Source organism: Bactrocera neohumeralis, chromosome 2 (genome assembly GCF_024586455.1).
Source record: "Bactrocera neohumeralis isolate Rockhampton chromosome 2, APGP_CSIRO_Bneo_wtdbg2-racon-allhic-juicebox.fasta_v2, whole genome shotgun sequence".
In the NCBI taxonomy this organism is placed as follows: Eukaryota; Metazoa; Arthropoda; class Insecta; order Diptera; family Tephritidae; genus Bactrocera; species Bactrocera neohumeralis.
Window position 1 is genome coordinate 40,880,970 of NC_065919.1, and position 62,865 is coordinate 40,943,834.

The 62,865-nt window shown below is 37.1% G+C and overlaps 2 protein-coding genes and 1 pseudogene across 2 annotated transcripts; 2 read left to right on the forward strand and 1 right to left on the reverse strand.

The window, feature by feature from the left end:
* Nucleotides 1–10,320: 10,320 nt before the first annotated feature.
* Nucleotides 10,321–58,140, reverse strand: LOC126758881 (kelch-like protein 17; annotated as a pseudogene).
* LOC126751167 (kelch-like protein 5) lies at nucleotides 13,408–15,906 on the forward strand. Its single transcript, XM_050461216.1, has 7 exons — nucleotides 13,408–13,491; nucleotides 13,563–13,920; nucleotides 14,000–14,371; nucleotides 14,445–14,746; nucleotides 15,051–15,259; nucleotides 15,542–15,633; nucleotides 15,700–15,906. Exons 1-7 carry the CDS (start codon nucleotides 13,415–13,417, stop codon nucleotides 15,904–15,906), a joined length of 1,617 nt encoding a protein of 538 aa, XP_050317173.1. The 5' UTR covers nucleotides 13,408–13,414.
* Nucleotides 31,165–32,103, forward strand: LOC126751153 (uncharacterized). Its single transcript, XM_050461171.1, has 3 exons — nucleotides 31,165–31,505; nucleotides 31,576–31,723; nucleotides 31,805–32,103. The coding sequence occupies exons 1-3, from the start codon at nucleotides 31,353–31,355 to the stop codon at nucleotides 31,930–31,932; spliced, it is 429 nt and encodes a 142-aa protein (XP_050317128.1). The 5' UTR covers nucleotides 31,165–31,352; the 3' UTR covers nucleotides 31,933–32,103.
* Nucleotides 58,141–62,865: the final 4,725 nt, after the last annotated feature.

The following is a 62,865-nucleotide window of genomic DNA, read 5'->3' on the forward strand; positions in this document are numbered from 1 at the left end:
GCTTTTCGTGTTACTCAACGTCAGTTTACACAGCCGTATTAGTTTTGCGGGGATACCAAATTCAGACATCGCGGCATAAAGGCAGCTCCTTTTCGTGCTGTCGAAAGCAGCTTTGAAATCGGCGAAGAGGTGGTGTGCGTCGATTCTTCTTTCACGGGTATTTTCCAAGATTTGGCGCATGGTGAATATCTGGTCGGTTGTTGATTTTCCAGGTCTGAAGCCACACTGATAAGGTCCAATCAGCTTGTTGACGGTGGGCTTTAATCTTTCACACAATACGCTCGATAGAACCTTATATGCGATGTTGAGGAGGCTAATCCCACGGTAGTTGGCGCAGATTGTGGGGTCTCCTTTTTATGGATTGGGCATAGCACACTTAAATTCCAATCGTTGGGCATGCTTTCGTCCGACCATATTTTACAAAGAAGCTGATGCATGCTCCTTATCAGTTTTTCGCCGCCGTGTTTGAATAGCTCGGCCGGCAATCCGTCGGCCCCTGCATGGTCGGATAATGGAACGTCTGCTCCATCGTCATCGATTGGGGAATCGGGTTCTCCTTCTCCTGGTGTTGTGCGTTCACTGCCATTCAGCAGGCTGGAGAAGTGTTCCCTCCATAATTTAACTATGCCGTGGGCATCGGTGACTAGATCACCTTTGGGGGTTCTACAAGAGTATGCTCCGGTATTGAAACCTTCTGTAAGTCGCCGCATTTTTTCGTAGAATTTTCGAGCATTACCCCTATCGGCCAGCTTATCAAGCTCTTTGTACTCACGCATTTCGGCCTCTTTCTTTTTCTGTCTACAGATGCGTTTCGCTTCCCTTTTCAACACTCGGTATCTATCCCATCCCGCACGTGTTGTGGTCGATCGTAACGTTGCGAGGTAGGCAGCCTGTTTCCTCTCCGCTGCGAGACGACACTCCTCGTCATACCAGCTGTTCTTTTGCACTTTCCGAAAATCAATGGTTTCGGTTGCAGCTGTACATAAGGAGTTCGAAATGGCATCCCACAGTTCCCTTATACCGAGTTGTTGACGAGTGCTCTCAGAGAGCAGGAGTGCAAGCCGAGTAGAGAAACGTTCGGCTGTCTGTTGTGATTGCAGCTTCTCGACGTCGAACCTTCCTTGTGTTTGTTGGCGTGCGTTTTTTGCTGCACAGAGGCGGGTGCGAATCTTAGCTGCAACAAGATAGTGATCCGAGTCGATGTTAGGACCTCGGAGCGCACGCACATCTAAAACACTGGAAACGTGTCTTCCGTCTATTACAACATGATCGATCTGGTTGGCAGTTTTTCGATCCGGAGACAGCCAGCCATATTTCGGGCCCCGCGAAGTCGATCAGCCTCAACCTATTTGGGGATGTTTCCTGGTGGAGGCTGAATTTACCGACCGTAGTGCCAAAGATACTTTCTTTGCCCACCCTTGCGTTAAAATCGCCAAGCACGATTTTGACATCGTGGCGGGGGCAGCCCTCATAAGCGCGCTCCAAGCACTCGTAGAAGGCATCTTTAGTCACATCGTCCTTCTCTTCCGTCGGGACGTGGGCGCAAATCAGCGATATGTTGAAGAACCTCGCTTTGATGCGGATTGTGGCTAGACGTTCATTCACCGGAGTGAATGATAGTACTCGGCGACGGAGTCTCTCTCCCACCACGAATCCTACACCAAACTTGCGCTCCTTTATATGGCCACTGTAGTAAATGTCACAAAGACCTACTCGTCTCTGTCCTTGTCCCGTCCATCGCATTTCTTGGACGGCGGTGATGTCAGCCTTTATTTTTGCGAGGACATCAACCAGCTGGGCAGCGGCACCTTCCCAATTAAGGGTCCGGACATTCCAGGGCATGCCCTCAAAACGTAGTCCTTATTTCCCAAATCAAAAGGGGGGTCGCTCATTTTTGCTTCTTTGCGGAGTGGATGTTTCGCCTTCTCACTTTAGCTCGCGTTCACAACAGATGTTCTTAGGCTTCCCTTGATACTTGGTCAAAGACCGGAAGTAGTGAGCTGCTTGAGTCATATGTAAAAGAATCGTTTCTGGCCACTCCCAAGTGAATGGCGGTCAGAGAACTTTCCTAACTTGCGTGAACTTCTACATATGACTCCATCTTCCTGCAAAATACACGTAAATAAATAACGGTACGCAGCACTGCTCCAGAATGTGGGTTAATGGTGACTATTTATTTGACCAATAATCGGTCGGTGACTTTGGCATAACGTAAATTTCGTCGCAGATTTCCTGGCCGTCCGACGCCTACTAGTGAAAAGTAATCATGAGTGATGAGACCCATTTTCTTCTTAGCGGGTATGTACATATATAAGCAAAATTTACGCTTCTGGGGCACTGAAAATGCGCGTGTAACCCACGAAGAGCCATTACACCTGATCAAAATCAATGTATGGTGTTCAAAACATGACTCCTCGCTGGAGGAGTCATCGGACCTTTTTCCTTCGAAAACGTCGCGGGTCAAACGGTTGCTGTGAGTGGTGAGCGCTACAGAGCAATGATCAACGAGTTCTTTTTGCCGCAACTTGATGAATTGGGATTGGAAAACATGTGATTCCAACAGGACGGTGCAACGGCACACACTGCGTGTCACAACCGATATGCTGAAGGATGTATTTCCCGGGCTCCCAGTCTCCCGTTTTGGCGATTTGAAGTGGCCAGCAAGATCGCCTGATTTGACTGCTCCAGATTTCCTTTTGTGGGGCTTTTTGAATAGCGGGGTTATGTCAACAAGCCTCAGACTCTTACAGCTCTTAAAAACAGTGTCCGTCAAGAATGTGAGAACCTATCGCTGGAAGTTCTGGTCAAAGTGATGGGCCAAAATGCCATAAAAAGGACTCAAATGACAATCAACTGTGGCGGCAGCCATTTACATGATATCATATTCTCGACTTGATGTAAAAAAATTTAAAAGACCAAATGAAAATAATCCACAAGCGGAATCACAGTTCTTCATTTTTTAAAAAAATTACAGCCAAAAAACATCGGAAAGTTATTTTTACGCCACCTGTTATAAATTATAAGGATGAAAAGAAGAGTTGAAAAGAAAGTATTGAACGGCTCGGAGAGGTCATTCCCGATTCTGACGGAGCTTTAGGTGTTGCTCAACGTCAGCTTACCGTATTAGTTTTTTCACACAATACGCTCGATAGAACCTTATACGCGATGTTGAGGAGGCTAATCCCACGGTAGTTGGCGCAGATTTTGGGGTCACCTTTCTTATGAATTGAGCATAGCACACTTAAATTCCATCGTTGGGCATGCTTTCGTCCGACCATATTTTACAAAGAAGCTGATGCATGCTCCTTATCAGTTCTTCGCCGCCGTGTTTGAAGGGCTCGGCCGGCAATCCGTCGGCCCCTGCCGCTTTGTTGTTCTTCAGGCGGGCAATTGCTATTCGAAGTTCTTCATGGTCGGGTAATGGAACGTCTGCTCCATCGTCATCGATTGGGGAATCGGGTTCTCATTCTCCTGGTGTTGTGCGTTCGCTGCCATTCAGCAGGTTGGAGAAGTGTTCCCTCCATAATTTAAGTATGCTCTGGGCATCGGTGACTAGATCACCTTTGGGGGTTCTACAAGAGTATGCTCCGGTCTTGAAACCTTCTGTAAGCAGCCGCATTTTTTCGTAGAATTTTCGAGCATTACCCCTGTCGGCCAGCTTATCAAGCTCTTCGTACTCACGCATTTCGGCCTCTTTTTTTCTTCTGTCTACAAATCGACGTCGAATCTTCGTTGTGTTTGTGGCGCGCGTTTTTTGCTGCACAGAGGCGGGTGCGAATCTTAGCTGCAACAAGATAGTGGTCCGAGTCGATGTTAGGACCTCGGAGCGCACGCACATCTAAAACACTGGCGACGTGTCTTCCGTCTATCACAACATGATCGATCTGGTTGGTAGTTTTTCGATCCGGAGACAGCCAGGTAGCTTGATGAATCTTCTTGTGCTGGAATCTAGTACTACAGATAACCATATTTCGAGCCCCGGCGAAGTCAATCAGCCTCATCCCATTTGGGGATGTTTCGTCGTGGAGGCTGAATTTACCGACCGTAGTGCCAAAGATACCTTCTTTGCCCACCTTGGCGTTAAAGTCGCCAAGCACGATTTTGACATCGTGGCGGGGGCAGCTCTCATAAGCGCGCTCCAAGCGCTCTTAGAAGGCATCTTTGGTCACCTCGTCCTTCTCTTCCGTCGGGGCGTGGGCGCAAATCAACGATATGTTGAAGAACCTCGCTTTGATGCGGATTGTGGAGTGAATGGTAGTTCTCGGCGACGGAGTCTTTCTCCCACCACGAATCCCACACGAAATTTGCGCTCCTTTAAATGGCTACTGTAGTAAATGCCCCAAGGACCTACTCGTCCCAGTCATTGTCCCGTCCATCGCATTCCTTGAACGGTGGTGATGTCAGCCTTCACTCTAGCGAGGACATCAACCAGCTGGGCAGCCCTTCCCAATTAAGGGTCCGGACATTCCAGGTGCCCTTTTTTCGTTTGCCATGCTCGTCATCAAAAGGGGGGTCTCTCATCCGAGGCTTGTTGCTTCCTTTCATTGGGGGTGTTTTTTTACGTGGCGGGTCCCAAACCCAGCGCACAACCCTATGTAGGGGATATTTCGCCTTCTCACATTAGCTCGCCTTCGAACGGATGTTTTTTGGTTACCCAGAGGATACTTGGTCAAAGACCGGAAGTAGTTAGCTGCTTGAGCTATGTGTAAAAGAATAGTTTCTGGCCACTCCCAAGTGAATGGCGATCAGAGAACTTTCCTCACTTGCGTGAACTCAAAAATAAAAGACAATGCTGAGTTGTTTTTATGATTCCGAGGCTATTGTACACCGAGAGTTCGTCCCACCTGGCCAAACGATTAATGCTGTGTTTTACCTTGGTGTTATGAAGCGTCTTTTGTCACGCATTCGTCGTGCTCGACCACAATACCGTGAGGCAGGGTCCTGGCGCCTGTTGCACGATAATGCGCCGTGTCATCGGTCGACGCTTGTCACTGATTTTTTGACAAAAAACTCCATATTAACCATTAATCACTCACCCTACTCATCTGATCTGGCACCCTGTGATTTTTACCTATTTGAAAAACTTCATTTGCCCATGAAGGGACACTGGTTTCAGGACATTGCAGCTATCCAAAAGGCGACGACCGATATTCTCAAGAGCATTCCGAAAAATGACCTTAAACACTCATTTGAAATGCTAATTGACCGGGCTAAATGCTGTATCGAAGCACAAGGAAACTACTTTCAATAAAAAAGCATAACTTTTGAAAAATATAATTTTTTTTTGTTTTTTTTAACAGTCCTGTTTCTTTGCGACAGAACTTGTAAATTAACACATTTTTACATCCGCGAACGCGCAGATAAATGAGAACACGCGTGGTCTTTTATTGGTTTGCCAGATTCAAATCAAATATATATCTTCAACTAACTAGTATTTATACATTTAATTCTTATTTACATAAAGCTAGTTCATGATGAAGCTGAAGTGCATCAGCATATTTCGGCAGAATGTTAATCGTTCTTTTCTGTTTACAATTATTTTTACTATGTCTTCTTGTGAAAGCCACCAATTTTGTAATGGATTTTTTCATTCAGAAAGGCATATAAAATTCTTAAATAAGCAAAAACTTACATACACATTTTTATTTATAAGACTGGATAATTATAAAGTGCAAAGATTCATTTTTATTTACAATTCCGATAAAGGTGATGTGTGAATCGTCCCCAATTTACTATTATTTTGATTTAATTTATATATTTTTTTGGTTCGGGAATTTTGCGAGATTTTTTGTGTTTTAATATTGCAGAAGTTACGAAAATTATTCCTAAAATTAAAATTATATACCAACAAGTAAGAAAGCGCTAAGTTCGGGTGCAACATTTTATACTCTTCCAACTTGCACGAATCAAAACCAGAGAAATACCTTAAGGTCTAAAGCGTCAACCAGAGGATCGGAATCCAAAAAATTTTACATATACGTATACTATATTTAACTCATACACTGACTGACATATTCGGCATAAGATTGGCTAGAAAAAGGAAAATTATTATATGTAGTGTTTTGGTGTCGGGGTAGTATCGACTCGATTTTATCTATTAACTATTATCATGTCACATACTAAAAAAATAATTCCTGGCTTTTATTAAGGTACCTGAAATACAATCACTAATGACATAGCTGACTTTGCTGGATGTTCCAAAATTCTGATATTGGTTATATGGGGGCTTGGTCAAGTTTTCACCCAATTGTATTTGTTTTGGGCACAAAAACCACTGTTAGTAAACCACGCCTTGCAATTTTCGTGGAAATACGCCAAATAGTGGCCGATACATCCAGCCACCCAAAAGTTTGAAAATGTTTATATTGGGTATATGGTGGCTCAACGAAGTATTGACCCCAGTATCTATAGTTGACCGAAAATATTGGTCAACGTATGGGATATATAATTGAAATTCAGAGAGAATGTTTTCCTGATGATAGTATATCAGTGTGTTCAAAATGGGTTGAATCGGGTGAGTACTTCTCAAATCCAAAAATTTTGGACTTTCGGTAGACATTTAGGAAAAAGTTGCGAATTTTGTTTTTTTTGTTTTATTATATGTTCGGAAGACTTAATATATCGTAGTATCGGTAAGAATCCCTTCGCAAAAATTACATAACTTGTCTCTTCTGACCTTCAACATATGTAAGTCTCTACAACGATACATAATAAAAATTATGACAACCGAAACTATCACATCAATGTGACATGTTCGACAGTTGAAAACTCAGTTAATAACAACAAATTGATGATTGATATAGTATATTTGTCGGTTTAAAATGATATACCAATGATAACATACATAGTTCACAACTCTTTTCTTAGCCCTCTAAGTGTTTGATATAACCATGTACGATATGATTGGTGCAAAATCAACAAAAAATTAAGACAGACATGTTTTGGTCGCTCCAAGTATGTTTGCTTGTGAGTAATCACCACTTATGAATAAGAGAGTATGTAAGTAAGGAAGGGGTAAGTTCGGATGCAACCGAATATTTTATACTCTTGTAGCTTACAAGAATCAATTACTTTGAAATATATTACTTTATGGTGTAAAATGTCAACCTGAAGATGGAAATCCAAGAAATTTTATATATACATGTAGGAAAACGTGAATAATTTTATTTAGTTTACTTGTGTTGTTTTATTACAATTTGATTCACTTCTTTCAATTCATTTTATACAAAGAATTTCCTTCTTCCTACTTAATTGGAAATACTTCTTATTTCTTCTTTCGTTCTTATTTATTTGAAAATGCTCTTAATTCCATTTTTTTTACTCTTTAAAAGTTTTTCGGTCCAGAGTTGTACTTTCTCTTTATCGTGTTCAGTAACATAGTATTTTGTCTTCGTCCTACACTCGGCACCACATACTTTATGTGCAAATACAATATATAGTATATGTAACTCCTATACTGACAGATACATAAGGTTTATTAGTTAGTACATATATGGCAGTTGGGGTGGTATCGACAAGATTTCATCTATTTTCACTAGACATTTATTTCATGAAACCGCAACGATGAATATGTTCAGTGGTCTACTTGTATATGCTTATCTGTTCTATGTTGAACATGATATGTCACGTATACGCCATGGCCTACACCTGTTCATTTAAGCCACACCACCTTCGCTGCAAGAAAAACATGTACATATAACAAGCCCATTTCATTTTTAATGTGTGTTTGAATGTTTAACTAAGCGTGTCGGCGGAGCTTTTGCTGTCAGGTTGACGTTTACAGTGTAAATTGCGGTGCAAATTTCAAACTGATTTTATGTTATTAACAATTTTCAATGATTTGTTGTGGCTATTTAAGTGCCTGACTTTATTAATTGCTGTGATTTAAATGGCGTATTTAATAAAATTTCTTTTTAAATAAAATGGGAATTTTGTGATGTTTGACACTGCGTAAGGAAATTTTAAGAAGTTGGCGGCATATACAATAATGGATTGGAGGTGAGCCAAGTGTTGCATTGTACAAATGTATATACATATATTTATCACAACCAATATCGCGCATTATAAATAAAACTATAAATGAAACATATGTTCCCGCATGACAATCATGTATCCACAATTTGTATTTGAGTATTAAATTAGGCGTAACCAAAGTTGATTGAGGTTTATCGTTACTAATCAAGCAATTGTTTGATTACTGGCACAAGTTGGTGAAGTATTTGTGGTAATTTTACTAAGTTTATAAGCCGCAATGTTATAGGTTGCGGTACATATGTAAACCAGGGTTGTAAAATTGAATGCAAACCATACCAACCGCATCAAGCATTTAAGCTTCTGCATTAACATTCAAACATGTTGATGCTATATGCTCATACATATTGACTCTACAAGTATAGTGTCTACATATACATATACTTGTAGGTATAGGAATATCAACTATGCTATGAAGCCAAAAAGTCAAAACTTTAATTAATTTGATTTTTTTGAAGTTCAAAGCCGCTTGCGTTCAAAATTACAGTAATACTTACAAAATAAGCAATATGTAATATTCTCATAAAGGCAGTAAATTAAGAGTGAAAAGTAGTTTCTATTTTTTCCTTATTAATTGATAGAAAAATTCATGTCCCGCTTCCAACTATTTTCAAAAATATTTCTTTTCATAGATTTTGTTATTAAGATTTTTTTGTTAACATAAGTTTTTAAATGATATTAATGGTTGAAGTTTGATTAGATTAAGGCATACCTTAGGTTATTTTTTTAAGTATCTAATGCACTAAATTTTGCACCCGAACTGATTCAAAAATTATTTAAAGGAGCCAATATCAGAATTCGACGAGGGTCGTGGCTCTACCCATATTTAGGTGAACACCCATAACACGGTATCTGTCTTACTAATTTCAACTAAATTTCGGAAAAAATATTATCTTGACATTGCTATGTTACAGTGCGAATATGATCGAAATCAGACTACAAATACTTCCCATAATCAAAGGCTAAATTCCATCTGATTCTTTCAGTTTTCGGTATACAAATCAAGCACCAGTAAATGTAACGGGATTAAACTTTGCTACTACAAATATTTCAGCCACCACATATCTAATAAGTGGACCGTTGTGTAGGAATCGGGGAAGTGTTGATCTCCCTTATTCACCCAATAGAAAGATTGGGTTCGAGTAGACTTTATATCACATGTAAGTTATCTTCATATATTTTTGAGGAAATGTACTTTTTCACTTCGTTGTACACCTTTAAGCTTAAAATGGATGAAATCAAGTGAAAACTGACACTGCCCCATAAAACCAGTATCTTTGTTTTCGCATATCGGGTTGACTTTTTTCGCTATATAATGGTATATGAAGTACTTTAATGTATGTGAGGTACTTTAATGAAACTCAGACTCAGTTAATAATATGTGGCAATGCCAAACATAGATAAAACGTGTCTCCCATGTATCTAATATGAAATTTTCAAACTTCTTCCAACTTTCACTTGGTTTTAAACCATAGATATCGGTCAATATTTAAGATATCTGAGCAATATAACTACATTTTTGCTATAATATTCTATACTTTACGCATACTCTGTGTAGGTAAAAATATTCCCTGTTCAAGGTGTTCGTATAAAACAACTAAAAGTGCGAGTGAAACAAGAGAGTAGGGAGGTAAGTTCGGGTGTAACCGAGCCCTTTATTTTCTCGGAATATGAAGGAATTAAAGGCGAGGAGGAGGGGATTACTTTGAAGTAAATGAAATGGACAAAATTCACCTTTCAGTTTGATCACAGTTTGCAGGCGTTTTCTCATTGTTTGAAAACGAATCTGTACTTGCACGGAAAGTGCTTCCCATTCCTTATACAATAACATTTTTCATTAGCTATTTTTTTATTTATTCAACAATTTCGAAAATATTGTGTTATATTTGTTTTCACAATGCAGTAGATACAAAAATTATATAGCAAATTTCAATTATTGAAACATATTGTAAATACAAAACGAAAAGGACTGCAAATCGCATTTTCCCGTCAGTCAATTACAAATCACCCTATATTTAAGTACATACATGCCTTGCCGTGATTCTGTAAACATCGAGATATAAGAGAATATTTACTGAAAACTGTGTAGCATACAAAATATATGACGCGTTTTCGAAAATAAAAAATCAGATATTTTAGTATTTCTTAGAAGGGAATTTATTACAAAAAAACTATTTATTAGTATTGTTTATTCATTTCGACGCAAGAAAAGCTTCAGGCACAACAAAACTGGAATTAAAATCTATGTGAGGTAATGAGCACTTTTGTCCCCATTGGTCATTTTCCTCGTCATAGACTGATACACATATTTTGCCAGCAGAGATGCCAAATAGCCCATAGTTTATTCTCTAGCGATATGCCAGCTAGGAGATCACCGCTAACTTCCAAAGAGCAAATCTGTGAAATGTTTTCAAGAATATTTAGTTTGACATCAAGCGATTGGCAAAAATCAAGTTAATATACCTTAGACCATGAGTCTTGCTGAGGATTGTAACGTTCAACAAGGCAGTTATTGTCTTTATTGCTTAAAATATAAATGTGACCATTATGTGCAGCTGTCTGTAATATAAAAAGTAGCAATAAACGTTGTATTTAATTTTAATAGAGCTAAGAGGGCGACTAAATAAATAAGAGACTATTTTGAGTAAGACAATTTTGGTTATTTTTATCGAAGCGGAGCTATTTTGGCTGGTTTTGAAAACTCCAAGGTAAGCTTGGAACAAATTGACTCTCTTATTGTACCGACAGTATATATTTCACAAATAAATTGGAAAATTCTACGAAATCATTACTTGCTGAACGTTATACTAATATTAATAAGTATTTTTTAATCTAACTTACAACAGTATCAGTGTGAAATCCTCTCATTTTCGCACAAGAAGTCCAAGTATTCGAATCCGGGTTGTAGCATTCGATAGATTTTAGGTAGCTATCGACATTATAGCCGCCCATTATGTATATTTTACTATTCAAACTCACTGCACTGGCCATATGGTGGCGTCTAATTTCATAAATTTCTTCCACAATGTTGCAGATATATAATGCAACCCTAAAATTTAAATTTGTTTACAAACAAATTCATAATGAGCCATACAAAATTGCTATTAGTTTTGTACGCAAACTTATTCTGACTAGTGTATGTACATACATACATACATATGTATCTTAAATATTAAAGTGATAGATTCCGACTGAAGGGAATTCCGTCAAATTGACTTTAAAAAATATGGTCTTAGTTCGCAAATGGAACTTGAGAAGTTTTGAAACTTTTTATTTCCCTCACTTAAAAAAATAGGTGCCAATTTCAAAATGGAATGCGGAAAGGGGTTTCTCTTTCAGATAAATTTAAATAAAATATAAAATTCGTAACAGGCTAGAAACCAAAACCAAAGTTTATTTCAAAGTTATCGAAATTGCATGTCATAATATTACCTCAAACGAAAACAAAGCTTTCTTAAAACATTAAAAAACCACAATTTACAAAATCTTACTTCTTGCTACCTTATACCTTTTTATTTTCAGTGTTCGTATTCCATATCTGTTTTTGAAATTAGTGATCCACCCATTGCTAGCACGAAAGCCACCTGTTCCAAGTTTTTTGCTCGTTGTTTTGCAAACCAGTTCTTGAGTGCTTTTTCCATTTTTGGAAGTTCTGATGGTTTAAACGTTTTCCTCTTTCCTGGACCAGATTCAGCATGCGACACGAACTTCTTTATGGTGGCTTCATTTTTCTTAATACGAGCTATTGTTGATCTCTGCACTTGAAAACTTTTGGCTAAGGAATTGACAGAATATCCTGCACTTAGTTTCTTTAAAATGTCCACTTTATCTTTTATTGCTAGCAACGTAAATTTTTTCCTTGCCATTATGAAACCGCACTACACAAAACGTCAGTTAAAACTGATTCAAATCTCCTTAAACGCACATGCGTAAGAGTTACAAGAATTCATCATCGAAAAAAACGGGACTTCTCAGAAATGTATTCGAACTAAGGAACCGTTACCAAAATCAACAAGGTCTTGTCGCAAGTATCGAAGTAAAATTTTTTGGATGTCGCAAGTACTGAGTATATACTGTAAAATATTTCTTTGTTGCAAGAATCGAGGTGTTGCAAGTATCGAGATGTGCAAGAATCGAGGTACCACTGTTTGTCAAAATGGTATTTTCATTGTGTCGTTGGGATTGTAGTAAACTCGAATCCGCTTCTACTTGAATAACAAGTTTACTCGTAAAATAATCAATATTTGGGAATCGTCCTTTATTTTCAAAAGTCGATCGAAAATCGAATCTTGACATTCGATTTTACAGTTAAGTGACTCATTTTGATGTTCAGCATACGAGCACAAGATACCCTGCAATCAAAAAACCCAATATATGTAAATCCAACTACAAATTAATTAATTCTATTAAATTCTATTTCTTGTTAATTATATTTATTAAAACGGTAGCGCCTTGGGAATTTATTTCAAAAAAAGCAAATAATGGATCTAATGTCCAGTGTGACGAATATGGAAAACAACTGAAATATAAAAATTGTATGACGAGCTTACCAATTAAACACTAATAAATTGAGTTAAGTGTTTGTGTTTAGGATTCGGGAGTTATTCAATGAAAAAGGACGGAAACCGTAAAAGGATTGCAACCATGTTTGGCATCAAATTATTGCTATATTATAGATCAAAGGCTCACTTAATTTCAGTACTAAAATGTAAATATATATATATATATATATATATAATAATATATATATATATATATATATATATATATATATATATATTTATAAATATATATATTTTTGTGATATAAACTCAACTAAAGAGTAGTAGTGGTAGAGAGTTTAATATATTGTGTATCGGAGGAATATGAGGTTTGAACCGATTTAAATATTATTCATATCATTCCAGATGCTGTTTGAGCAAACATGTTCCCATTCCACATATACATAGACTACCATTAATATATTCAATATTCTACGATCACTGAAATTCAATACTAAATCTCACAGATTAATCGTTATTTTCGCTAAAAAGGTAAACGGTAAAAAAGTCATAGAAGCTGGGCACTACGTATTCAGTATTTGAGGGTTTGCAAACTTGTGGTCCGATTTCGATTTTTATAACATTTTTTCCTGATTTGTAAAAAATATATTTCATCGTCTGATGACTGGACCATCTCAAACATCTGTATGCATACGGGTACACTAGATAACTTGAAAGCAAGGATCGAGTTGAATTTACTTATTTAAAACATTTTATTTAATATTGTATTTTTTTTTTCTTACAAAAGGAAAGTTAAATAACTAGTAATGGCCACGAGTTGTACGCAAAAACCAACTCTTCAGAGTAATTCGACTGAGGCGAACCGTTTCATGGAGAAATTAATGGCGAAAATATTTTGCTTTTACGACGAGCAGTCTCTAATCGATGTGACATTTAAATTTACGGACTCAACGGCTGCGTAAGTATTACTTTGTCCTCAGCTTAAATAAAATGTTATAGATTAATATTTGTAATTCTTGGAATGCACAGTATACCCGCGCATCGTTTGATACTCGCAGCAGCGAGTCCTTACTTTGAGAACATTTTCAATAGCGAGCAAGGCAATAATTCCGTTATCGAAATAAATGATATCGATAGCGATATTTTTGAGCGTCTAATAGCCTTTTGTTACACCGGCCAGACACTCATTACCGTTAACAATGTCGGTGCTATGGTAAAAGCGGCAATCGTTTTGCAGTTGGACGATGCCATAACCAGTAGCGTGGACTACCTTATGTCACATATCGATGAATATACATTGCAGGGTGCTTACACGCTAGAGCGTGAAACGCAATGTGAATTTCTTAAGCAGAAAATCATCGAATTCGAAACACAGAATTTTATGAAGGTAAGTCTAAATATACACGTAATGTCTCACAATAGCGGTACTTGTGTAATCGACATTTGTTTCTATGTAATAATACTAGATCAGCCAAAGCAATGAGTTTTTGAATTTTGATGTTGAAAAAATGCAACGTCTTCTGGAATCTGACAATTTGAATATAGCACGTGAGGAAGATGCCTACGATGCCATAAAACGCTGGTTCAATTACGATGTTCCAGGGCGTCAAGAGCAACTGCCACTTTTAATAGCTTGTCTCCGGCTTATCCAATTCGATGCAGACTTTCTGTGGACACACATACATCCACTACCTGGCTGTGAGCTGCTGACCTTCAAGGCATTATTGTGGATCTGTAAGCCTGAAGCACGAACAAAGATAAATTTGCGATTTACAGAACCACGTGGAATCAGTGGTACAAATTGGGTTGAGAAAACAATCCTAGCGCTTTGCTCATCGGTAAGGGCACACTGTGGCTTATATTCAAAAATGATAATCTTAAATTAATATACTTACATTGTTTTTGGAATAGATCAATCCTAAGCTACTGCAATATAACAAAGCTGAGGATAAGTGGCAAGAATATGCGAGTATAAAATACAAATACCGATGGTATGGAACTATTTTAAAGGATGATAATTTATTATTTATTGGCGGTAATAAAAAAGGTGAATCAGTCAACAATGTCCGCAGCTGGAATATTCGGAATAAGACTTGGCAAAATTTGCCCGTCATGAATCAAGCAAGAGACGAACACTGTGTTGTCGAATTAGATGGTAAAATCTACGCGATTGGTGGTAGTGAGGGAAATAATACTCTGTCGTCGGTGGAAAGGTAAATACGTTTAAATTTATATCGAATTACCTAACGATGGCGATTGTGAGGTTTAACAATTTCAGGTTAACTTTATGCCTAATAGTGAAAGTACTTTAGTCTAGATGTGGTAGATTAGTATGGACGGTGGACAGAATAAGTAGTTCTACATTTAGAAAGGAGGGAATTCAGTAAAATGTTATGATCTGATTGACTCTGACTTTAGAAAACTCTAACTCTTTGACATTGTCAACGACTTCTTTAGAATAATTCTAATTGTTTTTTTAGTATGCATTCTTTTTTCATTGCTTTTGTTTATTTCCAGATATACGACTTCTGAAGGTTGGAAGTTCGTGAAGAGCTTGATTGTTGGACGATTTCAGGCCAGTGCAGTGAGTTTGAATAGTAAAATATACATAATGGGCGGCTATAATGTCGATAGCTACCTAAAATCTATCGAATGCTACAACCCGGATTCGAATACTTGGACTTCTTGTGCGAAAATGAGAGGATTTCACACTGATACTGTTGTAAGTTAGATTAAAAAATACTTATTAATATTAGTATAACGTTCAGCAAGTAATGATTTCGTAGAATTTTCCAATTTATTTGTGAAATATATACTGTCGGTACAATAAGAGAGTCAATTTGTTCCAAGCTTACCTTGGAGTTTTCAAAACCAGCCAAAATAGCTCCGCTTCGATAAAAATAACCAAAATTGTCTTACTCAAAATAGTCTCTTATTTATTTAGTCGCCCTCTTAGCTCTATTAAAATTAAATACAACGTTTATTGCTACTTTTTATATTACAGACAGCTGCACATAATGGTCACATTTATATTTTAAGCAATAAAGACAATAACTGCCTTGTTGAACGTTACAATCCTCAGCAAGACTCATGGTCTAAGGTATATTAACTTGATTTTTGCCAATCGCTTGATGTCAAACTAAATATTCTTGAAAACATTTCACAGATTTGCTCTTTGGAAGTTAGCGGTGATCTCCTAGCTGGCATATCGCTAGAGAATAAACTATGGGCTATTGGTGGCATCTCTGCTGGCAAAATATGTGTATCAGTCTATGACGAGGAAAATGACCAATGGGGACAAAAGTGCTCATTACCTCACATAGATTTTAATTCCAGTTTTGTTGTGCCTGAAGCTTTTCTTGCGTCGAAATGAATAAACAATACTAATAAATAGTTTTTTTGTAATAAATTCCCTTCTAAGAAATACTAAAATATCTGATTTTTTATTTTCGAAAACGCGTCATATATTTTGTATGCTACACAGTTTTTAGTTAATATTCTCTTATATCTCGATGTTTACAGAATCACGGCAAGGCATGTATGTGCTTAAATATAGGGTGATTTGTAATTGACTGACGGGAAAATGCGATTTGCAGTCCTTTTCGTTTTGTATTTACAATATGTTTCAATAATTGAAATTTGCTATATAATTTTTGCATCTACTGCATTGTGCAAACAAATATCATTAATATAACACAATATTTTCGAAATTGTTGAATAAATAAAAAAATAGCTAATGAAAAATGTTATTGTATAAGAAATGGGAAGCACTTTCCACGCAAGTACAGATTCGCTTTCAAACAATGAGAAAACGCCTGCAAACTGTGATCAAACTGAAAGGTGAATTTTGTCCATTTCATTTACTTCAAAGTAATCCCCTCCTCCTCGCCTTTAATTCCTTCATATTTCAAGAAAATAAAGGGTTTGGTTACACTCGAACTTACCTCCCAACTCTCTTGTTTCACTCGCACTTTTTGTCGTTTTATACGATCATCTTGACGTGGAATAATTTTACGTACACAAAGTATGCGTAAAGTATAGAATATTGGAGAAAAAATGTATTTATATTGCTCAGATATCTTAAATATTGACCGATATCTATGGTGTAAAACCCTGGAAGTTGGAAGAAGTTTGAAAATTTCACATTAGACACGATTTTATCTATGTTTGGCATTACCATATATTATTAACTGAGTTTGAGTTTGAGTTTCATTAAAGTACCTCATATACAAGAAAGTACTTCATATACCATTATATAGCGAAAAAGTCAACCCGATATGCGAAAACAAAGATACTGGTTTTATGGGGCAGTGTCAGTTTTCACTTGATTTCATCCATTTTAAGCTTAAAGGTGTACAACGAACTGAAAAAGTACATTTCCTCAAAAATATATGAAGATAACTTACATGTGATATAAAGTCTACTCGAACTGCGACAATCTTTCTATTGGGTGAATAAGGGAGATCAACACTTCCCCGATTCCTACACAACGGTCCACTTATTAGATATGTGGTGGCTGAAATAATTGTAGGAGCAAAGTTTAATCCCGTTACATTTACTGGTGCTTGATTTGTATACCGAAAACTGAAAGAATCAGATGGAATTTAGCCTTTGATTATAGGAAGTATTTGTAGTCTGATTTCGATCATATTCGCACTGTAACATAGCAATGTCAAGATAATATTTTTTCCGAAATTTAGTTGAAATTAGTAAGACAGATACCGTGTTATGGGTGTTCACCTAAATATGGGTAGAGCCACGACCCTCGTCGAATTCTGATATTGGCTCCTTTAAATAATTTTTGAATCAGTTCGGGTGCAAAATTTAGTGCATTAGATACTTAAAAAAAAAAAAAAAACGTTAACTTCAGTTGCACCGAAGCTAAATACCCTTCACAGGTGCATTTCTGTTAGTAACTATGTGTTCAGTTTGTATGGAAGCTATATGCTATAGTAATCCGTTCTAAACAAGTTTTTTAGAGATTACATTGTTGCCTTAAAAAATAACATATATCAAATTTCGTCAATATATTTTGTCAAATGTGAAAGTTTTTCATACAAGAACTTGATTCCGATCGTTCAGTTTATATGGCAGCTATATGCTATAGTTAACCGATATGATCAATTTCTTCGGAGATTACACTGTTGCCTTAGAAAATAACATATACCAAATTTCGTGAATATATCTTGTCAAATGTGAAAGTTTTCCATACAAGCATTTGATTCCGATCGTTCAGTTTGTATTACAGCTATATGTTATAGTGGTCCGATATCGGCAGTTCCGACAAATGAGCAGCTTCTTGAAGAGATAATGACGTTTGCAAAATTTCAAAAACTGAGGGACTAGTTCGTATATATACAGACAGACGGACATGGCTAAATCAACTGATCATTTATATATATACTTTATAGGGTCTCCGACGATTCCTTCTGGGTGTTACAAACTTCGTGACAAACTTAATATACCCTGTTCAGGGTATAAAAAAAATAACCTAAGGTATGCCTTAATCTAATCAAACTTCAAGCGTTAATATCATTTAAAAAGTTATGTTAACAAAAAAATCTTAATAACAAAATCTATGAAAAGGAATATTTTTGAAAATAGTTGGAAGCGAGACATGAATTTTTCTCTCAGATATTAAGAAAAAAATAGAAACTACTTTTCACTCTTAATTTACTGCCTTTATGAGAATATTACATATTGCTTATTTTGTAAGTATTACTGTAATTTTGAACGCAAGCGGCTTTGAACTTCAAAAAAATCAAATTAATTAAAGTTTTACCCTTTTGGCTTCATAGCATAGTTGATATTCCTATACCTACAAGTATATATATAGACACTATACTTGTAGAGTCAATATGTATGAGCATATAGCATCAACATGTTTGAATGTTAATGCAGAAGCTTAAATGCTTGATGCGGTTGGTATGGTTTGCATTCAATTTTACAACCCTGGTTTATATATGTACCGCAACCTATAACATTTCGGCTTATAAACTTAGTAAAATTACCACAAATACTTCACCAACTTGTGCCAGTAATCAAACAATTGCTTGATTAGTAACGATAAACCTCAATCAACTTTGGTTACGCCTAATTTAATACTCAAATACAAATTGTGGATACATGATTGTCATGCGGGAACATATGTTTCATTTATAGTTTTATTTATAATGCGCGATATTGGTTGTGATAAATATATATACATTTGTACAATGCAACACTTGGCTCACCTCCAATCCATTATCGTATATGCCGCCAACTTCTTCAAATTTCCTTACACAGTGTCAAACATAACAAAATTCCCATTTTATTTAAAAAGAAATTTTATTAAATACGCCATTTAAATCACAGCAATTAATAAAGTCAGGCACTTAAATAGCCACAACAAATCATTGCAAATTGTTAATAACATAAAATCAGTTTCAAATTTGCACCGAAATTTACACTGTAAACGTCAACCTGACAGCAAAAGCTCCGCCGACACGCTTAGTTTAACATTCAAACACACATTAAAAATGAAATGGGCTTGTTATACATGTTTTTCTTGCAGCGAAGGTGGTGTGGCTTAAATGAACAGGTGTAGGCCATGGCGTATACGTGACATATCATGTTCAACATAGAACAGATAAGCATATACAAGTAGACCACTGAACATATTCATCGTTGCGGTTTCATGAAATAAATGTCTAGTAAAAATAGATGAAATCCTGTCGATACCACCCCAACTGCCATATATGTACTAACTAATAAACCTTATGTATCTGTCAGTATAGGAGTTACATATACTATATATTGTATTTGCACATACAAGTATGTGGTGCCGAGTTTAGGACGAAGACAAAATACTATGTTACTGAACACGATAAAGAGAAAGTTCAACTCTGGACCGAAAAACTTTTAAAGAGTAAAAAAATGGAATTAAGATCATTTTCAAATAAATAAGAACGAAAGAAGAAATAAGAAGTATTTCCAATTAAGTAGGAAGAAGGAAATTCTTTGTATAAAATGAATTGAAAGAAGTGAATCAAATTGTAATAAAACAACACAAGTAAACTAAATAAAATTATTCACGTTTTCCTACATGTATATATAAAATTTCTTGGATTTCCATCTTCAGGTTGACATTTTACACCATAAAGTAATATATTTCAAAGTAATTGATTCTTGTAAGTTACAAGAGTATAAAATATTCGGTTACATCCGAACTTACCCCTTCCTTACTTACATACTCTCTTATTAATAAGTGGTGATTACTCACAAGCAAACATACTTGGAGCGACCAAAACATGTCTGTCTTAATTTTTTGTTGATTTTGCACCAATCATATCGTACATGGTTATATCAAACACTTAGAGGGCTAAGAAAAGAGTTGTGAACTATGTATGTTATCATTGGTATATCATTTTAAACCGACAAATATACTATATCAATCATCAATTTGTTGTTATTAACTGATTTTTCAACTGTCGAACATGTCACATTGATGTGATAGTGTCGGTTGTCATAATTTTTATTATGTATCGTTGTAGAGACTTATATATGTTGAAGGTCAGAAAAGACAAGTTATGTAATTTTTGCGAAGGGATTCTTACCGATACTACGATATATTAAGTCTTCCGAATATATAATAAAACAAAAAAACAAAATTCGCAACTTTTTCCTAAATGTCTACCGAAAGTCCAAAATTTTTGGATTTGAGAAGTACTCACCCGATTCAACCCATTTTGAACACACTGATATACTATCATCAGGAAAACATTCTCTCTGAATTTCAATTATATATCCCATATATTTTCGGTCAAATGTCAACTATAGATACTGGGGTCAATACTTCGTTGAGCCACCATATACCCAATATAAACATTTTCAAACTTTTGGGTGGCTGGATGTATCGGCCACTATTTGGCGTATTTCCACGAAATTTGCAAGGCGTGGTTTACTAACAGTGGTTTTTGTGCCCAAAACAAATACAATTGGGTGAAAAACTTGACCAAGCCCCCTTTAACCAATAACAGAATTTTGGAACATCCAGCAAAGTCAGCTATGTCATTAGTGATTGTATTTCAGGTACCTTAATAAAAGCCAGGAATTATTTTTTTAGTATGTGACATGATAACAGTTAATAGATAAAATCGAGTCGATACTACGCCGACACCAAAACACTTGTTTAAACTCAACAAAGATTTATCATTCCTTACCTCTGGTGGGGGGAAATGAAACCGTCTTTCGTCGAGTGAGAAGTATTTCATTCTGATTTTATTGTTAATTTTTCTTTGCTTATATACAAATTTTTGAAAACTATCTTAACTAACTAAATATATGTGTGTGTATGTATGTTACAGCCCACCACATGGGGTTGTTTTCAACCATACAATGCCATACATGTGTGCGTGTGTGGTCATACAATTTGTAAGTTGTATGGTTTGGGCTGTTTTCAAGTGCACAAGTGCATTTGTAATCAATTGCCCAAACCTAAGTAAATATGTTTATATAACATATCTTGAGTACATGCGTATTACATTTAAATGCATACGTGCCTCATGTATGTATGTACATATGTATATGTATGTATATTTATGGGTTTATTTATGTATGTATTGTATTGCCTCGGATTGGCGAAGATAAGCCTGTTCAATATATTTGAACATATTGCCGAGGGAAAGAAATGATTATTAGTGGACTGTATAACTTATTACAATAGCTACAATATTTCTTATCTTATTTGTAAATAATATAAAATCGTCTAAATATAAATATATTAATTATTCCGCCTTTTTTGAAGTAATGATCCTGTTCAATTTTGAACATTCTCCCTGGCGGCAAAAGTGACTGCAGCTTGTAGTCGTCGCCTGGTTTTCAATCGATACTAAATGAAGATTTCTGCTAGCACGCCGACTATAAAGAATAATAATGCGTACTGAATGTCCATGTTCATTTTTGAACATTCTCCCGGGCGGCAAAAGTGACTTCTAACCGCAGATTTTAATCGACGTTTCGATTGTTAACGCAAGCTGCCATGGTATTAGTAACTCCCAAATGGTTGTTACTACATCCGCCTTTCCAACTGGATCTATTTCGGCTATTTCGATAGTTTTACTTACGTCTTTTTTATTATGGTCCTGGAAAAGGATTTCTTTATCGCGTTGCTTATCCTTCTCCACTTCAAGTTTTTTTGATGCATCGTCCTTTGTTTCAGTAGTTTGTTTGTCGTCTCTCGTCTTAGAAGTTGTGTCTCGTATCTTCTTGTCTTCATCTTTTTTTGTTGTATCCACACGTCTTTTGGCGACACTTCGACTGGCATCCGACGAAGATGTCATTGTTGCGTAGCCATAACAACTTGTACCCGGAGTTCGGGAGTTGGTGACCACCTTGGCTCCGATAACTTTGCCATATTTAGAAAATATAGTTTTCAGATCACTGGCTCTCGTTAATGAAGATAACCCGATACCAAAAGATTACGTGAAGGTTTTGTCTGCTTTCCTGTGGACGACAATTTTGTAGATGTATTCACTATGTCATCCTTCTGCGAAGTCTTGTTTGAAGATGATTTTTGTTCACTAATGTCTTTATCCTTTTTGTCGCCGGATTTCTCATCTTTTCTCTTTGATTTATCGTCATCGGGCTTGCTGCATTGGCGTTCGTCTTTACTGCTGCTGGATCCACCCTTGGATGTTCTTATGTCCTTCAAAGCTGCAACCGTTTTTGTACTCTTTTGCGCTGAATTCCTGCCGGTATTATCACCTTCTGCATCGGTGCATTTTTCCTTTATGTATTTTAGTGCAGTAGTAAAATCTTCCTTCTGTGTTTTAGCATCATCTCCATAATATGATCAGCTACTTCAGTTTCGTCTTCAAACGATTTAACCTGGACTTCACTTTCCCACATTTTTCCAAAATATGAGCCTGCCGGAAGAGATAGATGACAAGTTACCAATTTAGTTGGTTTTTCCTCAGTTTTTGAAGCCTTATGAAGTTCTTCAAGTGACTCTTCTTCAACTTCAACTTCATATAGGTTTTTGTCTTCCTTTATTACTTCTGCTGTTTCCTCCTCAGCAGAAGACAGATCTATATACAAGGTAGATAAAAGATTGGAACTTTTGTACATTTTAAATCCGAGTCAAAAACGGTATAAATTTTCAAGTCACGCTGAAGAGAAATATAACTAATTTCGGGCTCTCTTTTTGTAATCTCGCTAAACAAAGTTTGAGATTTTGGAAATACTCCGCCGTTATTTCAAAATATAAATTTTCAACTTCAGGAAAAATTTTTGAAAAATAATTTGTGTGAAAATTGTGCATTTGAAGAAACACAATTTTCAAATGTTTAATATGATCACTTTTTATTGCAGTGATTTGGTGGAGATCTTCCATTACTTCTCTGAGAGTTGAATTCTCCTCTTGAATATGAAGATTCCAAGATCCAAATCAAATGTATGTGACTTGTATGTATTTGTCAGGGTGTTGCTTGTTTTTCTCCAAAGAAATCGTTGGAGGTATTTGATTTGGCCGCCTAGTTGACCTTGCTGTGCCTCGACTCACAGCCGCTGAATATCTCTTGGATAGCAGTTAGATCACTGCGTTTAGTCTCTGCTAAAACGGCTTATGCGATCGGTTTTAATGCGGGAATATACACCCGTACACCCGTCTAACAATTTAATTTTGCCTGTATTTGTATTAATAACAGGGCTTCTTTAAATTTGGCTGAGCTCTTTTTTTTTTTTGTTTTAGGCTCGATAGGACCAAAAAATGTTATTAAAGGTTCTAATATGCGGGAATATACACCCGTCTTACAATTATTTTTTTTATGTTGCCTGTATTTTAAACAGGGATTTTTTGTATGTTGCCTGTTTTTTAAATACAGACTTTTTGATTTTGGCCGAGCTCTTCATCCGGCTCGAAGGACCAAAAAATGTAAAAAAACTCAAAAAAAGATTATTTATTCCTTCCCTGCAAAAAATTGTGCGACTAATCTCTAAAGAGAGTATTCCGGGACTAGTCTCGATGTGGAACAATTGAGTATTAATTAGTCGCAACTAGTCTCAAACGGGTATAATTGGAGATCAATTAGTCTCAATTAATCCCTATCGGGTACTATTGGGAAAAAAGTTAGAATTTTGGCAAAAATACATTCATAAATTTCAAAGCAAAGTTACTGAATTTCCTTCCATTCAATTATCATAACCTATTACATTTAAAAAAAACCATAAGTAATGAATTTCGTACATGTCTTTGCACTAGCAAGAGGCGGTGTACAAAAACATTGAAACTTTTTACAAACTGAAAAATTTTTATAAGAAATTTTAATCAGAACGAAAGATAATTGAACTATCTCCATTTTCATATATGCGTTAACATTGTATATTTTTAAACATGCTTATAAAACAAAGCCCATGCTAACAACATTTTGTATTTCGACATGTACTTTTGACTTGCATAAAACAATAAATATAGCCTTGAAGCATTTACAAAATAAATGAATTTTTTTTAATTCATTATGGATTAAAAGATAATTAAACTATCTTTCTTTTAGTATACATTAACATTAATAATTTCCAAACATTTTTATGAAAAATAGCTTTTTCTAACAGAATTTTATATTTCAATCATGTACGTATTTGTCTCAAGAGCGGCATTCAAATGTAGGCTTCCATGATGATACTTGGTTTTTAATAAAATCTGGATCTGTAAAAGCATTGATAATAGATTCAAGAGCAACAATATAATCCACCAATAAATGCTTACTTAAAAAAACCAACATACCTTATTATCAAATCCCCTGCAGAACGTTCCAGACTCTGATGAAATAACCAACTGTTGGTTGCTTATGTGATTAGCCGTAGAACAAAACAGTTGCATGCTGCAATAATTCATAATATAATTAATTTATTGTGAGATTTACACAACTATATTTCAATAACAACTTACCAATTGCTTCATTTGGTTGTTTATCTGCACTTCTGCGACTTTGTTTACATTTAAATACAGTGTTGTTAAGTTAGGGAAATTTCCCTTTTTTTGTGCTACTTACAAACAAAGGGGAAATTTCATCGATGTACTTTTTCTTAAATATCGTCGAGCTAAATGATATAACCTAAAAGATAAATATTTAAGACGTTTGGAGATTTGATTTTAATACCTACATTTCGATTCGAAGTGAAATTTAGGTTATAATGATTAATAACCTGATGTTAGAAACAATTAATATGCAAGAGAATATTTTCGCTATACACGAAATCTCAATCATTGTACTTTTTGTATCACTTATGGTTCAAAGAAATGATCATTTATAATAGCTTTTTCTTCAATAAGAAGATAGAATACTGCTTTAAGTAAAAGCCTGGATATTAGGCATGCTGTCAATTATTCTCTAAGCATAGACCTTTGTTTCTGCAAATATTTAGTAAGCTGTAGATCTGAGCAAAGCTTGTATTTTATAAGCATATTATCATTTTTAACAATTATTGATTTGGATTTAAAACCACTCAAGCCAATTCATTTTGAAATTGTGAGCCTTTTCAACCTAAGCTCGAAAATGTCTTACGTAGTTAACAACACTCTTTTCACAGTTGCAGAACTAGAAGTCGAAACCTATCGACGTCTCTATATCGATAATTATCTACTGATATTATACCATTATTATATCGAAAGGTATTGCGAGCAGACAAAAGGAATCGACATCAAGAGATTATTTATCTAAACAAATTGATAAGCACTGTTTATATCTATTTTTTCATTGTGGTGGACATGTTTTCCAGCATTGTATTTATATTACATTGACTATTTTTGCGAAAGTAAACTAAAAAAGTGCTTGACAACATTTTTACGCGTAATAACATAAAACACCTATAACTACAATAAAATAAAATATAAAAAGAAATAAGTTAGAACTGTGATTTGCGTGCATATTACTATTGCCAGTGGTAATTTGTTAATAATGGGAAGAACAAAATATCTGCAGAAGGTAATAAATGTATTAAGGAGAAAAAGAGTTAACGAAAACTAATGACCCGGTGAGTAAATATATGCACATTTTTTATCGAAACACACTTACTAATTTATTTAATTTTTTTAGCGCAATTTGACTCGAATTACGCAAAAGTTTAAATGAGGGTAAATGTATGTATCGAGATAGTTCCAAGGCAGTACTATCGATAATATTTCCCGTAAATCGGTAAGAAGTGCGAAAAGTGAAAATTGAAAATCTGTTTGGCTAAATCAACATTATTAAAACAAATAAAAGAAAAAAGGAATAGCAGCAAAGTGAGAAAAGGAGTTTTTGTACAAGATGAGTAAGGTAAGCAAGCGTCACCTAAGGAGAATAATAAGTAGGGAAAGAAAAAAGAATCGTGAAAAGTTAAGACTAGGTAGAAATTACGCTGTGTCGACCGTGTCCACTGCTAGGATTGCTGGAAATGTAGAGGAGGTTCTACCATATGTGCCAAGTCGCTCAGTGGAAGTCCCATTTCAGCAGAAATTGAAAATGTGGTCAATTCGTAATAAAATAAACCACAAAAGCCTTTCTGAACTGCTTGCACTTCTTGCAGCAGAAAATATTAAAGTACCTAAAAGTGCACAATCTCTATTAAGAAATAAGCCCCAGTTAATGGTGCAAAATATGAGCCCGGGACTTTTTTGTAATTTTGGCATTAAGGCGCAGCTATATAAAATTGGGGAAAAATTGCTTGATTATAACACCATAATTGCAGAAATAAATATTGACGGTCTACCCTTGTACGCTTACATGTTAGTGAAAGCAGACGTGTTTTTTAGTGGTCCAAAACATCAGAAATAATTGGTGATTTTTAAAGTGGTAGCAGACTTGTTTTTGTGTGTTTTTGCTTGAGACTTACCGGGAGACTGGAACTGGACCTCTGATTTAGTGGATGCTAGTACCAAAAATTAGATAAGTACTTGATTTGGTTTCAATAGAATAGAATTTGGCACTTACCTTCCCCTTTTTTGATAATTTTATATACATAAAACAAAAAATAAATAGGAATTTCCCCTCGTAACAGCGTATCAAAACGTGCACTTAATTCCTTTTTGCCGTTTTGACTTAGTCTATCAGCTGTTTTTTTTGTTTTGTTTCTCCTTTTTCTCCTTCTTTGTTTTGCTTTGGTTACGGCATTGCCAACCATCAAAATATAAGTAAGGTTTATTAGGGCAAAGACTGAACGTACCCACTGACAGGTGTTCCCAACTATTCTCTGGCAGAATTATGGCCTCTGAGAACAGTTTGGGATGCACACCAGAGAATCCTTTTCGGAGGAACTCAAAAATTTTGAGAACGCCTCCAAAAGGCAAACCTGAAGGGGCCACCGCTACTGGATCAGCAAAAATATGCGAAAATCCCGACCAAGCAGGCAAAGGTGGCAAATGTGAGCAGCTCCAAAATAATGGAAATAATGAAAATCCCAGTAATTTCTGCATACTGGGAAAAAAAATCAAAGAGCTCGAAAGCATGATGTCTGGTCAGAGACATATTAACCAAGCTATGCGGGATCTGATAAGCTGTATCACAAGCTTGTATGACAAAGCAGAAAAGCAAGAGCGCCCGTCGAAAAGAGTTATGGTAGGAAAAAAGCGTCGCAGGTATCTCCTATCAAAAGTGATAAAAATGCCCCAAAGAGACCTCGCGAGGTATTGGGATATTTGCCACCAACAAAGAAGCCGAAAAACATGAGTCATAAAGTGCAAGCAACATATAGTGAGGTCACTGAATGCATGCACAAAGACAGTGTGGGAGACAAGCGCGCTGGCGAGAAATGGGTAGACGTCGTAAGAAAGAAGAAACCGATCGTGAAAAAAATCAGATCGAAACCAGACGCTATAATCTTAACAAAAAAGGAGGGAGCGTCGTATGCGGATATTTTGAAAAAAATAAAATGCGACAGAGGGCTTGAAGAACTGGGTTCAAACGTGAGGTACATTAGAAAAACCCTCAAAGGAGACCTGCTAATTGAACTAAAAAATCAAGCAGAAAAGAGAGCCGACACGTTCGAAAGTGCCCTAGAAGGAGTTATTGGTGAGATGGCCGTAATACAGCCAAAAACTCATAATATTACCATTATGTGTAAAGACTTGGATGAGATAACCACCCCTGAAGAAATCTGTGAGGCATTACACAAGGAGTGTGGGATCCAGAACCTGGGGAAGCAAAATATAAAAAATTTGCGGAAAACTCGAAGTGGCACTCAAATAGCTCTTATATGCCTACGAGCTGAGGATGCCAAAACTTTACTTAAGTGCGGTAAAGTAAAGATCGGGTGGTCTATTTGTCGTCTCCGGGAATTTTCACCTATTACTCGTTGTTTTAGGTGCTTCCAACTAGGACATATAGCACCCAAATGTAGCAGCCCCATTGATAGGTCATCCCTTTGTACTCGTTGCGGAACCCCAGGTCACATGGCAAAGACATGCACGAATTCCCCGAGTTGCATGCTCTGCAAAGGGGAACACTCTGTTCTGAGTACGGCCTGTCCTAAATACGCAGATATGTTAAAGTCAACGAAAAAATGAAGATACTGCAACTTAATCTCAATCATTGCGCTGCAGCACAAGACCTTCTAAAACAGACGGTGCTAGAAGAAAGCATAGATGTCGCCATATTAAGCGAACAATATTCTCAACGTTCGGAAAGCACTTGGTGTAAAGATGTAAGTGGCAAAGCAGCAATATGGGCCTGCAAAGGACAAGCCTTCACATCTCGCTCCAATGAAACCCATAATGGCTTTACATGGGCGAATATACAAGGAATATTTTTTGTAAGCTGCTATGCTCGTCCTAGTGCAACAATTAGCGAATTTGAAGATTTTCTCCTGGAGTTGTCTCTAGAAATCAGAAGCAAAACCCCAATAATAATAGCGGGAGATTTCAACGCATGGTCTACTGCTTGGGGTAGCAGAATTACAAACCATCGTGGTCGCCTCATTCTAGAATTTTTGAGTCAAACAAACCTTATGATTTTAAACAGTGGCACACAAAATACCTTTCAAAAGGGAAATAAAGGATCAGTAATAGACTTAATGTTTGCCAACGACGCGCTTAGCAGGCATACTAAATGGAAGGTGTCAGACTTGTATACAAATAGCGACCATATGGCTATAATTGCCGAAGTTTCGTTCTCACAGGAAACGGAACTCTGTCGTAGAAATACTTCTCGAAAACGAAGTTGGCGGCAAAAAGACTTTGATACTAACGTTTTTGAAAGCGTCTGGAGTGCGGCAAAGGCATCAGGCGAAGATGCCGCCCACTTAGTATCCGCTGTGCAAAAGGAGCTAGTTGCAGCATGCGATGCAACTATGCGCAGGACGAGACACAATATAAATAGGAAGCCGGTGTACTGGTGGAACGACGAAATCGCCAGGCTGAGGAAGCTCTGTCACTCAGCTAGACGCCGCCTACAGCGTAACCAGGGAGGTGATAACGAAATCAGACTCAGAGAATCATTTAAATATCAAAAAAGCTCCTGAAGTCAGCCATTATCCGTAGTAAGAGATCCTGTTTCGAAAAGCTCTGTGAAGAAGCGAACATAGACCCCTGGGGAACGGCATACAAAATTTGTATGTCGAAGTTTAAAAATAAGTCTCAGCAACCTAAGAACGCATCCTTTATGAAAAATGTTGTCGAAGCGTTATTCCCAACACATGCCTCAATTTCCTATATTAAACGAAACGAAGCTACGGAGCCACCCCTATTAGTCACAGAAGACGAATTATTGGCTATTGCGAAAAAATCAAAAACTCTAAAGCGCCCGGAATAGATGGTATACCAAATAGAGCCCTTAAAGAAGCCATAACTCTAAGGCCCAGCCTATTTGTTAATATGTACAATGCGTGTATATTAGAAGAGGTGTTCCCTGATCCGTGGAAAATACAGCGTCTGGTTCTACTCCCAAAGCCAAAAAAGCCACCAGAAGAACCTTCATCTTATCGACCTCTTTGCATGCTCGACACAATTGGGAAAGTGTACGAAAGCATTGTAAGAAACCGCTTGGAGTTAAAAATCAAAAAAGCCGGCGGATTATCAGAGAGACAATACGGCTTTATTAAAAAGAAGTCCACTATTGACGCATTAAGAGAAGTAGTTGATACTGCAAAATGTGCAATAAGTGGAAAAAGATGGAAAGGTGGCAGGAAAAAATACTGCGCGCTAATAACCCTGGATGTGAAGAATGCGTTCAACTCCGCAAAATGGGCAAATATAATAAAAGCTCTACACGATATAGATGCTCCTCATTATCTGATAAATATTATAATGAGTTATTTCCAAAATAGGATATTGCTATACGAGACGGACGAGGGCACTCAGAGCTACACTATCTCCAGTGGAGTACCGCAAGGCTCGGTTTTAGGCCCGTTGTTATGGAACCTAATGTACGACGGGGTGTTAAGAATACCGCAACCAAAAATGTGAAAACAATCGCTTATGCGGATGACCTCGTAGTGGTAGCTGTAGCTAAACATCTGGATGACCTCCGGATCAAATGCAATGACAGCATAAATGGTCTGCGCCGATGGTTTACTACTAAGAGTCTAGAGCTGGCTGAGCAGAAAACAGAAGTCCTGCTCATAAGCTCAAGGAAAATTGAGGAGAAAATATCGCTGACCATAGGAGAATGTGAGATTACTTCACAGCCGCAGTTGAAGTATCTTGGGGTAATAGTGGACTCAAGACTCAAGTTCAAAGAACACTTAGAAAATGCGACAAGTAAAGCTAATAAAATATTTAATGCGTTATCTAGAATGATGGCAAATAAAGGCTGTGTGCGTTCCAGCCGACGATGTTTAATAGCTAAGGCAATAAGTTCAGTGATCCTGTATGCGGCTCCAATATGGATACAGGCGCTAGAAACAAAATCATATGCTAGACCAATTAACACAGTGCATAGGCTTTCAGCAATACGAGTGATAAGTGCTTTCCGAACCATTTCAAATGACGCTGCTGAGGTATTAGCCAGTATGGCACCGATTGACATCCAGGGAGACGAATTCGCACGAATATATAACTTATCAGAGACATCTATCACAGCCAAAAGAGAAGAGAGAGAATAAAAAGCATTGCAATGTGGCAGCAGCGGTGGCAAACTTCATGCAAAGGACGGTGGACCTACCGACTGATTCCGGACATACACTCGTGGATAGGTAGGCAACATGGAGACCTGGATTTCCACCTTACCCAAATACTCAGTGGGCATGGTTGCTTCAGAAGCTATCTATTCAAATATCGTCATGACTTTAGTCAATACTGTCCGACGTGTACAGAGTGTATAGAAGACTCTGAACACGTGTTCTTTCATTGCCCTCGGTTTTCTAGTATAAGGGAAAAGCTGAAAACCACCACTGGAGGTAGTATCACGGTGGAAAATTTGACAGCACTTATGTGCGAGTCCTCTGTAAAGTGGAATGCTGTCATGAAGTAATACTTTGTCTAGTGGTCCCGTGGGAGAGACATGAGGTGGGAGTAGGTTAGGTTTAGCGGATTAAAGTCCCGCACTCCGGCTTTCGATGCTTCCTCCTACTATAAAAAAAAAAAAAAAAAAAAAAAAAACGGTCTACCCTTGTACCGTAGTAGTAGGATGCAATTGGTAAATTCAATGGTAAATTCTTTTAGTAATAGTAAATTTGAATTTGTATGTTCGTCTATGATTCGATAATCTGTACTCTGGAGCATTTAAATTTATTGTTTTAGAATCCAACCAAGGCGTGTTTGAAGTTGTTTGCTGCAGCCACTGCAACACGTTTGAAAAGCAGTTACAGGATATTGGCAAAAAATTAGACGACCTGCAATTGATAGTCGAAGCACAGAATACTGCTATAATGGATGCAATAGCGGTCCAAAAGGTGGCGACTGAGCAATTGATTCGCCAAGAATCAAAAAATGCACCCATCACAAAATATTTCCCAATAAGTGACGTCCCAGAAATGCATCAGTTGGAGGAAAAAATTACCCCTACTAACAGAGATGTATATGTAAGTTAATTTGATATATAGATTTATATCATAGCTCAGTTTACAAATATTATTTAAACATATTTTATAGGAATCTGCGATGTCTGCTATTTTATGCAACAATCTCAGAAATATAAGGCTGCTGTTAAATAAGGACGTCATAGCGTCAATAAACGTGGATGGTTCACATGGAAAGATAAGCTTAAAATCTTTCCCAAATTTTTATGCTTCATTGACTGGTAAGATAAATATTCCATACCATTGTTTTACACATATGTATGTTTTTATTTCAAGTTAAATTAAATCTTCTTTTCATTTAGGAGCCATTGCCAAATTACCATTTAAGGGATTGTCGCCGGAGGACGCGCTGCGCAAAGCCATTGCTTTCGAAAAAGCTAAATGCTTTAAGAAAGCTTATCGACAAAAAAAGAAGAATTCTGCATCTTAAACTACTACCCCTCCAATTGTTTTTTTTTTTTTTAATATAAAACTGCAATAGTACAAAGTTGTAATATTTCAGACTTTAAATTCTGACTTCTTATTTCTGGACTGAATTTTTCTTTTTTAATTTTTATTATAAAATTATTTAAAAAATGTGATTTATAAAACTCGTAAAGAAACCAGAACGAATATTTATTTTAAAATTTTCGCAGCTAAAAACTCACAAGAAATATGCTCCTAAAAGTTTGTAGCCCATTTTATTTCGTTTTTTTTTTCTTAAAGAATAAATTTTGTTCACGCGTTATATGAAAGCAAGAAATCAACGCGAACTTTTTGAGTGGAGTACAAAACTGCGTAAACGATTTTTTTTAAGATACATTTTTTTAAATTTTGATGATAATTTCTTTCATGAGTTTTGCAAAAATTTTGATTTGTCAGATTTATGTTAGAGAAGCTGTATTTAAAGTGTTTAAAGTCAATTAAATAAAAATACATATTTTAAAACGAAGGCTTCGGATAAAATTTATCTTGATTGTTAAAGGGATTTTAGAGGTTTTATAACGACTGGTCTCATTCTGCTACCATTGCGACCTACAAAGCGACTAGTCCCTTTTTGTACCCATTTGGGTATAAATGGGTACAATTAGTCTCTTCATAGGACATGCTCGAACAAAAGGGAACAGTTCAGTCCATACAAAGAGATGTAAAGTGGGATTAGTCGCATGTTCCTTTGCGACTAATCCCGGACACATCCCGGACTAGTCGCATTTTTTGCAGGGTTACCTCTGGTGGGGGAAATAATCTGACCTTCATTGAGTGAGAAATATTTCATTCTGATTTTATTGCAAATATTGTACACCTTATATACTATTTTAAGTCTTACTCATCTAGTTAAATATTATTTGTACGGCACACCACATGGGGTTGTTTTCAACTATACAATGCAATACATGTGTGTGTGTGTGTGCTGTCATACAAGATCTTGAGATTTTTGATGAAGAATACGGATACAATAACCACCATAAGGGTTGTTTTTCTGTATTGTATTCTTATTACATATTTTTTCTTTTATTTTGCTGCATTGCATGTAAATGCATTATGTATGTATGTATGTATTAATATATAAATAGATATTTATAATTAGTTTAATTTCGGCTTTGCATATACTAAGCATGTTCAATGATATTTGAACATATTGCCGAGGAAAGAAATGATTATTAGTGATTATTACACATTTCTTAACTTATCTTATTTAAGAAAATAAACATGTTCAATTTTGAACATTCTGCCAGACAACAAAAGTGACAGCAGCTTGTAGTCGTCGCCTGGTTTTCAATCGATAGTAAATGAAGATTTCTGCTAGCACGCCGATTATAAAGAGTAACAATGCGTACTGAATGTCCATGTTCATTTTTGAACAACACTACATATAATAATTTTCCTATTTCTAGCCAATCTTATGCCGAATATGTCAGTCAGTGTATGAGTTAAATATAGTATATGTATATGTAAAATTGCTTGGATTCCGATCCTCTGGTTGACGCTTTAGACCTTAAGGTATTTCTCTGGTTTTGACTCGTGCAAGTTGGAAGAGTATAAAATGTTGCACCCAAACTTAGCGCTTTCTTACTTGTTGGTATATAATTTTAATTTTAGGAATAATTTTCATAACTTCTGCAATATTAAAACACAAAAAATCTCGCAAAATTCCCAAACCAAAAAAATATATAAATTAAATCAAAATAATAGTAAATTGGGGACGATTCACACATCACCTTTATCGTAATTGTAAATAAAAATGTATCTTTGCACTTTATAATTATCCAGTCTCATAAATAAAAATGTGTATGTAAGTTTTTTGCTTATTTAAGAATTTTATATGCCTTTCTGAATGAAACAATCCATTACAAAATTGGTGGCTTTCACAAGAAGACATAGTAAAAATAATTGTAAACAGAAAAGAACGATTAACATTCTGCCGAAATATGCTGATGCACTTCAGCTTCATCATGAACTAGCTTTATGTAAATAAGAATTAAATGTATAAATACTAGTTAGTTGAAGATATATATTTGATTTGAATCTGGCAAACCAATAAAAGACCACGCATGTTCTCATTTATCTGCGCGTTCGCGGATGTAAAAATGTGTTAATTTACAAGTTCTGTCGCAAAAGAAACAGGACTGTTAAAAAAACAACAAAAAAAAAATTTTTTAAAAGTTATGTTTTTTTATTCAAAGTAGTTTCCTTGTGCTTCGATACAGCGTTTAGCCCGTCAATTAGCATTTCAAATGAGTGTTTTAGGTCATTTTTCGGAATGCTCTTGAGAATATCGGTCGTCGCCTTTTGGATAGCTGAAATGTTCAGAAACCAGTGTCATTTCAAGCGCAAATGAAGTTTTTCAAATAGGTAAAAATCACAGGGTGCCAGATCAGATGAGTAGGATGAGTGATTAATGGTTAATATGGAGTTTTTTGTCAAAAAATCAGTGACAAGCGTCGACCGATGACACGGCGCATTATCGTGCAACAGGTGCCAGGACCCTGCCTCACGGTATTGTGGTCGAGCACGACGAATGCGTGACAAAAGACGCTTCATAACATCAAGGTAAAACACAGCATTAATCGTTGGCCAGGTGGGACGAACTCTCGGTGTACAATACCCTCGGAATCGTAAAAACAAATCAGCATTGTCTTTAATTTTGACTTCTGAAGACGACCGATCATGTGTAGAAGTTCACGCAAGTGAGGAAAGTTCTCTGATCGCCATTCACTTGGGAGTGGCCAGAAACGATTCTTTTACACATAGCTCAAGCAGCTCACTACCTCCGGTCTTTGACCAAGTATCCTCTGGGTAGCCTAAGAACATCCGTTCGAAGGCGAGCTAATGTGAGAAGGCGAAACATCCCCTGCATAGGGTTGTGCGCTGGGTTTGGGGCCCGCCACGTAAAAAAAACACCCCCAATGAAAAGGAAAACACAGCCTCGGATGAGAGACCCCCTTTTGATGACGACCATGGCAAACGAAAAAAGGACACCTGGAATGTCCGGACCCTTAATTGGGAAGGGCTGCCCGGCTGGTTGATGTCCTCGTTAGAGTGAAGGCTGACATCACCACCGTTCAAGGAATGCGATGGACGGGACAAGGACTGGGACGAGTAGCTTCTTTGTAAAATATGGTCGGACGAAAGCATGCCCAACGATTGGAATTTAAGTGTGCTATGCTCAATCCATAAAAAAGGGCGACATCACAATCTGCGCCAACTCCTCAACATCGCATATAAGGTTCCATCGAGCGTATTGTGTGAAAGATTAAAGCCCACCGTCAACAAACTGATTGGACCTTATCAGTGTGGCTTCAGACCTGGAAAATCAACAACCGACCAGATATTCACCATGCGCCAAATCTTGGATAAGACTCGTGAAAAGAAGAATCTACACACACCACCTCTTCGTCGATTTCAAAGCTGCTTTCGACAGCACGAAAAGGAGCTGCCTTTATGCCGCGATGTCTGAATTTGGTATCCCCGCAAAACTAATACGGCTGTGTAAACTGACGTTGAGCAACACCAAAAGCTCCGTCAGGATCGGGAAGGACCTCTTCGAGCCGTTCGATACCAAACGAGGTTTCAGACTAGGCGACTCCCTTTCGTGCGACTTCTGCAATCTACTCTTGGAGAAAATAATTCGACCTGCAGAACTTAATAGAGAAGGTACCATCTTTTATAAGAGTGTACAGCTGCTGGCGTTTGCCGATGATATTGATATCATCGGCCTTAACACCCGCGCCGTTAGTTCTGCTTTCTCCAGACTAGACAAGGAAGCAAAACAAATGGGTCCGGCAGTGAACGAGGGCAAGACGAAATATCTCCTGTCATCAAACAAACAGTCGTCGCACTCGCGACAGTCATAACTTCGAGACCGTAGATAATTTCGTCCATCTTGGAACCAGCGTAAACACCACCAATAATGTCAGCCTAGAAATCCAACGCAGGATTGCTCTTGCCAACAGGTGCTCCTTCGGACTGAGTAGGAAATTGAAAAGTAAAGTCCTCTCTCGACGAACAAAACCAAACTCTATAAGTCACTCATAATTCCCGTCCTGCTATATGGTGCAGAGGCTTGGGCGATGACAGCAACCGATGGGTCGACGTTACGAGTTTTCGAGAGAAAAATTCTGCGAAAGATTTATGGTCCTTTGCGCATTGGCCACGGCGAATATCGCATTCGATGGAACGATGAGCTGTACGAGATGTACGACGACATCGACATAGTTCAGCGAATTAAAAGACAACGGCTACGCTGGCTAGGTCATGTTGTCCGAATGGACGAAAACACTCCAGCTCTGAAAGTATTCGACGCAGTACCCGACGGGGGAAGCAGAGGAAGAGGAAGACCTCCACTCCGTTGGAAGGACCAAGTGGAGAAGGACCTGACTTCGCTTGGAATATCCAATTGGCGCCACGTAGCGAAAAGAAGAAACGACAGGCAGCGCGCCTTAACTCGGCTATAATCGTGTAAGCGGTGTCTACGCCAATTAAGAAGAAGAAGAAGACGACCGACTTCTGATCGTCACAGAGGGCCTCACAATCTTCTTGGAATCGCTCAAACCACTCATGCACATTACTACGGGATAGGCACTGATCACCATAAACTTTTTTCATCATTTGAAATGTTTCAGTAAACGTTTTCCCAAGCTTAAAACAAAATTTAATATTTGCTCTTTGCATTTTACCGACCGATGACCAAAAGCTGCTGTCACTTTTTGATCGATAACATCGATTGTAGTTATCCAATTGTCTTAAAATTTTGACGAAATGTCAACAAGAGATCACACTTTTTATTTCATATACCCACCAACAGGTGCCGCCACCAGAAACAGTTATATTTAAAAAGTTCTGTTTTTCCTTGTCAGGATACTAATTGAGTAATATTTTATTACAACATTTCTGCTGCTTGAATTGCGTATAGAGTTGAATGTATGAATATTAATAAGTGTATCAATCATACTAATGAACTGATGAACAAAATTGAGTAGCTAGTTGCATTAAAGTTTAGAAATGTTCGTTAAGCAAACCACAACAAATACAAAAAATTTTGTTACTGTAACGACTAGTCATTGCAGTTTTCGAACCTTAGTAACGCGGCTCGTAACCTTCATGGCTTTTCAAACAGGATACGCCGTTACATGTCCTCTGATGACTTATTGCTTGGCTTTATTTGCTTTGTTAGACTGCTTCAGTGCAATGGTTTGAATATGTCAGTCAGATGATTGATGGGGAGGAAATTTTTTCATGGTAAATAAATTACTTTTTTTTGCGAATTTATTTCTTAAATATGGACTGAGTATTTTTATTGGAACGTTTTGTACATTATTGTGCATACTTTTCACATTTTAGGCCAATTTTGTCCCTTTTTTAGTTTATAAGTTTTAGACGCATTTTTCTAAAAACTACTTTTTCAAAGTCCGTGTTTATTGTCATTTCAAAACTGCTTGACCGAATAATTTCAAACTTCGTACGCATTTTTACATATAAAATACCTCCACCCCATTGTTTAGTAAATTTATATTTACATTAAGAGTGTTTTCAACTCACAAAATACCGGGATTTTTTAATGGCAAATAGCAATTTTCACTTTAAATGGCCGCCAAAAATTTTTAAATGAAAAAAAAAATATTATCAGAGAACGATGGGGACAAATTTTACTAATTCTTTTTTGAATTTTAAGTTTTAGGTGATAACATTAAACTACGTTTAGGAACTGTTACCACACACTCACCATAAGAAATGAATTTGCAAATATATTATTTTATTTGGACGTTGATGTTATCTTTCCAAGCAGTATAAAAACCGCATGAATTAAAAAAATCCAATTATATCACTTTAAAATCCGTTTCAGTTCTCTCAAATGATAAATTAAACTATTATATTTTGCATGTTACAAGGTATAAAAACCGCGAAACTCAATTGAACAAAATCCACAGCAAATTAATTTATTATATTTTGCGCAGGATTATTTATGTCAATAGTGCTCGTCGCATTGCTTCAATTCCTTTTACTAGCTGCGATTATATTTGCGTTCACTGGTTCATTTTGTGTGCTTTTATTGGACAAAATGACATCTTAACCAGTCCAGCATTTCCGAAAATAAGTATACAAATTGAAATCAAGTATCCGTATGCAATTAAAATCATTATTTTATTAAAGTGAGTAAAAGCAAATTTAAGTGAAATGGACTTATAATTAAATTTCCATAAATGTGCTCTTGATAGAAGAAGTTGTAAGTGGGAAATAATTTGCTTCATTTAAGTTAAACATAATTGATGAGTGATTCCATCATTCGGCGTGAATGTACTCGTATATATGTAGCTTATGAAACTAATAATTTCGTTATTATGTAGGTTCAACTTCCACATATGTAGGAAGTTCAAAGATAATTATGTTAGTAGATACTTTAACAAAATGAAAAATATTGAAAATGTATAAATGAAAATAACTAAATTGTGTGTTCAACTTCTTTTCACATTTGCATAAATTCATTTTATATTAAGTTAGCTAATTTTAACTACTGCAGTAAACATGGAGATATGGATATAAAAGTGCTATATTATCCAAATTAACATTGCAAAAAGCTTTTAATTAAATGAGGTGAACTAATTAAAATTGTTTACATGATCGTTAATATGTATGCAACAAATTAACATTTATAAGCTCATTAAATGGCTGGATTATTAATTGTATAATTCAAATGAGCTTTCATGAATATTAAATTTTACTCTGAGTTCATTCTTGAGAAGAGGAATAACATTTTTTTTAATATTTAAGCCGCAAAAACCTTTTCATTTGATTTAATCGCTACGATCTCTAATACAATTGCGTTTAAAGTAATGTTTTTTCTAAACATTTATTATTCTTAGCTTCTGGATTTTTAACCTTATTACTATTGTTACATTATATACCATCTCATCAAACTAATAAAAAAAACAACCTTCTACATTTTGTAATACATATTTATTAGAGTCTTTAAAATACTTAGGTTACTGAGCCAATATAAGCGATATCAACGATCCAATTTGATTGACACTTGTTATACGCGTTGTTCTCTAAATAACATTTTCCGAATTTACAGTAGTAATAATTTAAAAACAAATGATCCGATAATCGTGAAATTTTTATCTGCTTGTTCCGTATATAATTCTGATCAAAAATTGAATTTAGGCAGGCTAAAAACAAGGAAAATTCTGACTAAAGCTCTAATTTTTTTGAAAGCTACTACTTTGTAAATTTTTAAAAAATTTAATTTTTAGGTTTCATGCTCAAGGAATCACTACCCAATTACGCCCATTGTTATACCTCGAAACTAATATTACATCATTCTATTGTCTCCTCTCTGAACTACCCCGTGTGTGATGAATTTCATCAGTGTATGTGGTTTTATATTTTCAACATCTGAAAGTCATCCATCGAAGGATGGAGCTATGTGTAGAAGTTCACAAGTGAGGACAGTTCTCTGAGCGCTATTCACTTGAGAGTGGCAAGATACGATTACTTTACATGGCTCAAGCAGCTCACGACATCCGGTCTTTGACCAAGCAGCGTCTGGGTAGCCCAAAAACATCCATTTGAAGGCGAGAAATGAGAGAAGGCGAAACATCCCCTACATAGGGTTGAGCACTGGGTTTGGGACACGCCACATAAAACAACACTACCAATGAAAAGAAGATGAAACCCAATTCAAACGTATTAAAAATTACGATTTGAGGACATGCAGGCGAGTAGGTCCTTGTAGCAATTACTACAGTGACATGCCAGCCCGGTGGATGAACGTCTAGCCACAATCCGCATCACAGCGAAGTTCTTCAACATTTCGCTGATTTGCGCCCACGCCCCGACGGAAGAAAAAAACGATGTGAACAAATATGCCTTCTATGAGCACTTGGAGGGCACCTATGAAAGCTTCTCCTGCCACGATATCAAACTCGTGCTTGGAGATGTTAACATCAGGGTGGACTAGGAAGGTATTAGAAAAATTTATCAAGCTACCCGGCTATCTCCGGATCGAAAAGCCACCAATCAGATCGATTATGTTGTGATGGATCGAAGATATGTCTCCAGTGTTTTAGACATGCGTATGCTCTAAGATCTTAACATTTACTCGGACCACTAACTTGTGCAGCAAAGATACGCACCCGCCTCTTTACAGCAAAAAAAGCACGTTAGCAAACATAAGGAAGGTCGAATGCAATCGTAACAGAAGAAGAAACGACTGGCGCGCTGTTATTAACTCAGCTTTCCTTTTGAATTTTATTAGTTGGCATTTGCGGCCCTATAGCAAGACCTACTGTGATATCCGCTTGTAAGATACTGCAGGGCTCTGGTAGACGTAAGGCGATTTTGGTATCTAATTTTGCTAAAATGACACCAACACTCACTCGATTATCTAGTTTGGATCCATCCGTATAAATTCTAATCTCTGCGTTTCTGTCCACCTAGCCCCTTTTCCTTTCTTTTCTGGTAGAGAAGTCAATATTGGGGACCGAAATTAGTTTCGATTTTAAAGGATTTCCAAAATCTGTGGTAGTGGGTAGAAATCGGAAGTTACTAAGTATCATGGAATGCCCCTATTGCAGGCGAGCCAGTAAAGTACGTAGCTTGCCGTATCTCCGATTGTTAGCTTGGTACGATTTAATAAAATCAGCATGACTGCATACTGTGTTTCCCCGTAAGCAATACCAGCTTTGTCTTGCTAGCATTTAAGTTAGGCCGGACGATACGGCCCAACGGGTTCATGTCATTTAATGTTGTTTGCATAAGGTTAGCGAGGTCATTCGGGAATTTACCACCAACCGAAACTGCCACATCGTTATCGTGCGCTACTACAAGTAACCCTTTCTTCACGAGATCTACCAACAGATTCATTGTTAAGCTGCAGAGAAGCGGAGATAACATACCTACTTGAGGTGAAGTTGTTTCTGACTTTAATGTGTGTAATTGTGTGTACTTTTATTAGTCTTTCCAACGTTTTTAAGAATAATGAGAATAGACTAATTGGTCTGAAGTCCTTTATGAGCTTTTGCTCACCTTTGATATATATATTAATTTGACTTTCCTCGATAACGAAGGAATATAGTTTAACTGCAGCGCCCTTCAGAATGGTGACTTGCCAGTCTATTATGTAGTTAATGTAATTTAGCCGGGAATGTTCGAAACTGTCTGTCGCCCAATGTACTTTACTATCTGACGCTATATCTCCAGGAATGAAATCTATCTCGATTTCACTGTCTTTTATATGCTAAAGCATATGGCTTTCAGAGCCACCTTGGAATTGGGTATCGATTAGTAGGCCTAAAAATTCTTCACCGGATACAGCCTACTGATATGGTATATTGATTACTATAGCTTTGATACATGAAAAAATTTATTTTTTATTAGCCATTATACATGTTAACAGAATTTGAATTATGGCTCGTTTCGTCTCCACGAAAGATTCCTCTGCGGGGTCCTCTGGAATGATAAATCGTAACTGAACAACAATAACTATAAATTATTCAAAATTAATTAAATTTTCAATGCAATTAAAAAATTGTCAATGATAACACAATAACACAAATTTTGAACATAATTCTGCTTTAAGAAAATTAAATATTAAATACCGCGCTAAAGCGTTACATAAAACAAGGCGTGCTAAAGTGAAGTTTAATGTAAACACATTTTTTTGAAACACCACTCGCCTGCTGCGTGAAGGTACCTACATTTGTATACATATGTTACTACTTTTTTACGTTAAAATATTGACTTCAGTAGCGACACATTATACACGCCTTGCTTCTCTTAATTACAGCGTTTGCTCAAAGCTGTGGGGCATATAAGCCTGTGAACTCTTATAACAACATTAATTACACTCTAATCTCCAACAATTCTGAACTCTAAATTATTTTTACATTATGATATGCAGATAAACTTAATGTGAATAAATAATAGCATCATACAACAGAGCTGTGTATGCTTACACGTCTGTTGCGCAACCGCAATAACTTCACTTGCTGATTAACTGTAAGTATGACCTTATAGATCTTAACCATAATTTTATCAGCACCCCAAGCTGTTGCAATTGCGCTGCAAAGAGTAAAAAAAGCAGCTGTAGAGATATATGTATGTATGTTTCCGCTTGTAACATCTAGGCGTGATCATATACACCTGTTGTCTGTTGAAAAAATTATGACTTTTATTTGCTTTAGTTTCAGTTTGCCGCAACAAAACCGAATTGCAAATCCATTTACAGAAATGATAACAATTTCGTTTTTACGCCATATTTTTCCATACAATTATTTTACATTGTATGATTTTGCAATTGAATTGCGCACTACTACTTTCAATTTAGTTAACTTAACAACAATGATTTTAATATCTGAAAATATTTATTTGTTTTAACTTTTACACCACAAACATATCCAATTTTCCTTAAACTGAATAAAACAAGAAAATACTTTAACTTCGGCAGCACTTCATATGATACCCTTCACAAAGACAAAAAATTCCTTACAAGAACTTTTACCAGTCAATTTGTATGGGAGCTTTATGCCATACTGGTCCGGTATGAGCAGCTCATGGCGAGGAAAGGACTCGTTGATAATTAATATGTATGTTTTTATACAGAGACTCTAACATTTCCCTTTGGGTGCTAGAAACTCAACATAACCAGTTAAGGTGTAAAAAATCATTATCTCTATTCCATTTAATTAATTTAGTAGATCATAATTAATTATCATTAAATCCCAACGGTGCATTTATTTTTACACGTTGTATGTCTGTCAGACAGTCTGGTTTATGTCATATTTATGCCTAGCAATTTTCGCTAATGTATTTGCAATTTTGCGTTTTCATTATACTCTTTCGCAACAATGTTGCTAACGAGAGTATTAAAGTTTTGTTCACATAACGGTTGTTTGTAAGTCCTAAAACTAAAAGAGTCAGATATAGGGTTATATATACCAAAGTGATCAGGGCGACGAGTAGAGTCGAAATCCGGATGTCTGTCTGTCCGTCCGTCCGTCCGTCTGTCCGTCCGTCCGTGCAAGCTGTAACTTGAGTAAAAATTGAGATATCATGATGAAACTTGGTACACGTATTCCTTGGCTCCATAAGAAGGTTAAGTTCGAAGATGGGCAAAATCGGCCCACTGCCACGTCCACAAAATGGCGGAAACCGAAAACCTATAAAGTGTCATAACTAAGCCATAAATAAAGATATTAAAGTGAAATTTGGCACAAAGGATCGCATTAGGGAGGGACATATTTGGAAGTAATTTTTTGGAAAAGTGGGCGTGGCCCCGCCCCCTACTAAGTTTTTTGTACATATCTCGGAAACTACTATAGCTATATCAACCAAAGTCTACAAAGTCGTTTTCTTCAGGCATTTTCATATACAGTTCAAAAATGGAAGAAATCGGATAATAACCACGCCCACCTCCCATACAAAGGTTATGTTCAAAATCACTAAAAGTGCGTTAACCGACTAACAAAAAACGTCAGAAACACTAAACTTTACGGAAGAAGTGGCAGAAGGAAGCTGCCCCCAGGCTTTTTTTAAAAATTGAAAATGGGCGTGGCGCCGCCCACTTATGGACCAAGAAGCATATCTCAGGAGCTACTAGACCGATTTCAATGAAATTCGGTATACAATGTTTTCTTAACACCCTGATGACATGTACGAAATATGGCTGAAATCGGTTCACAACCACGCCTTCTTCCAATATAAAGCTATTTTGAATTCCATCTGATGCCTTCTTTGTATAATACGAGTATAAACATTAGGAACCAATGATGATAGCCGAATACAACTTTACACAAATACGGTATTTGAAAAATATGTAAAGGACGGATAATGAAATCTCGATTATCACTTTACCATGCGAGAGTATAAAATGTTCGGTGACACCCGAACTTAGCCCTTCCTTACTTGTTTTGGTATTCCTTTGGTCAAAAAACAATATAAGGCATGTAAACTCAGAGGTAAAAATTTTGGGCAATTTGCAAACGTAATAGTCTAAGTGTTCTTTTAGAAGGTGTTCAATTTCACATACATATGTATTTTATTTTCTCGAATTTTTCTGTTCTGAAAAACATATGATATAATTTTATAACATACTGATTGTGCGTTATTACTAAAAAGGTAAAAAATACATTTTTGAGACTTTAATACATTTTTAAATACCTATATGTAAGTTTTGAAGATATTGGATTATTCCTCATTAGAAAGGGCAATTTATTAGGTACTGCTTCATTGCATTTGTTCGTCCGTAGAATCTGGGGCATGACTACTCCAATAATTTTAGATATTTCATTATCTTACATATGTACAAATGTATGTACATATTAGGGTGTGCCATTTTAATGCAACCTTTTTTTTCAACTGAAAAACAGGCTCAAAACTTTCGAAATGTGTAAAAAAAGTCACTCAAAAGATGAGCTCTTAATATTAATATTAAGAGGTGCCTCTTTCAAATTTTCTGTTTTCCATATAAATTACATGGAAAAAAAATCGTTTTTTTTGTGGTGGTTATTCTGCGGAGGTTATTATATGTGCACGCGATGGCTGCCAGTTGGGATGGTAAACTCGATTCGGATTCTACTCGAGAATCGAGTTTTCTCGTAAAATAATCGATTTTTCGAATGTCAAGAACCGATTCTTAATCGACTTCGACTACTGAAGATCGATTCTGAAAAATCGATCATTTTACGAGAAAGCTCGATTTTCGAGTAGAATCGGAATCGAGTTTCCCATCCCTACTGGCAGCCATCGCGTCATATAATAAATAACCTCCGCACAATAACTTAAATTGGGTAACGATTTTCAGTACCAATCGGCAGTGTGGCATGGACACACTAACCACCTTGGTAGGGCTCGAGGCCCATCTAAAACCTCTGCCGTACTTTGGGTCCGGCACCCGGTTGCAATGCAACTCCACATTCGACTGACAAAGTCAGTTCTTCCCGCGATTTGGGTTTTAACCACAGCCACCACGAATCTCCACAAAGGGCCAAACCCAATGAGCATACTGGAGCGAACTCCAGGGGCTACTGCTCCCCGTGGTACCAGGTTAAAGTCTTTGGTATTGACCTTGTAGCCGAAGCTACGACCAGTTGAGCTTCCATACAGCCCTGGACTGGTGGCCAGGGTCTTAATCGCCTCTTACGACAGGCATGCCTTACCGCGGGTATATTCGGTTTCCCCTCGAACCCGGAGGGGCCCCCCGTACCCGCAGGGGGAAAAGAAAGTAACAATACGCTTTCATAATTTAGCAACAAGGAAGGCTTTGATGTAACGTGTCTGTGAATACGACATTTAATATTAGATTTATATTTGACGCCGACTGTGCCGGACGGAAAGTCCGATAGTTATTAATATAATATTATAATTGTTAGTTATATATATAAATTATAATTAATCGTGATATCGTTACCTGAATAACCGAATTCATTCCAAATGGAATGAGATTGGAATAAATTGGAAATTTCAAGCTGAAAATAAAAATGTTTGAAATGAATTGAAAAATTCAAAAATTTGAAATTTGCAAATAGAGTGAGATATTCCAAAGAAAAAAAAAATTGAAATTTGATAATGATTCGAGAAATTTAAAAAAATTGAAAAATAATTAAAAAAACGAAAAAGAAAACAAGAAAAAACGTTAACTTCGGTTGCACCGAAGCGAAATACCCTTCACAGGTGCATTTCTGTTAGTAACTATGTGTTCAGTTTATATGGAAGCTATATGCTATAGTAATCCGATCTGAATAATTTTTTCGGAGATTACATTGTTGCTTTAGAAATTAACATATACCGAATTTCGTGAATATATTTTGTCAAATGTGAAAGTTGTCCATACAAGAACTTGATTCCGATCGTTCAGTTTGTATGGCAGCTATATGCTATAGTCAACCGATCTGAACAATTTCTTCGGAGATTACATTGTTGTCTTAGAAAATAATCTATACCAAATTTCGTGAACATATCTTGTCAAATGTGAAAGTTTTCCATACAAGAACTTGCTTCCGATCGTTCAGTTTGTATGGCAGCTATATACTTTAGTTAACCGATCTGAACAATTTCTTCGGAGATTACATTATTTCTATGAACAATAACTCATACCAAATTTCGTGAAGATATATCGTCAATTAAGGAAATTTCCCATGCAAGCATTTGATTCCGATCGTTCAGTTTGTATGGCAGCTATACGTTATGTCAGTTCCGACAAATGAGCAGCTTCTTGAAGAGAAAATGACGTTTGCAAAATATCAAAACGATATCTTAAAAACTGAGGGACTAGTTCGTATATATACAGACAGACAGACAGACGGACATGGCTAAATCGACTCAGCTCGACATACTGATCATTTATATATACACTTTATAGGGTCTCCGACGCTTCCTTCTTGGTGTTACAAACTTCGTGACAAACTTAATATACCCTGTTTAGGGTATAAAAAGTAAAGAGTCTATTCCAAATGGAATGAGACAAATGCAAATGAATTGAGATATTTAAAAAATTAGAAGTTGATTCGAGAAATCTAGAAAAAACGAAAAGAAAAATAAGTAAAGAGTCTATTCCAAATGGATTGAGACAAATGTAAGAGCGAAATTAATGATTGAGAATATGTGCATATTTGTATATTTCAAATGAAATAGAAAGGGACGAAATGCTATTGTATTAAGAAACTATATTCCAAATTTAATAATGTTGGAAACAAGGGTAAAATGATTCATTTGTTATTCATTGTGTGTAACAAGAAGGTCATGAGGAAAAATTTATCTGATGAGTTTTTTCTCAATGAATGAAAGATAAGAAAACACAGTGTTCCAAATGTAATCGAAATTAACTTACATATTTGATTTTTTTTTTATAAAATAAAATGTTGTTTTATGGTAATCTTTTCAGCGAGAAATAAACATGACGGAACTGAAACCATTTCTATGTCAGGGGATGGACAAGGCGTTATGGCGTACGGAGTGGGAGGCGTGGTTGCGTTCGTTTTATATATATATTGACGCAGAGGAGATAACCTCTATATATAGAAAAGAAATAAACTTCTACATTTGGGAGGCAGTGGTATATAGCATTCCTGGTGCTTTAGTACCATATGATGAGCAAGCGAAAAACGATGTGTTTACACCTTTGATAGCAAAACTCATTGAGTATTTTTGGCCGCTTTTGAGAGGCACTTGTTTCGTTCTATAACACCACTGGAAGGAGAATGTTTTACGGAGTTTTTGATGAGATTACTCCGCCAGATAGCAAAATGTTCGTTTGGCGAGACCAAAGAACAGATTGAAGAAATATGTTTAAAAGATAAAATTATCGATGTCTGAGCACCGTTAGGTTTAAATAAAAGGTTACTTGAAAACGAACTAACTTTGGATGAGGTCATCAAAACATGTAGTCTTGATGAACAAGTCAACAAACAAACACAGTCTATGACATCCCAAGGTAATCCAAGCGGCATAAAAAAAATTGTACAGCAAAGCATAGAAAGCGAGTGTGGAAGATGTGGTAAAAGGAGGCATCGCGAAAATAGTATGGAGTGTCCTGCTAGAAATATGAAATGCAGGAAATGCGATAGAATTTGACATTTTTATCTGAAATGCCGCACACGGTTACGGAAGCCCAACTTCAAACTAGATGAACCGGACAGGAAACGCTGGAGACGAAGAGATACGGTGGAACAGTCCATAAGTAGCGAAATTGAAAATGTACTCGACGGTTCGAAGGGAACTGGGTTATTCAGAGTGGAGAATGAGTCGTCACAAAAGGGGGAGATCCCGTGTAAAATAGGAGGTTACATGATTACTATGATCATCGATTTGGGCTCTAAATTGAACCTGATCAGCCATTCAGATTGGCAACGATTATGCGAGGAAAAGGCTGTTATGGGCTGTGGAAAAATGTTATTATTATTTGGCAGAGCTACACTTTGATCTAATAACCGATCACAAGCCACTAGAAACCATATTTAAGCCAACCTCACGACCCCCAGCGAGGATCGAAAGATGGTTGCTAAGGTTACAGTCATATCGTTTCCGAGTGATATATCGGGTGATTTTTTAAGAGCTTGATAACTTTTTTTAAAAAAAAACGCATAAAATTTGCAAAATCTCATCGGTTCTTTATTTGAAACGTTAGATTGGTTCATGACATTTACTTTTTGAAGATAATTTCATTTAAATGTTGACCGCGGCTGCGTCTTGGGTGGTCCATTCGGAAAGTCCAATCAAGAAATTTTCAGTTAATGGGCCCTAGAAAAGTTGGCAGAAAATCCGCTTTTTTATCGACAAATTTTGTTCAGCGATGAGGCTCATTTCTGGTTGAATGGCTACGTAAATAAGCAAAATTGCCGCATTTGGGGTGAAGAGCAACCAGAAGCCGTTCAAGAACTGCCCATGCATCCCGAAAAATGCACTGTTTGGTGTGGTTTGTACGCTGGTGGAATCATTGGACCGTATTTTTTCAAAGATGCTGTTGGACGCAACGTTACGGTGAATGGCGATCGCTATCGTTCGATGCTAACAAACTTTTTGTTGCCAAAAATGGAAGAACTGAACTTGGTTGACATGTGGTTTCAACAAGATGGCGCTACATGCCACACAGCTCGCGATTCTATGGCCATTTTGAGGGAAAACTTCGGAGAACAATTCATCTCAAGAAATGGACCCGTAAGTTGGCCACCAAGATCATGCGATTTAACGCCTTTAGACTATTTTTTGTGGGGCTACGTCAAGTCTAAAGTCTACAGAAATAAGCCAGCAACTATTCCAGCTTTGGAAGACAACATTTCCGAAGAAATTCGGGCTATTCCGGCCGAAATGCTCGAAAAAGTTGCCCAAAATTGGACTTTCCGAATGGACCACCTAAGACGCAGCCGCGGTCAACATTTAAATGAAATTATCTTCAAAAAGTAAATGTCATGAACCAATCTAACGTTTCAAATAAAGAACCGATGAGATTTTGCAAATTTTATGCGTTTTTTTTTAAAAAAAAGTTATCAAGCTCTTAAAAAATCACCCGATATAAACCAGGAAAGAAAATATTGCGGATTCGCTATCAAGGTTTTCCCAAGAAAACAACGCTGACCCATATGATTGGGCCAGAGCAGCATATTTTTCGAGTAGTGTCCACTTTGATACCGAAGTCGCTCTCCATATCACAGATTACCGAGATATCTATATTAGACGAAGAGATACAAGATGTAATGACGTGTATAAGTCAGGACTAGTGGAATGCAAATATGTCAAGCCCATATTATTTATTTCGTTTGGAGCTGTCTATAGTTGGTAATATCCTATTACGGGGAACTAAATTAGTAATCCCACGAAAGTTGCGAGAAATAATTCTGGACCTCGCACATGGGGGACATCCAGGAATAAGTGCAATGAAACGGAGGTTACGCTACAAAGTTTGGTGGCCTTGTGTGTACAAAGATGCTGAAAATACGTCAAGACTTGTCAAGATTGCCTTATATTGTCAATGCCACCAAAACCATCTCCGATGGAGCGGCAACATTTCCCGAATGGTCCCTGGAAATGATTAGCAACCGATATTTTGGGTCCTTTATCTATTGGGGATAATATATTGGTACTAATTGATTACTACTCCAGATATATGGAGTTCAAAGTGATTAAGTCGATAACATCTAAAACCATTATTGATGAAATGGAAGAGATATTTTCAAGATTGGGATTTCCAGAGACACTAACGGCTGACAATGGAAGGCAATTCGTAAGCGTTGAGTTTAAAAGTTTTTGCAGTACCAACGGCATTCGGCTAATGACTACGTCCCCATACTGGCCTCAGGCTAACGGCGAAGTAGAAAATATGAACAGGTCCTTAGTGAAACGTTTAAAGATAGCTCATGCAAATAACGACAACTACAAGAAAGAAATTCAGAAGTTCGTTTTGATGTACAATGTTACTCCGCATGGTACCACGGGCGCTCTACCGACAGAACTAATGTTTAACAGAGTAATAAGAGACAAAATTCCCTGCATTCAGGACCTTGTGGGGGAAATGGCAGACTTAGAAGAGAAAGATAAGGATATGCGGGAAAAAGATAAAGGGAAACAGTTGACTGACAAGGCCAGGTGTGCGGGAGATGTTGACATCCAAGTTGGAGATACAGTAATCTTAAAGAATGTAATATTTCCGCATAAGTTGACATCCACATTTGATACTACCACGTATAAGGTAGTAAAGCGAGAAGGAAATGTTGCGCAGATTTCCGCTGGTGGTAAAACATACACCAGGAATGTTGGTCATTTGAAAAAGATTGTAACCACAAACCCATTGAGTCCTGCAGCGCCAGTTTTCCTCGACGCCGAGTCTTCCCGAACAACCTCAACATCTGAGGATCAGCAGAAGCTAAGCGAGAACCACAAACTATGTCTGGAGAAAAAGGAAGGAATGTGGGGATCTGTACCTGTTAAAGAAAGTGACAATACGCTTTCATAATTTAGCAACAAGGAAGGCTTTGATGTTATGTGTCTGTGAATACGACATTTAATATTAGATTTATATTTGACGCCGACTGTGCCGGACGGAAAGTCCGATAGTTATTAATATAATATTATAATTGTTAGTTGTATATATAAATTATAATAAATCGTGATATCGCAAAATATTAAACTTATTATGAGGATAAGTCGGAAAATTGGATAGTTCCAAAAAAAAACTTGTTTCCATACAAATTTTTTTCAATTTCTGTTTGTTTTGTTTTTCAATATTTTGATTTGTAAATTATTTGAATCGTTCAATTGCGGTCTCTTACTTTTCTATTCCGGCTATTCAAAAGAAAAATTATTGAAACTTATTCAGGAAAAACTTTACATGTGTTTCACACAAAGTGATCAATTGCGAAGACGTCGCCCTAATATCAATTCCATTTTCTTTTGTCAATTCACTTCAACGAAAGATGAACTCATCACGAATGTTTATCCGAACATTAGCCAAATTATCGTAACTACCATTGCTTGAGTGCACGAGATTTGAGATTTAAAGTCCAATTCCGAGAGATTTACGTTCATACATATCGATCGATCCTCTTGACAATGAACACGTAGCCGTGAATTTTCCATCGGAATTTCTAAATTCTTTGAAAGTTGGATCTGTCTCAAAGTTGGATCTGTCTATCGAATACGATGGGACAGAGTTCTTGAATCTACGAATTCCTTTGAGTTTCAACGATTTGCCATATCAGTTCAAACGTATTCAGTTTCCAGGGATTTGCGATGACAATCAACCGGACACAATGATAGTCGCTAGAAGTGTGTGGCATAAATCTGAAAATGCTATGTTTTCCACGAGTTAGAAAACCATCTTCTCTATACATTTAAGCACCGGAACAGAAACCAAAAAATATTGTTTATAAAGCTGCGTTACATTGAAAAAAAATTTAGAAAAATCGTCAAAAAATGATTTTCAGCACAATATAAATTCTACTTTGTTTTCATTTCAAAACACATAATTTCACGCAGGACAGCGGCTGAGGGGTCAGCTAGTTCTACATAAAAATCTAAAATTATTTCGATTGCTTTTATTTTCATTTAATGTTATTTTTTAACATTTATATTATTATCGCAACTGTGATGGTTATAAGAGCACTCTTAATTTTTGTGTCCATCACCACACTTTTAAGACTAGATTAGGGCCACTTTCCCACTTTCCCACTTATAAAAAATGTATGTATTCGAAAAAAGACTATTAATTTTAACATTATGTCTTAGTATTTCTCTGAACTTTGAACTTTGCGCAAAACTTCAGTTTTTTCTTTGATATAGTTGTAAAATTCATAGCATGTCATACTAAAATTAAACTTACATTGAATGATACATTCTAATGTATCAATATTTAAAGAATTTCTTTCTTTGGTCCATTGTGAACTTATTAATGAAAAAATACGTTCTACGTAAGCATTATGACTGGGCATTGCGTATAAATATTGTACTATCTATAACAAATTTTCTTTTCGCTCCTTTTCAGAAGTTTTTTAAAAAAAATATAACCATTTTTTAATTGTATCCTTATCCTTTAGATATTCTTTATTTATCTCTAAAAATGACTTAAGATAAGAAACTTCTTGGAAGGATTCATCAGACAAAATAATATTTTTTTTTTGTGAATAAGTTATCGTTTTTTGAACGTCAGTTCATTCAGGTATGTTTTTTAATGTCATCCAATTAAAAATTGCATACTTTTTTAAGGGGACCACCCAATCCTCTAAGTAGTTAATTGAAGTCGTAAAAAAAGTTTTAACGTCATTTTCAAAATCAGAAATTTTATCATTCAAACACTCTTTTCTTTAAATTTTTCAAAACTGTTTGTGTTTGAATTCCAATAGAATTGTTTTCAAATCTGTCTTTCATATCACATATAGTTTCACTTAAAATTAATTGAACTTCCATAACTGAAATATTTCGCTTTTCAATTTTTTTGATTTGTTTCTTAATTATAAATGCTTGGCTGTGTATGAATGTGAAATATATAGTTCTGATAACGGATTTTTAAAAAAGTCAGTAATTACTTTCGCTGCTCCTTTTTCAACCTCAAAGAATTCTTTGAGCGGTATCCAAAGCTGTAATATACGCTCTATTGCAGGCAAAAGTGACAACCACCGACTTCTTGTATGGGACAGTATCGTTAAATATTACCTGTGCGTTTTCACAAAACTTTTCACAAAAATCGTTCAGTTCTAACCATGAAGATGCAGAAATATTTATATATCTTCAAAACAACAGATTCAATGTCAATTGACAGTACATCTGTAGCACGTGAAATAGTGTTGTGGAGGATATGAGCAGAACAACCAATGCCCTCTATTTCTCGACCCAATTCGGATTTCAACTTGTAAAAAACGTTAGTTACGCCATTCCTTTGTCTGCCCCCAAAATTCGCGTTTGTGTTGTCTGCACCAAAAGCCGTAAAATTTTTTAGTGGAATATCAGCTGTTTTCAGTTCATCGATGCAGTATGTTTTTATTGTTTCGGATGTTTCATTTGGCAATGACTGTATTTTTAATACTTTTATTTCCAACCCTTTCTCCGTAAAATAATGAATTATCAGGGGGAACATTTTCTGTGCTTTGTGATTGCTCGAATCGGTAGATATTCCAAAGAATGGAACATGATCTTTCAGTATTTTAGTGAATTCCGTAACTTAATGCGGTGCCAAAACATTCTTTATGATGGTTGTTGCTTTTGTTCTGGCGTTCGATTGTTTTGCGGCGATTTTTCAATCTGGATATAATACGGCATCCAGTTTTGTGGTACAATCCAATGTGCAGAATGATTGATGATGATTTACAATTCTGTAGGCGCTTGTGATTTCAGCAACCTTTATCAAATGCTCAAGTTGTGTATCCTTCTTAACCATAAAAGAACTAATATCTTTTGAACATAATAATAATAATACCCAACGATTACCCTCCTCCCGCCCAACCGACGCGAGGGGCGCAATCCGCGAACGAGCGGAATTAGCCGAGTCATAAAAGGCAAGAGAGTTTTAAGCGTTGCGATCTTAAGCTGATCAGCTACAGAAACAAAAATTTCAATAGCCGAAATTAAGAATTAGATTAAAGTAATTTTATTAGTTTTAAATGTTACTTGTTAAGAGTAGATAAAATAATTTTTTTAATGGTAAAGAGTGAGTCTGTTAGATCAAATGTGCTGGAATGAAAATTGAAATCATGACATATACGGAGGAATGGTTCGTTTAACTCGAAATTTGTTCTAGAAAATTTTAAAAGTAAGGGTCTAAACTGCCTGGTAGGGCGAGCTGGTACGTTAAAATTAATATCAGATAAGAGAGATGGGCTACAGACTGACCCATTCATGAGTTTTACAAGATATATTATACCAAGCATCTCCCTACGACTAGCGAGTGTCGGGAGATTTATAAGTTTTAAACGGTTAATGTAAGGGGGAAGATTTAAACTGGAATCCCAATGCAAATGATTTAAGGCAAAAAGTAAAAATTGTTTTTGAACGGACTCTAACTTATCCGAATGGACTTGGTAACTAGTGTTCCAAACCACAGAAGCATACTCCACTATAGGCCTCACCAGAGATGTAAAAAGAATGTTTGTGGTAAGCGGATCCCTAATTTCTTTAGACCAACGTTTAACAAAACTAAGAGTGCCTTTAGCTTTAAAAACCGTGGAAGTTATGTGAAGATTAAAATTGAGTTTGGGGTCCATAGTTACTCCCAGATCAACAAAACTGTATACTTGCTCCAACCTAAAGTTTTGTATTGCGTATGAGGTAGGGTCTACAGCTCTACGTGAAAACAATTGTTATTTTTGAAAGATGTTTAGCACTTTTTACATGATCTTGAATACTTGACTTTCCACCATTTGCAATGTTAATGTCAAATCCACATATCGAGCAATACGCAGTGTCATCAGTTTTTCCTTTTTTCATATACGACCATTCAGCTGTGGAGGTGTCTAAAAATTTGCACTTTCTTTTTGGCATTTGCTACAGAAGAATGAAATAACATTTAACTAAAATTTATTAAATGGAAAATTGAAAAACTTACGAGCAATACAAATCCACGTTCACCAGCAATGCATAAATCATATGTTCAATATGATAGAGAAGAAACAAATTTTATTATCGATTTTCGATTAAACTAGCGATGAACATTTTTTTATAATAGCGGATTTACACTTGTCAAGTACTTGAAAGCAACTCTGCTCGCATAGGATGAGAGGGGTGAGAAGCAGGGGAAATTTGCTTTCAAGTACTTGACAAGTGTGAATCCGCTCTAACAATAATCTGAAAAAGAAAAGCTTTTTTTTTCATTTTATTTATTCACATACATGACAATTTGACAGCAGACAAGGACAATTTAAGGGTTGACCAGGACACCAGGACAATTCGTGCAAAACCAGGACAAATCCTGGTAAACCAGGACGTATGGCAGCCCTAGGCTAGATACGAGTATACCAGACTAGTCAAAATGACAGTTTTCGGTATTTCAATTAAAATTCCTACTATGCATAATATTTTGTTTTCGTAATGATATCATGACTTTCCTACTTATAACTAAAGAATTAATTTTATAAAGTTTATATTGCTGTATGTACGTATAGTGTATGTATTTAAAAGTAAATAAAGACTGGAAACCCCATTAAACACTTCCTTTTTAAGAACAGTCATTTTGACTGGTTTGGTATAAATAGGTATATAGTACTTCAATCGCTGGTATATGTAGTGTTAAGAGAGCTGTTCCTCCCTTGTTTTCTTATACAGTTTTTGTTCGCTTTCGTTTTTCGTATTACACCAGCAGTCGTCAAACTGGTGGATTCAACCGATTTTAGAATTGTTCTCATATTACAGATACCAAAACCTATATCCAAAGAGCAAATCTGCGAAATATTTTTAAGAATATTCAGTTTGACATCAAACGATTGGCGAAAATCAACTCAATATACAAGTATATACCTGTGACCATGTGTCTTGCTGAGGATTGTAACGTTCAGCACCGCTACGGCTTAAAACATAAATGTGACCTTTATGTCCAGCTACCTGTAATATAAAAAGTAGCAATAAACGTTTTATTTAGTTTTAATAGAGTTAAGAGGGCGACCAAATAAATCAGTGACTATTTTCAATTAGACAATTTCGGTCATTTTTATTGAAGCGGACTTACTTTTGCTGGTTTTGAAATCTTTAGGGAAGGCTTGCAATGGTGAAATCAAAAGGTATACATATCTCATTATAGCGCCAGTTCGTATTTCACAAATAAATCTTAAAACTCTGAACAGAATACGAATCCCGTACATCCGTCTACATCTAGTAAAAGAAATCCATGGAGTCGAATGTTAATATTTAAACACTTAAGTAAAGTTGTGACATTCCGTTCTTCGACTCTTTCTCATTCTAACAAATCATGACTTGACGAACGTTCTACTAATATAAATAATTATATTTTAATCTAACATACACCAGTTAAATGTGACATTTTGTCATATGCGCGCATGAAGTCCCAGTATTCGAATCCGGATTGTAGCATTCGACGGATTTTATTCCCCAATTGCCATCATAACCGCCCATTATACAAGTTTTACCATTTAATGTCACTGCACTGGGGATATATCGTCCAACAATCAAACTGTTATCGAACTCACAACCATCGGAAGTAGCATATCTGGAAAGCAATGAAAAAAGAATGCATATCTATAAACTGAAGCGTCATTTCGTCACGTTGCATAGTCTGTTAATGCCGAAGTACCTTATTTTGTTTATTATCCATACCACCCTCACACATCTAGTCTAAAGTTCTTTCACCATTAAGCTTAAAGTTAACCTGAAATTGTTAAAGCCCACAATCGCCATCGTTAGGTAATTCGTTACAGATTCATATATATTCACCTTTCCACCGACGACAAAGCATTATTACCCTCATAACCACCAATCGCGTAGATTTTGCCATTTAATTCGACAACGCAGTGTGCCCTTCTTTCCTGGCTCATGGCGGGTAAATTTTGCCATGTCTTATTTCGTATATTCCAGCTGCGGAAGACGTTAAGTGTGGCACCACTTTTACAACCACCAATAAATAATAAATTATCGTCCTTTAAAATATGTCTATACCATTCGTAATCGATTTTTATACTCGCATATTCCTGCCACTTATTCTCAGCTTTGTTATATTGTAGCAGCTTGGGATTCAGCTATTCCAAAAATAATGTAAGTACATTAAGTAAGATTATCATTTTTGAATATATTCCATAGTGTGCGTTTACCTCCGAGCAAATCGGTAGGATCGTTTTCTCACCACAATTTGTAGCACTATCCCCACGTGGTTCTGTAAATCGGATATTTATCATTGGCCGTGCAGTAGGCTCTCTGATCCACGATAACGCCTTGAAGGCCAGTAGCTCACATCCAGGTAACGGATGTATGTGTGTCAACAGAAAGTTCACATTGAATTAGGTAAGCCGCAGACAAGCTATTAAAAGTGGCAGTTGCTCTTGACGCGCAGGAATATCGTAATTGTACCAGCGTTGTGTGGCATCGTAGGCATCTCCCTCACGGGTTATGTTCAAATTGTCAGATACTAGGATACGTTGCAATTTTTCTACATCAAAATTCAAAAACTCATCGCTTCGACTGATCTAGTACTATTAGAAACAAAATTTAAATTACACAAATACCGTTACTGTGGAACGTTAGGTGTATATTTAGACTCATCTCCTTAAAATTCTGTGTCTCGTATTCGATGATTTTCAGCTTAAGAAGTTCACACTGCGTTTCACGCTCCAGCGTATAAGCACCCTGTAAAGTGAATTCATCAATATGTGTCATGGGGTAGTCCACGCTCCTGGCTATGGCACCGTCCAATTGCAAAACGATTGCCGCATTTAGCAATGCAGCGACATTGTTAACGGTAATGAGGGCCTGTCCGGTGTAACAAAAGGTTATTAGATGCTCAAAAATATCGCTATCGATATCATTTATCTCGATGACTGGATTAGTGTCTTGATTGCCATTGAAAAGGTTTTCGAAGTAATCAATGACAATCAAGACACCAGTCCAGTCATCGATACCATTTATCTCGAAGTAAGGACTCGATGTCGTATTTAGACTCATCTCCATAAAATTCAGTGTCTCGTATTCGACGACTTTCCGCTTAAGAAGTTCACACTGCGTTTCACGCTCCAGCGTATAAGCACCCTGTAAAGTGAATTCATCAATATGTGTCATGGGGTAGTCCACGCTACTGGCTACGGCATCGTCCAATTGCAAAACGATTGCCGCATTTAGCAATGCAGCGACATTGTTAACGGTAATGAGGGCCTGTCCGGTGTAACAAAAGGTTATTAGATGCTCAAAAATATCACTATCGATATCATTTATCTCGATGACTGGATTAGTGCCCTGATTGTCATTGAAAAGGTTCTCGAAGTAAGGACTCGCTGCTGCGAGTATCAAACGATGCGCGGGTACACTGAAAAAAAAATTATAAGTATTAATTTGTATAATTTTATATAAGCTGAGGACAAAGTAATACTTACAGAGCCGTTGGGTTTGAAACTTTAAATGTCACATCGATTAGAGACTGCTCGTCGTAGAAGCTACATATTTTCGCCATTAATTTCTCCATGAAACGGTTCTGCTCACTGGAATTTCTCTGAAGAGCAAGTGTTTGGGAAAAACTCGTGGCCATTACTAGTTACTTAACTTTACTTCTGTAATAAAAAATTACAATATTGATTAAAATATTTCAAATAAGTAAAAGCAAGAGGAAGTTTTCTTCCAAGTTGTCTATTGTACACTAAATCTGCGTGCGGTCAGTGACTGTCTTCTTACCATGGCAACTTTGATGGCGCGTTGAACTCCGAGCCTGGTAATATGCTAACCGCAGTTCTTTACTTGTAGTTATCGCAGCTTTTAACCGAACGTTCCTGAACCACTAAGGGTGGAAAGTAAACAAAAAGATGTCTTAGTAACCTTAAGATCCTTCATTTCTTTAGTTACGCTTTATATGTATGAGATCTTTGTTGAAGTGCCATACTTGAAATAACTGATTTTCCAATCTACACCCAAAATCATTATTTATTAGTTCTTCGCATAGAATTCCTTCTCTAATAATCCTGGTCGATCCAACACCGGGGTGTTCATAGTTCTTTTACGTGCGAATGATTTATAAACACCTTCCCGGCCAGGGTTATTTTTTTTATACTTTCGCAACAATGTTGCTAAGGAGAGTATTATAGTTTTGTTCACATAACGGTTGTTTGTAAGTCCTAAAACTAAAAGAGTCAGATATAGGGTTATATATACCAAAGTGATCAGGGTGACGAGAATAGTCGAAATCCGGATGTCTGAATCGACCGCTTGGGTGGTCGCTGTTATTGAGCGGGCCCTTGCGTGGGTTGCACTTTTCGGCGCGTTCAGACGCACGCACCTGGAGAGCAGCTGCTCCAGAGTCTTTCTGTCCGTGAACCGTCTACGCTAGTGGTACGCCAGCGGATCAGTCCGACTGAAGGGTGAGTCGGGAAGCGAGATGCCTCTTGGACGGAAGAGGTATGGTATACGTTTGATGGGCCTGGGGGCGTAAGTGACATTGACGTGACGCTTATGAATGAGGCAGCAAGCAGGGCTTTTAGCTTTAGATGGGAGGTAAAGGGAGGGTGGGGATTGAGTGACCCCTCAATTCCCTCCCTTGCCTTATGAGAGTCCATTGCGGCGATGGCGTACCGCTGGTACTGACTGGAACCAATATGGACTCTCGGTTAGGGAAGCGGTATTTAGCATACCTCTTAGAGAGTTTGAGGAGTTGGGGGTTGACGAGCAGATTGCTCGTCTATATGAGGTAGTGTGGGGGGTTAATGATAGGGTTTTTGGTAGGTATGAGTGTTCCAGACTTAGTAAAATTAAATGGTGGACGCATGAGTTAACCTTGAAGAGGAGGACTGTCAGGCGATTGAGGCGAAAGTTTCAACGCGCCCGGCGGTCCAATTCTGATAGGCTGTCCCAGCTTAGGTATGAATTTAGTTGTGCGGATAGGGAATATAAGGAGATGCTGGTGAAAAGTAAAGAGGAAGAGTGGAGGAGTTAAAATTAAGGAATGACCGCTGGGGTCAGGTCTATAGGATCTGCCGGGGTCGTAGGAGGGAGGATGTCACCTCTCTTCGCGTCGGTGACACTCTGTTGGCGTCGTGGAGAGAGTGTGCGGGGGTCCTGTTAGGTGCGTTCTTTCCTAGGTCGGAGTTGCTGGTACCTCAAGCACAAGAGGTGCCAGTCCCTCCATTAGATGATGGGGAGTTGGGGTACGCCTTTGGCCTGGTTAGGTCTAAACGGTCCCCAGGTTTTGATGGTTTGAACGGAGAGATGTGTAAAAGCTTATGGAAGTTCATTCCGGAATACCTGGAGGCCATTTATAATAAGTGCGTCTGGGAGGGATACTTTCCACGCGAGTGGAAAAGTGCTAGGGTTGTTCCTCTTCTGAAGTCCCCTGATAAGGTCAGGAGCGATCCTCGATCTTATCGGGGCATCAGTCTCCTTCCAGTACTTGGAAAAGTGCTGGAAAGGGTCATGGTGGAACGGCTTCAGGAGCTAACGCGGGGTATGTGGTCGGATAGGCAGTTTGGGTTCAGGAAAGGACGCAGTATAGAGGATGCGTATTTGTATATGTCCTCGGCATATTTGTTGACTTCAAGGGGGCGTTTGATTACCTAAGCTGGGATCGAGTGGTGCAACGGCTGGAGGAGCTTGGCTGTCCGGAAATTTCTCTTTGGCGGAGTTATTTTTCGGACAGAAAGGCCTCTCTTGTCGGCATGAATGGGAGTGTGGAGATCGGAGTTGTTCGAGGCTGCCCGCAGGGTTCCATCTGTGGTCCATATATTTGGAACCTTATGATGGACACTCTGCTTGGGCAGCTCGAGCCACTCTGTAAATGTTGAGCTAGAACGGGCGGGAGGAGATCTCTTAGAGATCGTTAATTCTTGGGGTTTAGGTGTAGGGGTCGACATATCGATGGACAAAACGGTGGCAATGCTGCTGAAAGGTAGATTGTCATCGGGTCGTCCACCGATTGTCCGTGTGAACGGGGTCAGCATCAGATATGTGACGCAAGTCAAATATCTGGGACTGACCATGAGAGAAAGGATGTGTTTTACTCCACACTTAGCGAGTGTAAAGGAGCGACTGCAGGCAACTGTAGGCAAAATACGACGGATTTTGAGGAGCGATTGGGGTCTCGGATGTCGTGCTGTCCGCACCATATATCGTGGCTTATTTGTGGCCTGTGCCACTTATGTAGCCCCTGTATGGTGGGAGACAGCCACGACTGTCTGGGGGTCTCAAAAACTCCTCTCAATCCAGCGTTGCATGATGCTTGCATGTTTGCCTGTATGTCGCACCGTCTCTACGGATGCGATGCAGGTCTTGTTAGGTGCACCCCCTCTTGACCTGATTGTCATACAGCGTGCTGTTGCATTCAGGTTAAGAAGGGGCTTGAGTGTGTCATTGCTGCGGAATGACTGGATTTCTGACGATGATGTGGAGAGGGAGGGATATCTAGGGAGCAAGAGGCTCCTAGATGATAGGGTTAGGTGTAGGTGGCAAGAACGTTGGGACAATAGTCCTAACGGCCGAGTGACGTACGAGTACATTCGGGACGTGGGGTTCGTTGTGGATAACCCAGACTTCAGATTTTGTCTGAGTCTGGGTTTCCTGCATACGGGGCAAGGTCCTCTGAATGCATTTTTGCATCAGAGGCACCTTTCGGATACGTTGGGGTGTTTTTGTGGTTCGGGGTCAGAAAATTGATCGCATTTGATTGCGGAGTGTCCGATGTACTCGGACATTAGGGATTTGGGTGGTATGGGGATTAGCTGGACTGATGGACAATTAGATGTTAGTGGTGTGATCTCCACTAGTCGGAATACCGAACAGTTAGGGTCGTTTGCGCGTGAACTGTTTAAGCGGCGAAGGCGGTTAGCTGGAAGTTAGGGTTAGTTTCTGTATGGTTGGTGTGCGTAACTGATGTGTGTATGGGGTCCAACCCCTAGCCACCAGTCCAGAGCCGTATGGAAGCTCAACTGGTAGTAGTTTCGGCTACGAGGTCTGACCAGAGACTTAATTCTATAGAGTCGTTTTCTTCAGGCATTTCCATATACAGTTTAAAAATGGAAGAAATCGGATAATAACCACGCCCACCTCCCATACAAAGGTTATGTTGAAAATCACTAAAAGTGCGTTAACGGACTAACAAAAAACGTCAGAAACACTAAATTTTACGGAAGAAATTGCAGAAGGAAGCTGCACCCAGGCTTTTTTTAAAAATTGAAAATGGGCGTGGCCTCGCCCACTTATGGACCAAAAACCATATCTCAGGAACTACTCAACCGATTTCAATGAAATTCGGTATATAATATTTTCTTAACACCCTGATGACATGTACGAAATATAGGTGAAATCGATTCACAACCACGCCTTCTTCCAATATAACGCTATTTTGAATTCCATCTGATGCCTTCTCTGTATAATATATGGTACATTAGGAACCAATGATGATAGCGGAATAAAACTTTACAAAAATACGGTATTTGAAAAATATGTAAATGACGTATAATGAAATCTCGATTATCACTTTATCATGCGAGAGTATAAAATGTTCGGTGACACTCGAACTTAGCCCTTCCTTACTTGTTTTTTAAACGCTTAAATTATTTATTCTTTACAATCTTTAAGTTCGTGTACCGAAATGTAAGCTGACAGACGAATAAAAGAAATCGGCTCTTTATAAAATATTTAACGAAAGTGTTTCCCGTTGCATTGTACCGAAAATGCACGAAATTGGCCATTTCCGTACTCCAACTTTAAGCAACGAAGTGGACAAAATTTCTCAAAAAAAATCATCCGGAAAGCACACGAAAAGTGTTCGAGGAAGCGGATTTCAATAGCCACACAGCCTGAAATAAACAACACATCAATACTAAAAGTCGTAGTACAATTTTGAAGCTCGCAAACGAATATTTATGCACACCCAACTCTTTTTTTTTAACGAATTTGAAGTTACACGGTTGAAAAAAAATAATTTTGTTGAAAATTCTTAATCTAGTACGGTTTCAAAATCACTGTCTTGTAAGCATGTTTGTTTTTACCAGACCTGGCACCCCAATATTAATGAAAATAAAATTTTTGCCCTTACTACAGTTAACAAAATGTCCAAGATTTTAAAGATTCGCAAAAGGTAAGCCATTTCTTTGGAAGTAAAATTAAAAATATTGAACTGTCTGGCAAGGGTTCATGCTCAACATCTTTGGGCAAGGATTTTGGCTTAAATGAAGCTGCTATCAGGACCATTATAAAAATGAGAAAAAAAGAATTGATGGATACTTCTGAAATTATAGCCCTGGCACACGAAATCAGAGGTGAAGGGTTT

What these genes read in the sequence shown, in the direction of transcription:
- LOC126751167 (XM_050461216.1), top strand. Translation starts at nt 13,415, where the DNA reads ATGGCGAAAATATTTTGCTTTTACGACGAGCAGTCTCTAATCGATGTG. An exon ending in AAACACAGAATTTTATGAAG is followed by an intron (nt 13,921 to 13,999) that starts GTAAGTCTAAAT and finishes TAATAATACTAG; the next exon opens with ATCAGCCAAAGCAATGAGTT. An exon ending in AGCAAGACTCATGGTCTAAG is followed by an intron (nt 15,634 to 15,699) that starts GTATATTAACTT and finishes AACATTTCACAG; the next exon opens with ATTTGCTCTTTGGAAGTTAG.
- LOC126751153 (XM_050461171.1), top strand. Translation starts at nt 31,353, where the DNA reads ATGGATGCAATAGCGGTCCAAAAGGTGGCGACTGAGCAATTGATTCGC. An exon ending in CTACTAACAGAGATGTATAT is followed by an intron (nt 31,506 to 31,575) that starts GTAAGTTAATTT and finishes CATATTTTATAG; the next exon opens with GAATCTGCGATGTCTGCTAT. An exon ending in TTTTTATGCTTCATTGACTG is followed by an intron (nt 31,724 to 31,804) that starts GTAAGATAAATA and finishes CTTTTCATTTAG; the next exon opens with GAGCCATTGCCAAATTACCA.